The 55,673-nt window shown below is 40.1% G+C and overlaps 12 protein-coding genes across 12 annotated transcripts; 6 read left to right on the top strand and 6 right to left on the bottom strand.

Annotated features, from left to right (window-relative positions):
- Nucleotides 1–1,509: 1,509 nt before the first annotated feature.
- ATC70_008590 (uncharacterized protein) lies at nt 1,510–2,541 on the top strand (the record flags this gene model as incomplete). Its single annotated transcript, XM_064827837.1, has 1 exon — nt 1,510–2,541. The coding sequence occupies one exon, from the start codon at nt 1,510–1,512 to the stop codon at nt 2,539–2,541; it is 1,032 nt and encodes a 343-aa protein (XP_064687121.1).
- A 1,825-nt stretch (nt 2,542–4,366) lies between these two features.
- On the top strand, nt 4,367–9,286 carry ATC70_008589 (uncharacterized protein; the record flags this gene model as incomplete). Its single annotated transcript, XM_064827836.1, has 1 exon — nt 4,367–9,286. One exon carries the CDS (start codon nt 4,367–4,369, stop codon nt 9,284–9,286), a length of 4,920 nt encoding a protein of 1,639 aa, XP_064687120.1.
- A 3,664-nt stretch (nt 9,287–12,950) lies between these two features.
- Nucleotides 12,951–14,368, bottom strand: ATC70_008588 (uncharacterized protein; the record flags this gene model as incomplete). Its single annotated transcript, XM_064827835.1, has 3 exons — nt 12,951–13,376; nt 13,452–13,858; nt 14,047–14,368. 3 exons carry the CDS (start codon nt 14,366–14,368, stop codon nt 12,951–12,953), a joined length of 1,155 nt encoding a protein of 384 aa, XP_064687119.1.
- A 5,311-nt stretch (nt 14,369–19,679) lies between these two features.
- ATC70_008587 (uncharacterized protein) lies at nt 19,680–25,057 on the bottom strand (the record flags this gene model as incomplete). The annotated part of the gene is made up of 12 exons (XM_064827834.1): nt 19,680–20,933; nt 20,985–21,068; nt 21,124–21,192; nt 21,251–21,337; nt 21,396–21,610; nt 21,669–23,314; nt 23,369–24,036; nt 24,090–24,156; nt 24,216–24,296; nt 24,350–24,570; nt 24,627–24,754; nt 24,829–25,057. The coding sequence occupies 12 exons, from the start codon at nt 25,055–25,057 to the stop codon at nt 19,680–19,682; spliced, it is 4,749 nt and encodes a 1,582-aa protein (XP_064687118.1).
- Nucleotides 25,058–26,358: 1,301 nt separating this feature from the next.
- On the bottom strand, nt 26,359–27,249 carry ATC70_008586 (uncharacterized protein; the record flags this gene model as incomplete). The annotated part of the gene is made up of 1 exon (XM_064827833.1): nt 26,359–27,249. The coding sequence occupies one exon, from the start codon at nt 27,247–27,249 to the stop codon at nt 26,359–26,361; it is 891 nt and encodes a 296-aa protein (XP_064687117.1).
- Nucleotides 27,250–28,549: 1,300 nt separating this feature from the next.
- On the bottom strand, nt 28,550–28,878 carry ATC70_008585 (uncharacterized protein; the record flags this gene model as incomplete). Its single annotated transcript, XM_064827832.1, has 2 exons — nt 28,550–28,740; nt 28,806–28,878. 2 exons carry the CDS (start codon nt 28,876–28,878, stop codon nt 28,550–28,552), a joined length of 264 nt encoding a protein of 87 aa, XP_064687116.1.
- A 1,189-nt stretch (nt 28,879–30,067) lies between these two features.
- Nucleotides 30,068–32,545, top strand: ATC70_008584 (uncharacterized protein; the record flags this gene model as incomplete). The annotated part of the gene is made up of 1 exon (XM_064827831.1): nt 30,068–32,545. One exon carries the CDS (start codon nt 30,068–30,070, stop codon nt 32,543–32,545), a length of 2,478 nt encoding a protein of 825 aa, XP_064687115.1.
- A 200-nt stretch (nt 32,546–32,745) lies between these two features.
- On the top strand, nt 32,746–33,296 carry ATC70_008583 (uncharacterized protein; the record flags this gene model as incomplete). Its single annotated transcript, XM_064827830.1, has 2 exons — nt 32,746–32,899; nt 32,950–33,296. The coding sequence occupies 2 exons, from the start codon at nt 32,746–32,748 to the stop codon at nt 33,294–33,296; spliced, it is 501 nt and encodes a 166-aa protein (XP_064687114.1).
- A 502-nt stretch (nt 33,297–33,798) lies between these two features.
- ATC70_008582 (uncharacterized protein) lies at nt 33,799–34,892 on the bottom strand (the record flags this gene model as incomplete). Its single annotated transcript, XM_064827829.1, has 6 exons — nt 33,799–33,926; nt 33,987–34,308; nt 34,362–34,493; nt 34,549–34,630; nt 34,689–34,816; nt 34,878–34,892. The coding sequence occupies 6 exons, from the start codon at nt 34,890–34,892 to the stop codon at nt 33,799–33,801; spliced, it is 807 nt and encodes a 268-aa protein (XP_064687113.1).
- A 458-nt stretch (nt 34,893–35,350) lies between these two features.
- ATC70_008581 (uncharacterized protein) lies at nt 35,351–40,572 on the top strand (the record flags this gene model as incomplete). The annotated part of the gene is made up of 7 exons (XM_064827828.1): nt 35,351–35,660; nt 35,726–35,963; nt 36,016–36,146; nt 36,211–36,410; nt 36,475–37,215; nt 37,276–40,018; nt 40,082–40,572. 7 exons carry the CDS (start codon nt 35,351–35,353, stop codon nt 40,570–40,572), a joined length of 4,854 nt encoding a protein of 1,617 aa, XP_064687112.1.
- Nucleotides 40,573–45,932: 5,360 nt separating this feature from the next.
- On the top strand, nt 45,933–47,607 carry ATC70_008580 (uncharacterized protein; the record flags this gene model as incomplete). Its single annotated transcript, XM_064827827.1, has 4 exons — nt 45,933–46,783; nt 46,841–47,053; nt 47,111–47,199; nt 47,252–47,607. 4 exons carry the CDS (start codon nt 45,933–45,935, stop codon nt 47,605–47,607), a joined length of 1,509 nt encoding a protein of 502 aa, XP_064687111.1.
- A 3,347-nt stretch (nt 47,608–50,954) lies between these two features.
- ATC70_008579 (uncharacterized protein) lies at nt 50,955–54,092 on the bottom strand (the record flags this gene model as incomplete). Its single annotated transcript, XM_064827826.1, has 8 exons — nt 50,955–51,101; nt 51,156–51,264; nt 51,318–52,166; nt 52,236–52,825; nt 52,879–52,886; nt 52,964–53,010; nt 53,073–53,157; nt 53,213–54,092. 8 exons carry the CDS (start codon nt 54,090–54,092, stop codon nt 50,955–50,957), a joined length of 2,715 nt encoding a protein of 904 aa, XP_064687110.1.
- Nucleotides 54,093–55,673: the final 1,581 nt, after the last annotated feature.

Genomic DNA, 55,673 nt, shown 5'->3' with positions numbered 1-55,673 from the left:
CCTAACCCTAACCCTAACCCTAACCCTAACCCTAACCCTAACCCCAACCCTAACCCTAACCCTAACCCTAATCCTAACCCTAACCCTAATCCTTACCATAACCCTAAATTTAACCTTCATCCTAACCTATCCATAATCATAACCCTATCCCTGACTATAATCCTAACCATAACACTATCAGTAATTTTAACCCTAATATTAATGCTAATCATAACCTTAATTCTAATGCTAACATTAACCCTAATTGTGATCCTAGTATTAATCCTAATTCTAATAATAATCCTAATGCTAATTCTAATCCTTATCCTAACAGTAATTATAATATTAATTTCCCTGTTTTAACCCTATTCCTATCCCTAATCCTATTCTTAACTCTAAATTTAACTTTAATATTAATCTTATGTCTATTATATATATATAATTCTAACATATTCTCTATCCCTAATTTGACAGTAATATTATCACTGTCCTTGAAGCCTAATCCCTAAACTATAATTCTGACCCTATCCCTAATTCTATTCATAATTCTAATCATATTATTATTCATGATTCTAATGTTATTTTCTTGATATCTGCCTTAATATTAGCCTCATTATTATTATCCTTAAACATTTTTCCATATCCATAACTATTATCTTAATATTAATTTTTTTTTAACATAATTTAAAATTTAACATAATCCCTAATCATGATATTGATTCTAATCTTAACCTTGATCTTAATTATATTCCTAAGTCCTAATCATAATCTTAATCCTAATCCTAATTCTAACATTAAGTTTTATTTCTATCTGATCATAATGATATTCCTATATTTAAGCTTAATACTATTCTTAATCCTAACATTATCTGTTATTCCATAGTTAACCTTATTCTATTATTATTCCTAAGTTTATCTGTATTATTAATCCTAATCCTGATCGTATCTATATTTCCTAATTCTAATCTTGATTCTACATCTAATGCTACTTTAAACCCTAACTATATGTTTAATCCTATTCATGTTTTTATCCCTATTTATTATCTAAATCCTAATCTTATCCCTCATTGTATCATGTTTTTTTTATTATTATATATATGTATATATATGTGTTATTTTTAATATTATCTACTGTAGGGGGAAAAACTGTCCCGTTCGTTCAAATAATCTTGACTTTTACTCAGTATATTGCCAAATCTCAGAAAACAAATCTACCCCATACTGCGTTCGATAGAGCAGCTTATAGGAATTACAGCAACATAAAAACCTTATGGCTGGACTATATTTTAATCCCAGTATAACCAGCTAAAGTGAGACGTGGCAAAAATGTTAGTTGGATAATTCTAGAGAATATATACTGGTTGATATCTTTACTTCCGATAAACGTATCGGAGAGATCTAAAAAACTACCCGCGGTATGCTCAGACTATTTAATACCCGAGGAGCATTCTAAAAGTATAAAAGAAGCTAATTTCTTCATATTTTTTTCTTTATTTCTTTGCTTTCTTATTTTTTTTCAAAACTTTCATTATGCCTGCTCGTTTAACACAAGATTTGCGCAACATTCTCCAATCTTTGCTCCAACGTGATCTTTCGTTCTCAAAGATAAAAAATTTGTATCCAGGAGTGGGTAACTCTACTCTTACAAGGCTCAGAAAACTATATTGCCCTGACCCAGCTAGACCTCTTGGCGGAAGACCGAAAAAACTTGGTGCTAAAACTATGTCCCTAGTGTCAAGAGAACTTCGATCAGGTGCTTTAGATGGTCCCCGAGCAGCACAAGAAAGTTTAAGATTGATGGGCCATGATATGTCAATTAATGGCATCCGCAAGTCATTGAGACGAAATGGACTTAAATCTCGTAGAAAAGTAAAGACCAATTTTGTTAGCAAGACAAACAAGCGGCTTCGATTGGCGTGGGCTAAAAAGCATAGGCATCTTACTATTGTTGATTGGCGTCGTTGGGTGTTTTCGGATGAAACAAGAATAAACCTTTGGGGCTCAGATGGTAATTCTTTTTACTGGACGAATGGTGACCGAACCATGCAGCCTCATCAAGTCAAGCCTCAAGTGCAGGGAAATGACGGTAGGGTCATGTTCTGGAGTTGTATAACAGCGGAGGGGCCTGGTTATGGTACTACCATTATTGAAGGCTCAGTAAACCCGGACTTGTATGTCGATATTTTGAAGACATCATTGGTCGACACTCTTGAGCACTTTGGGAAGACACCATCTAATGTGCGATTTCAACAAGACAGAGCAACACCGCATACATCGGGCATTACTAAACAATGGTTCACCGACAATGGGTTTAACCTAGACGAAATTATGGATTGGCCACCCCAAAGTCCCGATCTTAATCCCATTGAACATGTCTGGCATCTCCTAAAGCTTCGTCTTAATAAGTATCCCACTAGGCCCTCTACAAAAGAAGAATTGCAGCGGCGTATTAACATTCAGTGGTACAAAATAACAGAAAAACAGTGCCAGAAATATATTGATAGTATGCCTGCCCGAATCAAGGCTGTCATCAAGAGCAAAGGTGGTTCAACTCACTATTAATGATTTTATAATAAAATGTACGTTTTTCTATATTTATTTTTTAACCAATAAAATCATTGGATTTTAGTTTTTGAAAAAGTTATAGTTATGTATAGATAGCACTACTATCTCTCATTCAAACTATATATATTTCGACTTTGTATACAAAGAAATGACCAAAAACTTGTGCAAAATGACAAAATTTTAAACGAACGGGACAGTTTTTCCCCCTACAGTATTATCCTTTATTTATATGTTTATTATGTGTATTCCTTTTGTCGTGCCTTCGTGTTGTGAAATATTGTTACGCATTTATGTATTCTATTTTGCTATATAAATATCATCGTGTTCGTTGTATAGCGGTAATTATTTTTTCTCTGCTATGGTAATGTATTCGCTCTGCTATGGTAATGTATTCGTTTCCCTATTGTAATATATTCGCTCCGCTGTGGTAATGTATTCGCTACGCTATGGCAATGTATTCGTTCCGCTATGGTAATGCATTCGCTCCGCTATGGTAATGTATTCGCTTTTTATTTTCTTTTATTTTTTATTTTTTATTTTTTATTTTTTTTTTACTGTTCATATTCTCTCTTGTTTGTTTTTTTTTCTTTATCTCTGTTATTATTATTATTATTTTTTTCTACTCTTTCTGTTTCTTTTCTCTACCTCTTTCCCTTTTCTGTCTTTTTTTTTGTCTATTATTCTCTCCTTTTCTGTTTATTTTTTTTTCGTAGTTTCTTCGTCCTTTCTCTTTCTATAATTCTTGCTATCCCATTTTTTCGTCTCTTTGTATTTTATTCCCCATCCCTTCCCTTTTTTTCTTGTTTGTTTCTCCCTTCTCTCTGTATATACTTTCTCTGTTTTTGTTATTCTTGTGGAATACATCCACTATGATCTGCATTCCGACAGTTCATCCAGTTACCAGATTTAGATATAAACTGTATGTACACTGGATTAGATGTACGATATCGATTTATACTATGATCATGAGAAGATATGGACTTCAGATACGCTAGTACTATAAGATTCATACTATATAAGATATAGGCTATAGATGGCACCACGGACATGGATGGCACTATAGACTTATACTTGTATTCCGACATTGACTACGGATGTTTACCATATCTGGATAGGCACCAAGATTAATGCAATATGAGCTTGTTGCTTCAGATGTGCACTTCATGATCCACGCTATAAGACACATGCTTATATCCGTGATACTAGCTACAGATACTTTATGTACTACAGACTTGTACTATATATGAGACATGCTATAGACATGCATACGATATGCTATAGACATGCCATATATCCAGATACATGCTAAAGATGTATGCTTAGCGATATACACTCAGATATGTACTATTAATATAGACTAAGAAGACTGTACCTATTGGATACATGCTACTAGATCGATATTAATTATCCTTATGGAAAGGATAGATCAGGGTACTTCGGATGAGAGTCTAATTATTCATCCAGACAGAGCTAAATCATGATTAGCTTGCTGGAGTTGTCTTTTAGCATGATTAGACATTAGTTGATCTGAGTTGACTTATTTGTCAATCTAATTAATAGAACTTTTATCCATTGTTATAGTATATAAGAAGGATCATCTACCTGGCCAGTAGAGAGACTTCAGTTTACTTTACACCTGTCCGTTTGATAATAAAATATACCTTTATCAAGTTGACATTACTGTTTTTTTATTCTTTTTTTTCCGTGAATTTTAGTCTGTAAAGCCTCAAATTCCACATTTTTTTCAACTCAAAGGTTATCACTTTTACACTTTATCTTATACTCTACATTTTATTATTCTACTTTAAAAACTATTTTTATCATGTCTCACAACCAATACAACGCTACAGAAAACACTCAAGAGGATATTGCTCAAGACTCTATCCGTGTTTCTTCTCCTAATGACTCATCTATGCAAGTGGATGAGCACGCTCAACTTTCCGCAGTTGATCATCTTCTCAAGAAGATTGACACTGCTCAGGCTCGCTTGGATCAGATCCATCGTAACGCTGGTGATACTTACACTGAGGAAGAACGCTTGGCGGCTGATGAAGCATCTGCGTCTATCGAATGGCTCAGCAAGCAAGTCAGTGCAATTACTAAGAGGGCTGATTCCAAAGCAAGACCTGTCAATCTCAATGAGATCCCCCGTTTCCAGGTGGTAGGACAAGCTAAGCATTGGCCTGACCATCCAAGATTCACCACAGTCGATCATTTCTTCAGTGCTTTTGAGAACGTCATCAGAGCATCCGGTAATGAAGTAAATTTGGTTTGGAAACGCTACGTGCCTGTTTCACTGCCATTTGACTTCGAATCATGGACCAAGAATGATCTTCTGGCATGCAATGATTGGGATCAAGCCAAGGCATTGTTCCGCAAACATTTTGGTGCTCCCATCAACTCTGAGGAATCCATGGCCAAACTCTTCAGCATGCGCATGAAGAACAAAGATACTCTACAGGACTATACGAATAAGTTCATGAAGTACGTCAAGGATTGTGGCTTCCCTCCTAACAGCAACATGTTAGCCAAGTTCTATCAGTTCACGCTGTTACGCAAGAATCAGCAAATGATGGTCAACCAAATGTCCGTCAAGCATGGTTCCAACCACAAATGGACTATCAACGAGATCTATGAGTGTGTGTTGCCTTTGTTCCTTGTTGACGAGCAAAATCGTGGTGATGATGATGTTGAGGTCGACATCAGAGGTAAGTGTAAGGGTGGTTCTGGTGGTTCTGGTTCGAGAACAAAGATGGCAAGGGTATCTGCCACTGGGTATTTCTGTGCGAAGCATGGCGGGAGCAATGCCAACCACAACACCATTGACTGTAAGTCAAGATTGAAGCACTTTGGCTCTGACAACAAGCCTAACCGGGCTACTACTGCTGCTCCGTATTCTATGAATTCCTCATCCTCTGATCCCAAAACCTGCAACTTTTGTGGTAAGCCCCGTGCTTACGGTCATCGTTGTCAAGAGTTCTACGACTGGAAGAAGGAGAGAGAATCAAGGAAGAACATTGGTGTGCATACTGTACAAACAACCACTGTTCGCAAGGACAACAAGTCTGGTTCTGGTTCTGAGACCAACGATGTTACCATGGAAAGTAGCACTGATTCTGACATTGGTGATGCTGTTGGAGATGTCACCATGGAGGAAATAGATGCTTGCTTGGACGAGATTGAAGCAGAGGATGCCTCGCTCAACTGTAAGTCTAATGTGAAAAATGTACCTGAAAGTTTCAATCCATTTCAGTTACTGACTCCTATTATTTTAGAGAGCAAAGAAGGAAAACCAGTCCGTTTGATCGCGAAAGTAGATACGGGATCAGATTCCACCTTCTTAAATAAAAACATTTTTCACAATAAACTACTATTCACTTCCCAAGATATTATTTCTGTCGAAGGCAATTTGAACTTTCTGAGTCATTCAGTAAAGAGATTGGGTAAAACACCAGCTATCAAGATAAGATATCTTAATGACATTGCATTTGATCACTCGTTTGAGCTATCCAATTTTATTCAGGACCTAGGCGATTTTGATGTGCTACTGGGTGTAGACACATTAAGTCGACTTAGAATTGGGCTAACTGGCGTTGCTCACAAGTTTGCTGATATTGGACATCTTACAGAGGAAGAGAAATCAGAGCTTCTTGAAAGCATCGATTTCGAAAATGTCAATTTTGATACTAAACATTCTATTGATCCAGAAACCGCATCAATCTTTGAATCCCAAGTTGAGGAGAATAAGTATATGAGCAACATCCAAGATGCTATTGATGAGAATCAGAGAATCAAGCCTGGAACATTTTGTAACGTGCCTGAATCTGAGATCACTATACCAATCAAGGAGAATGTTGATTACTACGTCAAGCAATATCCGATCGCACATCATGCAATGCCCGAAATCGAAAAGCAATTGAATGAATGGCTGGATGCAGGAATTGTAGAACAGTGTAGACCTAACGGCTTATTCAACAGCCCTCTCATTGCAGTATCAAAGAAGGACAATGATGGCAAACCCACCAAAACACGAGTTTGTATGGATGTGCGGAGGATCAACCAGCATATGCCCAACAATACAAACCAATTTGAGATACCAAATATACAGGATATCTTCACCCGGATCAAGCAGAAGGGGACAATATTTTCGAAAATCGATCTGAAAAACGCATATTTTTCATTTAGAATTTCTGACATATCAAGAAATGTGCTTTTGTTCAATTTTAGAGGAAAATCGTATAGATGGTTAGGCTGCTGTTTCGGGTTGCGCCCAATCACATCTGTCTTTAGCTCTGTCATGAACATTTTGTTTTCTGATATGCCCAACGTGGAGGTCTATGTGGACGACCTATGCCTCGTATCTTCATCCTTATCCAGTCATTGCGAATTGATTAAGGAGGTGCTGAGACGCTTGACACATGCCAACTTAAAGATTGGTGTTGAAAAGTGCTCCTGGTTTCGATCTAGCATCTACTTGCTAGGCTTTGTAGTTGGTCCTCATGTTTCCAAGGTTGACATGCGACGTCTCTCTGACATTGATCATTGGGGTCCATGCAAATCTGCCAAACAGGTTAAACAACTAGCTGGTGTTATTTCATATTTGAGACCACACATCCCAAATCTGTCAAAACTGATGGCGCCTATTGATGCTCTACGAAATGATCCAGATGCTGGTAGCAAATGGACTGAGGAGCACACCAAACGACTTGAGATTATCAAGAAGGTCTTGTTATCTGAAGCTTTACTGACTGCACCAGACATGAATAAGAAATTTTATCTTGAATGTGATGCTAGCTTATATGCAGTTGCAGTCATTTTGACGCAGCGCGACGATCAAGGACGCACAGTCTATGTGGCGATGTTGAGCAAATCTCTGACCAAATCCCAACAGAACTGGCCTGTCCTGAGACGAGAACTGTATGCCGTGTTATTCGGTTTAGTTCGTTTGCGACCCTTATTGTACGGGCATCCTGAGATTGAGGTTATGACAGATCATCGAGCTCTGATTTATATCTACACATGTAAATGTCCTACTAGAGTCATTCAAAATTACATGGAGATTTTAAACGAGTATCCCCAACTGCAATTCACTCATATCAAGGGCTTAGACAACATCTTACCTGACAAACTTAGTCGCTTGTATGAACCTTTAGAAGATCATACAGAGCTGGCGGGAGACAGTGATAAGAAAATTGCTAAATTACAAAAGAATATCATGAGAAGCAAAGGCTCCAAGAAACGATTCATTGACAACAATAAGCAAACAAAGCATTATCCAACCAAGAACAAAGTAGTCTATAACAAAGACAAGCACTTGAATGTACTTGCTATGAAGATCAAGGAGGGCAATTATGAAAGCGTTGCTTACATTGCACCACCTGACAATGAGAGAGACCAACTGCTTCGTGAAACTCATGAATTTGGACACTTTGGTGCCGCTAGTATTGTCAAGAAACTACATGAAGAAGGTATTCATTGGACAGGTCTATATGATGATGCAAAGGCAATTTGTCAATCATGTATGGAATGTGCAAGACACAATGTAGTTCAAAAGGGTTACCATGAACTGAGAAACGTTGTAGCGTATGGTCCATTTGATCACATAGGCATTGACTTTCTTGGTCCGTTAACTCCAACCAACAATGGCAATATATATATATTAGTTGTATACGACATTTGCACCAGATTTATTATAACTCGTGCATTGCCCAACAAACAAACCGATACTGTCGCTAGAGCTCTGACTACCATCTTTGGAGACTTTGGCGTAGTACAAATACTACAATCTGATAATGGACGTGAATTCAAGAGTGCTTTGATGAGCGAGATCGGTAAAGCACTTGGCATCAATCAAAGATACTCTACGGCTTTCCACGCTAGGGGCAATGGTGCATCCGAATCAGGTGTTAAAAATATTCTTAATGCACTTCGTAAGATGGTCAGTGAACACATCTATGACTGGGACTCGGTTCTACCTGGAACTCAACTGGCTATAAACACAAAAATTAGGTATCGCACTGAGAGTGCACCTTTTCAATTGATGTTTGCTAGACCATTGAATAGATTCGTAGACTACGATGATCCTAAGATCAAGGACAACTTACCAAAGAAGCCTATGACTCTCGGTGAGCTACGCAAGAAGGCAGAGATTATGAACCAGGTTGTCTTTCCAGCTATTAACCAAAGAACACAACGCATTATTGAAGAGCAAGCAACGCGATTCAATAAGCATCACAAGATTACACACTTCAAAGTTGGTGATTGGGTTATGGTAAGACTTCCGCATAGAGAAAGCAAACTTGAGGCCGCTTATGATGGACCTTATCAAGTTGTTCAAAAGAAAAGATCTACATATGTGTTGAAAGACGATATGAATGAACTACTACATCGCGACTATGTGCCATCTGAATTGAAGCTGGTAGCAATCGACGAGTCTATCATCGAACAAGAAGTATATGAGGTTGACGAGATCAGAGCGCATCGTGGTCCTGAACACAATAGAGAGTATTTGGTAAAATGGAAGACATTTGGAGAAGCTGCCAACTCCTGGGAAACTGCTGCATCGTTCAACAACCCTCAAACCATTCGTAAGTACTGGGCAAAGATCAAGGAATATGAGCTGCTTGAGAAGAGAAGACAGGCACTAAATAGTGACACTGCTTCCTCCAAATCAAAGCGTAAGCGTGATGATTCTGACAAGCGTTTGAGAGGCTCTAAGAGACTCAACGTTGCAGAACAGTAAAGTGATGTTTGTCATGGGATATATCAGGGCAACATGCAAATTGCAGTAGCACCTTTAGACTATCACATTGCGTTATATCTTTGTCAGCGAATGCGAAATACAGATCATTGATCGTTTACATAATTCTTTGAATTAGTCAACATGCGTTGAAACTGGTGGGGGCAAATGTGGAATACATCCACTATGATCTGCATTCCGACAGTTCATCCAGTTACCAGATTTAGATATAAACTGTATGTACACTGGATTAGATGTACGATATCGATTTATACTATGATCATGAGAAGATATGGACTTCAGATACGCTAGTACTATAAGATTCATACTATATAAGATATAGGCTATAGATGGCACCACGGACATGGATGGCACTATAGACTTATACTTGTATTCCGACATTGACTACGGATGTTTACCATATCTGGATAGGCACCAAGATTAATGCAATATGAGCTTGTTGCTTCAGATGTGCACTTCATGATCCACGCTATAAGACACATGCTTATATCCGTGATACTAGCTACAGATACTTTATGTACTACAGACTTGTACTATATATGAGACATGCTATAGACATGCATACGATATGCTATAGACATGCCATATATCCAGATACATGCTAAAGATGTATGCTTAGCGATATACACTCAGATATGTACTATTAATATAGACTAAGAAGACTGTACCTATTGGATACATGCTACTAGATCGATATTAATTATCCTTATGGAAAGGATAGATCAGGGTACTTCGGATGAGAGTCTAATTATTCATCCAGACAGAGCTAAATCATGATTAGCTTGCTGGAGTTGTCTTTTAGCATGATTAGACATTAGTTGATCTGAGTTGACTTATTTGTCAATCTAATTAATAGAACTTTTATCCATTGTTATAGTATATAAGAAGGATCATCTACCTGGCCAGTAGAGAGACTTCAGTTTACTTTACACCTGTCCGTTTGATAATAAAATATACCTTTATCAAGTTGACATTACTGTTTTTTTATTCTTTTTTTTCCGTGAATTTTAGTCTGTAAAGCCTCAAATTCCACAATTCTCTCTTTCCGTTCTCTCTTTCCCCCTTTGTCTGTGTTTTTGTCGACCTTTCTTTTTTTTCATATATCTTTTCTCTATTTATATTTGCGTTTTTGCTTCTCCGTTTTTTTCTTTGTTTGCTTGTTTTCCCGGTCTCTTCCTGTGCTTTATCTTCATATTTCCCTTTTCTCTTCTGCTTATATTCTTTATCCTCCTCGAACCTTTTTCTTTTCGAATTTTTTTTCTGTATTTATTCCTTTCTGTTTCTTTATCGCATTTTCTTTCCTTGACATTGTTTCTTTCGCCTTTCTTTTATGTTTGCCTATTTTCTTCTTTTATGTTTATTTTTTTTTGATTTACTTCTCTTTTCGCTTTCTTTACTTCATTCCTCTTTTTTTTCGTCAATTTATTCTTACTCTTTTCTTTGCTTTTTATTCTTTACATTACTACCATTTCTTTCGTCTTTTTGCTTTCCTGCCATCTCCTTTTATATATCTTTTTTTTTCTTTGTCTTATATATTACATTCTGTCTTTTCAAGGGTTTCTTTGCTTCCCTTTATTGATTTTGACTATTATTTGTACTTTTGTTCCTAACCGTCTCAATTTTTCTATCTGTTTTGTTTTATTTACTTTTTTGCATTCTTTTCTGTTTATTTGTTTTGTTCAATTTCTCTCTCTTTCTATGTATTTATTTTTTATCATTTCAATTCCTATTTTGTCGGGTCCTTGTTTATCCAGTATTCGTTCCCATACTTGTTGTTGCTTCTTTTCTTATTATTGCAGTCTTATCTTTTCCCTTCTTTGTTCATTTCTTAGTATCACAATCTTTTCTTATTCTTTTCATTGTTGCTTTGTTCTATTCTGTTTTGATTTGTTTCTTTTGATTGTCACTATTCATTTTTTTATCACATTCCCTCTTTTATATATATTCTTTGTCTAATATCCCAATCTCTTCTTGTGGTGTTCTTACATTTTGTCTAATCCCTCTTTTTTTTCCCCTTGTTTATTCTTCTGCCCTATTATATCAATGTTTGTTTTGTCGGGTATCATATTGAATGCCGATGATAAGTTGTATCTTGTTCATCATTTTCCCACATTGTTATTTTTCATTATTGATGAGTGATGTTGATGACTTATTTGAGATTTATGATAACATATCAGGAAAGTGTAATGCTAATTAACCATTGACGCTTGATAGCATATTTATAAGTTGGCTGGTGCTCTCTCGTTACTGTTAAGAGCTTTCTATATTTTTTTAATAGTAAAACTGAACTTGATTATAACGGTTTAATGATGCAATGATTTCATTTTTTTACTAATTATTCCAGAGCACGTCCTATGTAGTGGTATATATGAGACCGCTCAGTGAAGCAATCTCTGGTGAAATAATAACTGGATAACATTTTCTATAAGTTCGCATATGCGAACTGGGCTATCTTCGGCTACCTCAGGCTACCTTCCCCTATTTTTCAAACACCGAGGTACTCGGTGTATAGGAGATGTTATTAGGAATGATACCTCATGTATCATGGTACCCAAGCACCGTGAGTCTTGCTTCTGATTGGCCATTCAAATGATACCTGTAGTAATAGGATATCCTATTCTTAGGTATTACTTGTCCTTTGTTCTGATTGGCTTTTAGCATGATGCCCATGGTACCTATGGTACCTAAGGTACCAATTCTGGACGACTCAAGCCGTGAGTCGCCCAGAGATGTTATTAGGCTACCTGGGGATACCTGAGGTTACCTCCCCCTATATTTCAAACACCGAGATACTCGGTGCTTGAGAAATGTTATTAGGATATTGCTTGGTCTACTTGAGATTATCATCCAAGCATGGCCTTTTCTTATTGATGTTTTTTCCGCATGGAGTATGCATCATGTTTCTAACGACTGCAGTAAACGCTCTGGGATGCTTGCTTTGATCTGGGAGTTTCGCACTGACATACTTATCATACGTTTCAAGAGTAGGTCTGCTCGGTTCATCCACAATAATCACGATATGAGCATGTGGCAGGCCACGTTTCTGAAATTCAACGACATCACTACGGCCCAACTGATGTTCTCATGAGAACATCGATGTGCTCATATGAGAATCTATTTGATGTTCTCAAATGAGCACATCGATGTTCCCGAAAGGTGAAAAATGCTCTCATATGGGAACATCGGCGTTCCTAAAGATCTATTATAAGTCGGCCGATGTTCTTATGAGAACATCCGAAATGTTCCCATGTGAGCACATCCATATTCTTATATGAGCACATCGATTTTCAGAAATTTGAAAAAAAAGAATGCTCCTAACGGGGTCGAACCCACAACCTATCGGTTGTGGATCTGACGTTCTTCCCACTAAACTACTCGAATATCTTAATGAAATATATTCTTTTACTTTAATAAGTAGTTATTAGGTAATTTTAAATTGCCATTTTCTCGTGCAATTTATAATACGTTTAGTAATTTTATGAATCTTACAGATAATAAAAGTCTCTCTGTTGCCTACAATATTATAGTTTAGCTATTAAAACCATTTTATTCTTGTGGAAAACTACACCTTCTCAAATGAGAACATCAATGTGCTCATGAGAACATCGATGTTCCCAAAAGAGCGCATCGATGTTCTGTGAGAACATCAGTTGGGCCGTGGTGCATGAGTAAAGCCAATGACATTACCAAAGATGTATGGCTTTGTCTTAATATCAGAAATCAACTCCTTGAGCTTCATGTCGAGAACTCGTGAACACAGATCCGGTCTGTCAGTTGGGCTCAAACCACCGTTGCGTAATTCATTGACAATTTCGGGCCAGTTTGGATTGCAGGTGAACGTTATGAAATAGCTTGGCCTACCCAATGCAGAAACCATTGCCATTGAATCCTGATATAACTGCTGCATTGATCTTGGTGTTCCAGTATCTGATGAAGGTAGAATAAGTTGCTTACCTATCTCCTCAGTGGAGATGGTGGTATCAGATACCGCTGCATCTGTAAGCCCTGAATACAGCTCTGTTCGTAAAGATCCCTGGTTATTTCGTAGATGTTCCAAACGTCGATGTTCAGTCTACACATACATGTCCACTAGATATTGATGGAAGAGCCGGCCGAAATAATGCAGCATTCCTGCGTTGGGTCTCACTTTCAATCGATGAGCATAAAGTTGCATTACGCTAATGTTTTGCTGGGCTCTTCTAACGGTGATAATAGACCTTGTAACTTCTTGTTCGGCATCATCGCCATTGATTTCAGCTTCAACTGCATTGGCAGCATTATCGTCATCAGTTTCGCTATTAACTGCATCACCTTCAACATCGTCTTTGAAGGAAGCATTCGTAGTAGTGCTGAGTGGCATATTGACATGCCATCCGTTCTCACCTCTCGGAAACATTAAAACATAATGCATTGAATCATAGGATCTACGGCATTCACTCATAATATGTTCCACAGTGCCATTTACACGAAATGTTGCCACATCTCTCCTTAGATGAGGGACATAGTTTGGATCGTCTGTAGAGGCTGGGTCTATAACAATGGCCGCCACTTCATCTATAGTACGGCAGAATAAGTTCTTCCTAATGTCGCTGTTGCTCGGCCATTGATTATGATGTGAAAACTGTCTTCATTATGAGCAAAACGTTGTCTTGTCATCTCAAAAGTCTGCGCAAAGGGACATTCTCTCATCATCATTTCTTGGAGACGCTCAAGCAGAGGTTCATGAAACTGCGAAAATATACCTCTGCGCATGCTAGCTTGGTATTGAGGGTCCGTAAAATATATTTGAGCATACTGTGGGGCAAATCCTGGCATAGGAGAGATAGGATCAATTCTATGGTATGTTGAGCCTTGAACTCGAAATGTGTAAGTGCCACTGTTGAATCCACTGTAGCCCTCATCTTGCTGTGCACCAAGTGATGTAAAGGCAAAGCTGTTATTGTAGGCTCTAATGCTATTTCTGAAATGCTGACTTTCTTGGTCTGAATCAGTAAGTAGAGATCGTAGTGGTTGGGGAGGATTTTGCAGGGCTTCCAATTGAACCTTTCCCTGTCTACAACACATCGAAAATTTGTTTTTTAAAAGCTCTTCAGTATACAACAATGCGTTACAGTCTGGACATTGACGATTCATGGGCTGCATAACATGTCTGCAGTAAGTAGGGGAATTTGGATCATAATCAACATTTCACTCAAGGAGATGGTCAGTTTCTTTAAACTGGGTGTCATTAGTAATATAAACTTTGCAACAAAATAAAAATTAATTCCATGTTCTTTAGTCATTCAAACAGTATGTTACCTAGATTTCTATTACGACGTGGTCTTCTCAATGGTCGCGTATGTTCGTTTTGTTGTCTCGATCGCAGCCGTTGACTAAATCTCTGAGGCTCTGGGTCGTCGTTCAAACAAAACGTTGCTGGCAGCATTGAGCAGAGGAAAGATGGTGGTTTTTGTTGATTGATTGTAAAATCATTATTCTCATATGAGCCAGGCCTGATAGATGCCTTGAAACTCAGGTTCCATATTAGGGTTGTAAAGTGCAAAAGGACTGAACATTTATTATGTTATGATATATATATATATTTACTCTTGTCTTCAGTAAATATTTAGTTTTTGTGTCTGATCTTATTCAAATAAGTCTTTTCTTGTTTTTATAATATCGAACATTCTTTATAAGCTACAAATAGTAATTCTTTTATTATTTGTGCTTAGCAATATCAATCTAGTAGTAGCATGTATCCAATAGGTGCAGCCTACTTAGTGCATATCGATAGTACATATCTAAGTGTATATCACTGAGCGTACATCTTTAGCATGTATCTTGATATATGGCATATCTATAGCATATCCTATGAATGTCTATAGCGCGTCTCATATATAGTACAAGTCTGTAGTACATAAAGTATCTGTAGCTGGTATCACGGATATAAGCATAAGCCTTATAGCGTGGATCATGAGGTGCACATCTGAAGCAACAAGCTCATATTGCATTAATCTTGTTGCATATCCAGATACAGTAAACATTCGTAGTCAATACCAGAATACAAGTATAAGTCTATAGCGCCTTCCATGTTCATGGTGTCATCTATAGCCTATATCTTATATAGTATGAATCTTATAGTACTAGCGTAATATCTGAAGTTCATATCTTCTTATAGCATAAATCCGTATTGTACATCTAATCCAGTTCGCACATAGTTATATCTAAATCTGGTAGCTGGATGAACTGTCAGAGTGCAGATCATAATGGATGTATTCCACACTTATTTCTCTGAACAAATCACTACGGCCCAACTGATGTTCCCGAAAGGCGAAAAGTGCTCTCATATGGGAACATCGGCGTTCCTAAAGATCTATTATAAGTCGGCCGATGTTCTTATGAGAACATCCGAAATGTTCCCATGTGAGCACATCCATATTCTTATATGAGCACATCGATTTTCAGAAATTTGAAAAAAAGAATGCTCCTATCGGGGTCGAACCCACAGCCTATCGGTTGTGGATCTGACGTTCTTCCCACTAAACTACTCGAATATCTTATTGAAATATATTCTTTCACTCTAATAAGTAGTTAATAGGTAATTTTAAATTGCCATTTTCTCGTGCAATTTATAATACGTTTAGTTATTTTATGAATCTTACAGATAATAAAAGTCTCTCTGTTGCCTTCAATATTATAGTTTAGCTATTAAAACCATTTTATTCATATGGAAAATTACACCTTCACAAATGAGAACATCAATGTTCCCAAAAGAGCACATCCATGTTCTGTGAGAACATCAGTTGGGTCGTAGTGATAAATCTGCTTGGGCTATTTATCTATATATTTACTCTATTTCATTCTTATTATTTACACTACAATAAACCGCTTTGTAACATTACTTCAGTTCCGAAAGTAAAGTTTCCTAAATTCACACATTTTGCCTTTACATAGAGCGTCTAAAAATCCCTTTTTTTTATATTTTCGTTCTCAATAAGGCAAATTTATCGCACATTTTTTCCATGGATCGATTCATCTCGTCGTGCGCTATCGTACTGTCTATTTACAACATTATTCTATTCGTAAAAACTGATTGTTATTGAATCAAAACAAGACTTCTGGGATGCCATTTTTGCATCAGTCGTGTTTAAGGACAGGCTATTTTCGAAGTCCGACTAAATCGACCTAGTAGAGTACTTGTCTTTGAGGGTGTTTTGTGCCGCGACTTACTTATAAAAATGGGGTTTTTTTAAAATGGAAACTTTTCTTGAGATGTCAAAGTATTTTTATACAAAAGTCTGGACTAAAAAATGTAGGACTGGGATTATTTGTAAGCGTTCGAAAAATAAGCAATTTTCCCCGCTTGTTTGTTCAAGCACCTGGTAATTTTGCTTATTTGGTTACTGATAGCATTTGCATTGCTATTGAGTTTGATAATTCTTCCGATTTATGCCTACAGTATGGGCAGTAAACAGTTGATGGATCAATCTAACCTTTGAAAGCACAATGAGTTTGCTGGTATAAATCAGTTCACAAAAAACAATTATGAAACCAAACACCTCGAAAGTCCGAAGAGTAAATACAATCAGTGTACAAGCGCATCGTTTACCAAAACTGTATGCGTTCTTGTTGTATTTGCAATATCAGTGCCATCTTTGTATCACTCCTGCTGCAACAAAATATCCCATCTGTCATGAACCAAGCTTCGATCTGGTACCTGTATCTAGAATCATGCAGCCCAAGTGTTATTGAAGTGAACTAGACTAGATTCCCATCATAAACAAAACCCAAAATAAATGTCATCTCAATCAAACCATGCTACCATCAGCAGATAGGCATGCATAATAATAGTATTAGCATGATGATAGCGAGGGTTAAATGCTCTAAAATAAGAGATGACAGATACTAAAGTAAATGTCAAGGGTATTGTAATGTGTTGTAACATAAATATACCTAAAAAGGATACAGGCTCAACAATAAAGAGCTATTCTTTACGCATGATTCAAAAACCATATATTGAAATACCGTTCTTGATCCATCAGATCAACAACTAAATGACCCAACAAAAATATATAAAGTAATGGAATCACTGGCAACTACTAAACTGCTGCCAGATAAGAAATATAAACCAAATAATATAAATAGAGACGTAGAATATACATTTTATTGCACATTATCCTAATTTCAAATAAAGAAGGATTTTAACAGTATTCTACCTGCTTTTTTAACCCCTTTTTACTGCAGTTATGTCTACGTTATGACATATGTCCGCATCTCCTGTCAAGTATAAATACCATGTCCCTTCTCCCCTCCATACTTTCCAGTTGTAGATTATCTTGTATATTTTATTCTCACGTACTTCAAGATAATCGTTTTGTTAAATAAATCCTCTGTTGAAATCAAGTTCTTGACACCATCCCTGAATTTTTCTCCGTTAAATACAGCCATCTTAAACATGCCAGTTTATCGCAAGTTGAAAAATCAAACTTTGTCATAGAAAGTTTGATAGATTAATAGTAATTATTAAAAAAGACCAGCGTATGTTTCTTTCAGTAGCTTCAACCTCGTACATGAATGTAGCTTCAATATCGTTTATTTTGTATATATGATATAAACATTGCTATTTTCATTATCAAATATCACAATTGTGTGCATCATTTTAGTTCTGTGCATCATCTGTATAAACTGCCTTTCGCATCGTCATGCTGCATGTGTCAGCAAAAGTGTTTTATGCAACATTTCGCTACGACCTTACGCTGTATTCTAAGCTTCATAGCTTTTTGTCGTGTCATTTAATGCTCGCGATTGAGAGCTTATGATATACGTTAAAGAGTGGGCCTTATTAGCCTTGATTTTCTGGTCGCCTTGAATTGTCAACCGACAGTTTTATACACTGTGTATATATTGCGGTGATGGAGGCCATATGTTTCTTCTTCAGGCCTACCATCCCTTCCATATTTATACATGTTGATAGCAGACCATCTCGAATTGCTGCCATGCTCATCAACGTTATCAGAATAATGGATATTTGTTTGTATAGAGCATATCGAAAATTCCAAACAGAAATCATATCAAAACGCTTTGGCGAATTGCAATGCCCAAAAACATAATGGCACAAAAAGCTGTGACAACATCCTTTTACTTTGATTAGCATTAAGTGGCACATAGAGGGCAGAAGGAATACATTCAGATATATATGATCAATACATTGTCCAGTGTTTGCGACATACAAATCCACAGCGATGTATTTGCTTTACCATGAGATTCGACCTGCTCGATATAGTGAGCGACAGAAGTGCTGTTCATTATCTCATTTTATTGACAACAGAAATGGCACATCTGCTTATTAAAAATAATGTTTGCAGTAGAAACCTCATCACTCAAAGAAAAAAAGCGGTGCCTACCTGCTGTTTCAATTTAAGCGCAACATTAGAGCAACAGACCGATGAAAATACCAGCTTCATGGTGCAGTGTCTATTTTGTAGATATTTTAACAAAACTGATCCGAACTGAGAAGTCAAAGTTCATATCCTGCAAATTCATTAATCATGCAATCATCTTCATAACCAACTTCTGGTTCCTAACTGCGTATTGAATACCTGTTGTTATCTCCTTTTAGCACCATCCGCTGTACTGTATATACAAACTGGATGAGAAGGTTAAACTCTCAACTCGTTTCATCTTCTATCTGTCAATATATCGGACAGAAGGGTCGCTTTGCCTCACTATAATTCATCCATGATAATGAGTGCAAAAGACATTGACCCTAATCCAATATATACAGTGCAGTACAGTCAGTTATCGTACCTTGAATAATAAATAAAACCATTTTACGATTTGGTGTGTATTCTCATAGAGACAGTCAATGTACAATGCACTAATATATAACATGCACCGGAAACAATAAAGCTTGAGATATTTTCACCGATCCATACAATGGCCATATCTACTGACAAGTTGGCGAATTCAGAAACATTTCATTCTAGACTGCATGGACAGATGGTCTTAAAGAGATAGAAAATGAATCAGGAAATAGCATATAGTAATTGCAGCTGTGCTTGAATAGAATCCGTTAGTAGCACTGACTTGAGACCATGCCATTGACCTATTATGACCACCTCAGTATGGATTTTATAAACACCGGCAACAGTAAATGCGAATAATGATAGTAACAATAAAGATTCAGATCACACAACAGCACACAAAAGTAGAGTAACATATGCACTGCAGTTATTCCTTGTTTGACCACATTTCAGCTGCTACAACTGGCACAGTGTCCGTTTAGTACAGATCGAATAGGCCTGCTAGGATTTGGACATAGCGTTAGAAAAGACACGAAAATAGGCGTTTCAATGGTACATTTTATTGAATAACAGATAGAAACATAAGCGGCTTGCTACCTTGTGCTCATCCGCCTAGCTCTTACTCTCAATGTATGGTCAAATATGGGTCGCTTGCTTGTTTTTCTCACACGCAAAGGTTTGGTAGCTGCGAGCAATGTCGTGGCAGTGGTGGGTGTTGTGGCATGTGCTGAGTTTTGGGATTGTGATGATAAGCTAGGTTTTGGCACGATAATGGCAGATAAGGGTCTAGCATGTCGTCTATGATGAATTGCAGTTGATTTAGTTTCCTCTGGAATAACGCTGTAAGATGCATGTGCTGTCATTGGGCTGTCCACAGCATCCTTGTCAAAAAATAATGGCTTGAATGAGGGTCCACTCATAGTTACCGAAGCACTCATGCGTCGTCTGCCACCATGCAAGTGATCAAATGTACTCGACATGGGATGTGGGCTATGACTAAAATCAAATATAGTAGGACTACCATTGTTGCCGCTGCCATCCAACAAGAGACTCGAGCTATTTTCGCCTTGGATATTACGAAGCATCTTGTTTGCCTTGAGATAAATGGAATCCGCATGATGAGGCTGTTGTGTAGAGAAAGATTGCTGCAGTGCAGTGCTGACACTGGTAGAGCGCTGTCTGTTTCTTTGTCGGTCACTTCTACGTCTAACCTTGACATCCAGTGTATCCTTTTTCAGCTTGTCCAACAAACTGTGTAAAATAGCCTTGTCATCCTCGGTATCGCCAGCTTTTCCTTTTAATGTACCCGCATTACTATTTGCTCGCTTTCGTCGCTCTTGTTCCCTCTTCTTTTGCTTGTCGATGCGGTCTTGTTTGAGTCGAACTTCTCTGGAATCGGCTGAACACTTTTCCCAAGAATCCGTAAACTCTTTGAATATACCGAAAAACTCGTCTGGCTGCATCTTTTTGGGATCTTCACCGTAGAATTTAACTGCCTGATCATAGGATTCATCCATCTTTTTCGACAACATGCAAATTCGCTTGAATTCAGTAGACGCCTCCTTGTAAAATGCGTGCATGGCCGAAGAAAACTTGTCCAGTTCAACGCCTTGATCTTGATCTTCTTTTATGGGGTAATGCTCATGTAGCTCGGTTTCCAGCTTGTTTAGATCAGACTCGACTGTTTGATATTCGACTGCCATTTCCGATCGAGACACTTTGGAAGCCAATCCACATTCGTCCAACTCTTCCAAAAAGGCCAAAACATTGGGAAAGTTCTTTTCAACAGCATCTACTAGAAAATGCAGCAACGTGGTTGATTTTGATGTGCCTTTGGTATCAATCAACTAGTGAGGTCGTTAGTGGAGTGTGCTATAAATAATGAACAAGTAATTTACCTTGTTGATACTGGCAATCTTGATGCCAAATGCACCACCACGGTATGTATTTCCATTCAAAAAGTTTCCAAGCAACAGCACCAACTATTTAAATAAAGATCAGCATCGCACTCTATGTATTCATTAGATAGAGACATACATGCAACAGTTCTTTGAAATTCTTTGCGTCCTTGAGGGCCAGCGATGCATTGTAGACTGATGTCATTTGCTATCATGATAGAGATGGTGAGTGTCAAAGATAAGAAACATGATTGCAATGGACATACCTTGTGCAGAACCGTGTATCTCTCCCAGAATGTCGATTTAATTAGCATACACTCCAATCGCTCTTTTAGTCGCTTGATCTTGAGCATCTATCCACATTACATGAGCTGCAATCCTTCTACCTCACATCAAATAAACATGGCTCACCTGAAGACAAAACTTTTCTGGAATACCCAACTTCTCTACTTCCTCCAAGGGTGAATCATTGTACGCTGATATCTTTTTCGCTTCTTCTTCGGAAGGTAAGTATTTGAGTAAATTCAGTATAATCTGCTCGTCTAAAAAGTAAGGATCCAGGCGAATAAAATAGTAGCGAATTTCATCAAACGGAATCTTTTTGGTGATACTCTTGATAAAGATATCTAATGCAGTGGTAATCAGTATACACAAACCAGCTGGCATCAAGCGATGGTTTCTTACTCATGTTGTATGCTTTTTTTGAATCTAAAATCTGTGTTTCCTGCTTTTGTTGTTTGGTCTTGATCTCCACAGCTGGTTTTTGAGCAAAAGTTAATTCGACATCATCAAAGACGCCTGCCTTGGCCAATTGGTATTCCATAATGGAGTCTGAGGATTCCAGTTGTTTGTGCAGTGACATTTCAATATCTCGCTCAAACTCATCCCAAATCGTTTGCTGGATATTCACGAAATTCATCTTTTCCCATTCTACAAATTTAAGCTTCTGCTTGGCTTGAAATGCGCTTGGTTTTCTGCCAGTTGCACCAAGAAACACAGGTGGTAGCGGTGGAGACGATGCTGGTGTATTGGTAGCATTACTATTCGGCGGTGCCGGCGGTGATTGCTTGTCGTGAGTGGCATTTTGTAGTTGCTGTGATAGCGTCGTGGTACCAGATGACACAGGCGCAACAAAAGATGAAGGTGGAGGTGGTGGTGGTGGTGGTGGAGGTGGTGGTGGTGGTGGCGGTGGTGGTGGTGGCGGCGGAGGAGGAGCCGAAGGAGGAGCACAGGCAGCAGCAGCAGGAGAGGGCTGATCTGTTGTGGCTGAATCTTCAACTAAAAGCGTTGTTGGCAATGGCGATGGGAATATAAACTCGTCCAGAGAATGAAAGCTGGGAGATCCTGCCAGCTCACCGTCCACCAACACAGTAAATGCAGGCGATGACAGCCGCTTTGGCTTCTCTTCTTCCGCAAGTACTTCCTCGTTCAATGACCTTTTCGATCTATGACTGCCCACAGTACTTGATGTCAATGAACGCACAATTTCCTTGTCGCTGGGCGTTTTGGTGGAGCCTTGTGAGCTGCTGAGAGATCGATTGGTTGCTGTTGAGCTCTTGCGACTCGTGCTGGTTAAACTGGGCGATTTTGTAACTGATCTTTTACTGGTCGACTGGTTGGAATCAACCGAGGTGCCTCTGGATTTGGTCTTGGTAACTGGATCCTGACTACTCTTGCGCACAAAATTACCAATCTTTGATTTGAATGACTGTCGCAATGTTTCCGAAAACCCAGTATTGCTGGATGGCTGTGTTTTGGTGTTATCTACGGCAGAAACTGCTGATTTGGGCGATGGTATTGATGGCGAGTGATCCACAACAGGGGCAGTCCAGGAACTTCGAAGTGGGTTCTCGCCTTTTTTTACCGTACTTTTCCGAGTCAGTGCATTGGGTTGCTTTGGTAATTTCTCGTTGATAGTTTGCTGCTGTTGCTGATTTCTGAAACTGCGTCTTTTGGGTGATGGGTTGCCGTATTCTGTGAGGTTACGCACAGAATCGTGTAGTTTGCGCATCTTTGTTTCGGTGTCTAGCAGCTCTGTCTTGTACTTTTCCTCTGCGCTTTTAAAAAATATCTTGAGCATGGCATTGCTTTGCTTTGCTAAACTGAGGTCCTTTTCAAGGTACTCGATCTTTGCTTCCAATGAGCCAATCACATCCTCTGAGCCATCTACATTAGTCTTTTTGCTGCTGCTGCTACTATCGTCTTCTATGGTTTGCGAGAATTTGGGTATAAGATTTTGTACATTAAATTCGGGATTTTCATGATAATAGTTTGTCTGATCCATGGCCACTTGCTGCACTAGTGTATCAATCAGTTGATATTGGTAGTAGCTATGCAACAGTTCAGTATTCAATGGTCACCATGCATCTCCATTTGTGCATTACCTTTTCTCTGGATTGTCTTGGATTTTCAGCAGAAAGCACAAAATATTGTGCAAATGCTGGAATGAGGGTGTGTCTTGAGTGGCTTCCAGCAGCAGCTGAAGTACACTGGTTGGATCCAGATCGTAATAGGACTCCATTTCCTCCTGAATCGTGTCTGCTTCAATGTCGTCTCGAAATTTTTGAATGGCCAGGTTGATGTGCTCGTGATTCAATACACCCATTTTGGAGAACACGTTGCTGATGCCAGCTTGCTCTAGCTCATATCCCACCAGTAACCTCTCTTTTCGATCCCCAACCAAATCTGGTCTGATAAGTGTGTTGATGAACAAGATACTGATAAACATGTACTGTGTGATCTGCGAATCGCCTGCTCCCACCATGCCTGTCATTTTCAAGTCATTACTGGCTCCAACGGCTGATCCCATTTTTCCTCTGCCATCCAATGTCTTTTCAAGTGCCTGCATCCAAGCATCAAATCGACTAAACTCGGGTCCATACTGTTTCAACAATTCCATGCCATGCAGAACCATCGATCGTCCGTTGGGTAAGAAACAGAACGCTGTCAATGATTCACAAGCCTGTGTTCTTGCTGGTATAAAGGGTGATATAAGTGATATACAGAAGTTGTCAATGATGCGGGCGTGCTTGAACGCTTCTTGCAAGCCAGACTTTAAGGCGTCATTAGTTTTTATCACAGTCCACATGCCTCATCCCAAACTACCTTTTTGTTCATCAGGGTATCCAAGCATTTGAGTATCTCTAGTTCAATTTTGTGGTCATTTTGAGTTCTACAACGGCCAAGATTAGCTTTGGTTGTGCCTATTAGTGTGTTGTGCTAGTAACATACCTATCCTGCTTTTTGTGAATGGCACCAAGTTCCTTGGCTATGATTTGCATGCCACCCTCCTCAATAAAACACTCGAGCCAGCTGTGCTTAGGAATTTAGCAAACCTAAACTCTAGGTGCTGTCATGAGTATTACCTGTCTGATGTTCTAATGTAATACGATGCTTCTAAAATCAATTCGTAGCTGATGCCAGTTTCTCGCTGCTGTTGCTTGGAAAGCATTCTAATGTACTTGGATGGCGCTGATTTTCTTGTTGCTGTGGGCCTGGCTTTCCGGGCCACTGCAACTCGAGGCGTGAGGGGTGATTGCTCATCAGACAAACTGGCAAACTGTTCTGCACTCAGATCCAACTGTCTCTAGCAACACATACATGTCAGTGATTATCCCACCACACTCGCAAGGTGTTACCTACTGCTACTTGACTAAACAAATCTTCCTTTTCCTCCTCATCTTCATCCTCCTCGTCATCATCTGTATTGGAATGAGAGAAATCCGTATTGATCCATAGCTTATCTGGTCTTGAATTGATAAATGATTCCACTAATGAAAATGTTCATTGTATTAGCTGTGGTTGTCGCATGCAAATCCAAAAACAAATCGAATAGCAGCTGTACCTGAAACATTGTGAGGCTGAGGGGTATAGTTAGGAAACACATCCAGCCTATTCAGCGATGCCAGCGTCCTTTCCTTCTTAGCATTGATATTGTTGCTGTTACTCGCACTGGTATTGTTGCTGGTCGAGATACTTGACACTGAAGATATGGACGTTCTTCTGGTGTAGGGCCGTCTGCTGTTGGTTTTTCGGCTGTTGCGCTTATTTCCAATGTTGGATATAAAGTCCATGGTTGTTCAATAAAAAGCTCACACTCCCAAGTGTGGCATATATTGTATGGAAAAGAGGAAAGAAAGGTAAAAAACGACTACGAAAAAAAAGGAGAACAATAAAAATGGGAAACAGGGAAGATGAGATGTTACACATACTCTCCGTCACCTCGCGATCTGTTCACATTTTTGTGACATGAGGTTCAGGTAGCACACAAGGCATCTGTTGTAGAGTGATGCTTGCTCAATCTTCACATTTGACATAAAAGCGCCTGCTCCAAGAGCCGTGTATTTGGTGATTATGGGACCCAGTTAGCGCCAAATGATAGCCAATGCTTCACTGGCCCTCTCGCAAGAGTGCAAATGACGCTTCAAATCTCCAGGTAATCTGCATTCTATCATATAAAGAAACCTGTAAAGGCCAAATGATCGACAACAATAAACAATTAAGGCAGAAGGTTATAATAGATACAAGTGCTCCGGTTAATTTTGGTGAAATACTGTCATTTCCATAGTATATCGTAGAAATATAAACTTTCTAGCTTTCCCCCGTCTCCTGAGAAGCTTCTGTAACTGTGAATCTTACAATTTTAGAGTGTTCTACGCCTGTACCAATCAAAGAAACTCATCTACGGAAGACAAGATTTTAGCAGTTCCCTCTTTATACTCCATATATGCAGAGCACAGTAAAATCCAAGGGTATTTGAGCAGCGTTTTTTCGCGGCAGAAGCCGTTTTAGACCTTCAGAATAGCGCCAAACAATTGCTTTCGTCTAGCAGTTACTTTCTGATGTCTTTGCTCAGCTTTTTGGGAACCAAAAAAACATAGCCAAAATTCGACCAAAAAGCATGAGGTACCCCTCATGATTTTCATCGGAAATCAAACGATCGTGAAAATGAACACTTTTACTAAGGTATATATTAAGTCAAAATGATTGTATGGATTGAAAGCAACCCTTAAAACCTTTATTTGAGAAACCTTCATAGCAAAATCTCAACATTTTGGCCAAGATAGCAATTTCATATTTTGAAATATAGCTCAATAAATTTATTTGAATTATTTCTTATAGTTAGCACCATTGTATGCGCCTTGAAAATCACTCCAAGAAAGCTTAAGGGGGTGTGGGATGATGACCACAATTCACATGGTTGAATTCGGCAAAGAAGTTCTTTTTTTTTTTAAATTGTGTTTATTGATTGAGCCGCGTACACTAAGAGTAATAGGTCAGAGTGAAGAGGCGGGTGCAATTGAGAAATGAAAAAAATATAAATATAAATGGAAACTAAACTAAACTAACAAAAGGAACTATCTAACTATCTAAATTACAAGAGGGAATGGATTTGATCTTCATCCACTGTCTGTCGGACAGTGGAGTGGATATGTACCAGAATCGCCTCAGGGACAAAGATAGTGCCGTCAAAAACAAAGCGCATATGGGCTAGCCATATTTGAGACAGGGTGATGAGTAGGATTCTGTATGGATGGATGCCTTTGACTTGGGAGTACCAGATATCTGAAAAGTCCAGGGACAGAAGAGCCTCTTTGATGTCAGTGATGGACGTGGTGGGCCATAGGAACTCAAAAATGACGCCTTGCCATACCTTTTCTTTGGATGGACAGTCAAAGAGCAGGTGGCTGGCAGTTTCATTGGGAGACAAGCAGACAGGACAATTGTGGGACTCGAAAAATGCAGGCATCATGTAGTGTAATCTGCTTCTAGAAGGGATACAGCCTGCGATGAATCGGTATATCACATTACGTTGAATGTAGGTAAGAGACAGGGACCAAAAGAATTTCCAATTAGCAGCAGAGACATTTTGCAAGACCAAGGGCTGTTCCACCGACGACAGTACAGACAGACGAAATGTTTTGGCGGAAGCCTGAGCGTTTCTAAGAGATTGGCCATCGTGCAGACAAAATTGATCCACCAGCGGCGCAAAAGAGACTCCAGGATCTACTACAGGGGCTGGATTACACACTGGGAGGAAGTAGGGCTGGAATTTAAGAGTGCCAGATGCGAGGCCTCTGAACACTGTTGAAGGAGCTCTCTTCCACCTGAGGAGGGAAGGGTCACGAGTGTCTCTCCAATGTACAAAGTTAAGCCGGGCATCGTACTGAAATACATCAGAAACCATCATCTCTTTGACTTTAAGAGGAACAACCAGTGAGGAGGATGGAGGAACATAGAAAGCCGCCTGTAATGGAAGAGCCATGGCAGTTGCAGAATTGATCGGTGCCGCATCAAGCAAAGAAGTTCAATCAAGTCGATTTTAACCAGAATTTGGCCAATCTAAAGCAGGACCTGAGCGGAACGTAAACCAACGTTAGTAGCAGCAGAGGCTGGTGATTGGCGGTAATATCAATGCCACATGGATCAAGGCAGTAGATGCTTTTAGGAGCTCATTGGAATGGGATTGCAAATTGCAACTTTTTCTTAACTTTTTATTTGACTCCAAATGTTTAGTTTTATATTTGATTGTGCCAATTAGCCTGGGTTTCCATTGTAATATTGGTAAGCTTAATTTCACTTTTAAGGCTGTGCAAGTGTCTACACACTACAGTATGAAGCTCTTATATTGGGTGTTGGTGAAGTCGCCTTTATTAGTACATCTGCTGCCAATAGCTCCTGTGGTTGCTGACAACTATTTAAATGAGAAGATTGCACTGTGTCCTAATACATGGTGCTCGCACTGTTTTTATTAGGGCATGAATCTTGTGAATATGGATCATTGGCACCAGCTCTTACAAAGCCTTGTTACACTTTTCAATCAAACATCGTTTGATTTGAGCTAGTAGCAAAATAACAAATCTGATGTAAGAATGGAACGTAAGAGACGTAAACTTGCATGTTTGTTGATAGCTTAAACTAAGTAATAATTTGATTTACATTTACCAGGCCAAGCGTGGCTCATGCCTATAAATTATTGGTCTTCAATGGATAGGCGAGATGGCCAGCGGATAGCGCATGAGTAAAGCAATGCCTGGACCTTTAATCTTAAAGCTGTGCAGGTAAATTTGACGACTTATCAGCCTCGGTGGAGAGCCAAGGATAATTAAATGTTAACAGCATTTGGCCTGACTAGTGCAGCTCTACATAGTCATACAAACCACACACTTTTCATATCTGCTCAGTTTAATTGATAGGTTGCACCACTCTGTTACTAACCACATTTCTCTCATTGCATTGTACCTCAACATTGGCCTATGATAACTACAAGACAATGAACTCGTAATGATTCATAGGATCTGTACCGTGATGGCAAAGAAAAAAAGATAAACTTGGATTGCTCCACTTTTGCTAATCTCGCCGCTATTACATATATCAAGACGGACTCTATACATTAGCAATATACCACTGATTGATGAGCATGGCAGTAAATGTATCATTGGAAAACTGAAACGATCTCTTTATTTAGTTTCTTTTTAATCAAGATTCAAATGATTTATAAAAGCATGGGTGCTTGCTTCTGTACAGAGAGAGAGAGAGATTAAAAGATATTAAGTGTATAGGAATTAAGCCAAGAAAGAGGAAGCAAGGAAAGCACATCCGAGAACGGCAACTTGCATGAAAACGGTTCCAGTCAGACCAGAGCTCAAAGAGAAGGCAGCACTGTGGTTGGTGTTGGAGGGAGCAGCAGGAGATGTGTTGGTGGCACTAGCAGCTACGGATGAAGCCTTGTTTTGAAGAGATTCAATAGGGTTGGCTATCAAGAAAAACATCTCGTTAATATTGCCTTCTCCAGCACATCTTAATATGGCATCCATTTACCTGAGGATTGAGCTTGAACGACAGCAATGATGCATACAACAGCCAACAAAGTGAGGAAAGTCTTGGTGTTCATTTTGGATGATGAGAATATATGGTTTTTGTAAAGAGTAAAAAAAAAAGAAGAGGGCTTTATGCAACAGAACACCTTTTTATAACCGTTTTTGCTTTGTCATTGATATCGTATTTGGGTTGTTTATTATACCATCAAGATGATATCATGTCAAGACCATTACGAAACAGACATTCGGAGTTGGTTAAGGCTGTTTGTGTGTCGATGGACAAGGTATAAATAATGCTGTCATCGAGACATGATGAAGCGTTTTATACTAAACCTGGTTGGTCTTGCGAGGTAATCGTAGCATACATTTTCCTTTTTGGTGGGTCACTGTAGCACACGTATCACTGTCGGTTGCGTGTATTTTCTCATTGAGCCAAATAAAGAAGGCCAATGTATCCACATCCATTGCGCGCCTAAAAGGCACACACGAGACTTCAAGGAGGTACAGTTGGGTAAGCGCTGCTAACGTTAGCAGCTGCGTCTACTTACAGTGACATGTTATATTATATCAAAACAAAGTTGCTTCCAATCAACTTTAAAATTTTTAAAACCCTGTCAAATATAGAGTTTTGGATGCATGAATCCGAGCTCTGGTATTTGTCAACATTGCCATGAACAGACTGCACCTTCTAATAATGAATTCATAGGGCCGTTTTCCATCAAAGAACATATGCATTTTGTAATGCTTCATTTCAGATGAAGAATAGCATGAGTTTGCTTGTGGTGATTGACGACAAGTAGTAAGCGCTTGTCTAGCTGGATATCATTCAATTCAGGCACATACTCTAATAGGTCAGACCACTGGCTAAACTTTTATATTCAACAATACATGTATAAGCGCTCTCGTCAAGCACCATCTCTCCAACGCCCTGCTTTTCTTGTCGTTCTTCTTTTTGTTTGTCTCCTGATGCTCTTCTCGCCCCTTAAACTTTTACATGTAGTCAAATGTTATCGATACCTGATTTCACTGTTTACTACTGCCATCGCTATATCATAAAATAGCCATCATCTCATTCACAGACAACTCCTTTTCTTATCCCCTTTTCCACTCTTTCAAATAAAAATGACATCTCCTAAAATACTCTTTCTCTCTCTTTTTTTTTTTAATACTCTTCATTGACTAGCTCTCGCAATTAATAGGTAAAACGTTGCTTGGGCCTAGTAATCATTAACTTTACTGACAAACTCAATGATGTAGCATAAAATGGCAGGCTTTCCTTCTTGGGCTATTGCGCTGGTGTTGATTACCGTCATCACAATGGCATCTTCGGCCGTGTATGTAATCTTTAAAAAGCGAGTTGGCAAAAAGAGAACAACAGTAGGCACTCAGGAGGGATCCATTTTAGAAAAGAACATTGGCTCCTATCAATCTTCGTCTGCTTACCCTGTAAAACCATTGGTGCAGCAGTTCAACCACGATGCTTCAACCAGCACGTTTAAAAACAACTCGAATGCCACTATACCACTGCCATCAGCACTATCCCCGCCTTACACCTACACATCCCATCTTGACGAAAAGGGCAGCTTACCACCCCCCGTATCATCTGTGCCTGTAAAAGACGATAATGCTTCTTCAGTCTGGACTGATGGAATTAAAATTAATTTACCTATGCCTCCTCCCAGCTCATCCTTCTTTGCCGACAAAATGGAACTGGACTCGATAGAAGCAAACGACATTTACAATGCGTATCTGACACAGCAACAGGAATATGTCTCTATTGATTTGGACGATCCAAAGCCATTCCTATCCTCTGCAGCTGCAACCCTTCAGCAAAAAACTGCCACTATACGCAGCACACTGCGTCAATCAATGCGCAGAAAATCAACATCCAATAAATCGGGTAGCATTGCCCCCTTAAATCAGCTCTTCGACACCATGAGCAACAATACCAGTGCCAGCAGCATTCGATCGCCTACCAAGAGCTCTGCTGAGAGTACTCGCATGAGCAGACAGTCATCCTCTACGTCGTCTCGCTTTCCTCGATCTCTCACTGGACATTCAACGCCTTCATTGCCAACTAGCGGGCTGCCTCCACCATCGCCTAGACCAGATTCTCCTTTAGAATACTTTAATCGCAATAGCAGTAAGAAATCGTCGGTGCGTCATGAACCACCTGAAGATGCGGAGACTCATAGTAATAAGATTATGATTGATACCATTCCACCTGAATCTTACTTTAGTCTGCCAATGTCACCATCAACGCCATCTCCACTGGGATTGAGAGCCGCAAAAGCATCTACGACACCAGTACAATCTCTTCCAAAGACGTCAGCAGCAATGGATACAGACTACTCTATGGTCCATGAAATTAATACATACGATATAGACCAGGAAGACGAAGATAGTCATCACTCCAATCAAGAAGAAGAGGAGCCAGAGGAAGAAGAGGAACCAACTACTACCAACACAGGCACTCCATTGGAAGCAGCATCTGCGGCTCGGAAAGTCATTCGATCAGCATCTCGTAAATCTCGCACTCGATCCATGATTATCACGGATGAGGCAGCTCAAGTCATGTTCTCCAGTTTTGCGAATGATCAGATACCCTCCACACCTACATCAAGCTCTGTTTCAAAGTATGCTACACTAAGAGGCGCCAACAAGAAGAATCCATACGATATTGCCCTGGACATCAAGAGCTGGACATCGATCCAGAGCAAGACTACCGAAACAAGTCCTGATTCACCAAACCCAAAACGAACTCTAATGAGCTCCAACATATCTGGCTCAGCAACAGTGTCTGGCAAAAGAGCAATAAAATTACAGCAATCCAGCATCAGTCATCAGGGTGGTAGCAGTGATAATTTACTTGCAGGTCGAAAGGATACTACCACACCAAGCGACAAATCTAGAACCACTTCATTTGCAGCAAGCCCTAAATCTCTGAAAAGTCTATTCAGCCGCCCCTCTCAAGATAGTATAGTTCAAAAGGATCAACAGGTATATGAAAACAGCGATTCTATCGTAATACCCTCATCAGCTCGCACTTCGCTGAGTATTGTCATCACTGACATTCATCATTTGGAGAGCAGCACACAGCAAGAGTCTGCCCCTGGCTCTCCTATCACCATGGAACCAACCTCCCCCTATTCATCGAACAATAATACGCTTAGAAAAATGGGCAACAACGTGGATACAATCATAAGAATGCTACAATCATCTTGGAGCGGAAATAATCTAAAGGAAAGTGGATCTAATCACAGTCTATCATCCTCTTCAGCTGGAGATCGAACGAGTTCTTACATGGGCAGTGTTGGATCCAGTTACAAACCTGTGGCTTCTCCTTTAGGCAGTGTCAACCCAAGACTTCAAAATCAGCATCTTGTGTCCCTGTCTCTCAAAGCGAGCACCAGTCAAGCAGCACGTAGTCGGCCTTCCATGCCCATTGGATTCATGAATGAGGATGGTTCCTTAGAAGGAGGAGGAGAACCAGCACCTACAGCATCGTTCTCATCATCTACTGTGCGTACCATGATCCCTGCAGAGGAGGTAGAAGGAGATCAGTCTAGATTGAAGATGCAAGAAAAGAAATCAACCGTGTCTGGCCTACTTGGATCACGACAACAAAATAAGTTGCATCAACCATCGAGATTGGGCAATAACAGAAAACAAGTACAGCAAACTGGCAAAACACCGGCTCAAAAAGAGCGCGAAAAGTATCTTAAATCATTAAAGGCCTAAATTATTAAATAAACTATTTATTTCATCTATGGGTATTGGTGGAATCTCATCTCATGTTCCATTCAGGGGTAATATACATTATACGGACGAATCCTCTTTTCTGATAATAATGACTTTCGAATATCCTGATATACAAACAACACAAAAAAGCACTGTGCCGCTCGAAACAGCTTTCAGATAATCTCGATGACTGGGATCTCATGCAGGAGGATCAAGGCACCAAGCGTTACCATAAAGTTAATAATAGCTATCCTCTTCTGCCCATTGTTCGTATTGAAGCTGTAATTCAGGGTCATGAATTGATGCCTGAACAAGTGGCATCTGTCATTACTTTGCCTGGTTGTCGAGAAATCTGTAAGTTGCCAACATATAAGATAGACATGCATTGACAATTTCATACACAGGGGATGAAAGGCTGGGCTGTGTTGAAATCAGAGCAACGTATCATGTCCAAGAATATCTCTTTTGGCGCAGATGTTTAGCCAATTTCCCTCATGGCAGGGCAAAATATTATCCTCGTGACATGGCTAGCATCGCATTGCGCGAGGTCTCCAATACAGAATTATTTGTTGTCATGACATCCGTGGTAGATGGTGCTATTCCAAACGAAATTCACAATGTGCACGCCCATCTGGACCTGTCTGGATGGCGAATTATACGAATGAAAACAGGAATTTGCATCGTATACATTACACAAATCGACTTGAATGGACATCTACCAAAGACATGGCTCGACTACACAGCTGGCTAGCTAGCAAAAGGCACCAGCAAAGTCGCTGCTTACATGGAGCGGCACGGGTGTCCTCCTACTATCATTGACTGCACTGCAAGCCTCCGAAATGAAGATTTCAATCACAATACGAAAGAATACTGTTGTATATTGGATGGTTCTGGTCACATCAAATGGGACATCTCAGGAAAAATGTACCCCAATGGCATTCACGTTTGAATAGACGGTAACTATGGTAACCTGCAAATAATTGCTCACCCTGACAGCCGTGAAAACTACATTGCTATCTTGAAAGGTGTTGATGGCCTCATAAGCATGAAAACAACGAAGAGATAAATCGGTTTAAAACAGTAGATAGCTTTAAGGAACAGCCCAACAATGGCATTTACAGGGGAAATAGAATGTTTTATTAGAATTGAATCAATGCTGTCGTATAGTGGGTTTGATTTTATAATACAAGATAATTAATAAAAGGGAAATGGGTGTATATATTGTTAGTGATGTGTGCTGACTCTCTCGTTCTCTAAAACCCATTGGTGTGTTGTATTTGGGATGGATGCGGGGAGTTGGATTGCGAGCTGGTGCTGGCCGTACTCGAGCTTTTCACTAGATAATGCTCTCTGTAATGCTCCAACATCTCCACTGCCAACTCTGTAAATATGCCATGTTAGCAAATGAACCCAACACAGCACACGTATATACACCACTTACCGTATACTTGTCCAATGTCAATGTCGTCTAGCATTTCAAACCAGTTTTCGCTTAACTTGTCTGTAGACGATAGATTGGTTGCCAGTAGTAAAGCAGCAGCAGCAACTACTTTGGGTCTATACAACAGACACAACGGCGCACCCAAGCTCTGATACAATAACATCCATGCTTTCCGTATTGACGATGATGACACTTGTCCAGTCAGTTGATTCTCTAATTCCAGCAAAATGGTATGTGGGTGTTCGACTGATAAATCAAAGCACAGGGTCTCCAAAACTATAATCTCATTGTACAGTAGTGTCTCTTTCCAACGTATAAAGTCCTGAATGTCATGTTAGATGCCCTGCCTCACTCTCTCCTCTAGATGCCTCTCACTTTTTCATCTTCTTCCAACTTGAGCTTGTCGTTCTTTTGTCCCTTTTGAGCACAGGCAAGGACAATGTCTCTCAATCGGCGCGTACACTCTTCTACTTTGGTAGCAACAAACAGGCAGGTGGCGGCAATTTCCTAAGGAGTAACGCATAAGACACACGTTCAGTACAAGCACATTTAGCATACATACATAAACATGGTAGTATTTCATGGATCGTCGCATAAAGAATCGATGAAAGTAGGTGGTAGCTGTAGCGACGACCAGCTGGGGTCTATATAGCGTCTATTAGCACACTGCAATGTAAAGAAAAGTGATGATTGTTTCTTTACAGATTTAGCTTTGCACCCACAGACAGCAGGTAATGACAGCCTTTGATACGGTCCATTTGCTCCTCTTCGAATGATTTGCCATCAAGAATCGTAGGTGTGTCTTGTATTTCCTCCTTTGTAAAATACCACTGAAGCACAAACAAGTTGGAAACATGTATTTCTAGTCAATCCTTTTATGCAATTTTTTACCTGTGCAATACTCATACTCCTTGCTGAAAAAGAACTGGAGAATTTCATTCTCTCTCTTTTTTTGTGAGTGAGTGTGCGGGTGGCTTTCCTATAAAGAGTTTTGCCCTTACAACACGTCATCTTGCGGAGATAGCCTCCTTGGATCCAACATCTAGCTGCCAAATGTTACTTGAGGGGAGATCACCGCATGATGGATGCCACCAAGGTGCCCAGATGCTCAGTAGAGGAGATCTTTCAAGCGATCAGTTCATCGAAATACAAAAGACATTAGGGCAGCATCCAACAGAGGCTCGGCTAATTGACTGATTTGCATATGTCAACATGTCGATGAAAATCACCGCTCTGTATTTCTTGAATCTTTACCCAATTTGGGGTGGATATTCTTTGTATAAAAGGGTCCTGCTTATAGTCTTGCCTTTTTTTCTCTTTTTCTTTTTCTTTTTCTTGCTCTTTCTTAGTATACATTAAATACCATGTCAATAGAACCAGAATCAGGCTTTGACGCTAGCCAAGCAGTGCAAGTTTACTCAAAAGGCACAAAGGCCTGGTTTCCAGACAAGGAAGAAGGATGGATTTCAGCTTCATGTACTACTAACACCATCGAGAATGACAAGGTGACGATTTCATTTCAAGATGACATGGATGGCAAGGAGCACGTATTCGAATCCACCATGGCGGCCATCCACAAGACACAGGGATCTACCTTGCCACCGCTTCGAAATCCACCCAAGATGGAATACACGGATGATTTGACCAACTTGAGTTACTTGAACGAGCCTGCAGGTAAGATGGCAGATTGGGCGTTTAGTAACAGAGAGAGAGAGAGATCACTAATGATATTTTATCAGTATTAAACACGATTAGAACCAGATACATGCAACATTTAATATACACCTATTCCGGCATTGTGCTGATTGCTGTCAATCCGTTTGATCGTGTCTCTTTGTACGAGCCTGATATTGTGCAGCAGTACTCTGGCAAGCGACGTGGAGAATTGGAGCCGCATTTATTTGCTATTGCAGAAGAAGCGTATCGATGCATGATTAGAGAACAGTCGAATCAAACCATTGTGGTGTCAGGAGAGAGGTAAGTTGCCAAGCAAAGGGCTACACTTATAGAATGCTGACTGCTTTCATAGTGGTGCTGGCAAGACGGTAAGCGCCAAATTCATTATGCGTTATTTTGCTACTGCAGATGATCAGGAATCATCAGGCAAGAAAAAGAAGAAATCAGATGGGTCAATGACAGAAGTGGAAGAGCAAATCTTGGGTAACAATAAAACGAGTGTGTATGTCGTACAGCATGATGATATTCATTTTCTCGTTTAATATAGCAACAAACCCAATTATGGAAGCATTTGGTAATGCAAAAACAACTCGTAACGACAACAGTTCACGTTTTGGCAAGTACATTGAAATCCAATTTGATGCGGATGCCAACATTATTGGTGCCAAGATCAAGACATACCTACTGGAGAGGTCAAGATTGATTTTCCAGCCTGAAACTGAGCGAAATTATCACATTTTCTATCAGGTAAGCTGAGAGTGTGTACACAGAAGTCATGGTATGTGTGTATGACTGACACGCAAAGCTGCAGCTTTGTGCTGGTGCACCTGCCAAGGAAAGGAAGGATTTCGAGTTGGGTGAGTATTCAGATTTCCATTATTTGAACCAGAGCGGCACGGGCGAGATTCCAGGCGTGGATGATGCAGAGGAATTCCAAGTGACGCAAAAGGCGCTGTCGACAGTGGGACTATCGGTTGATTTGCAGTGGAAGATATTCAGAGTGCTGGCGTGCTTATTGCACATTGGTAACATCAAGATCACTGGTAGAGGTGATGCCATGGTGTCAGACACAGACGATGCCCTGTTGACAGCAGCCCGGTTGTTGGGAATCAATACTATGGAGTTTAGAAAGTGGATTGTCCGCAAGCAGATCATCACACGCTCAGAGAAGATTGTCACCAACCTGAACCCCACACAAGCACATGTCGTCAAGGACTCGGTCGCAAAGTACATTTACTCCAACCTGTTTGATTGGCTGGTGGGCGTCATTAATGACAGCTTATCGTGCCCTGATGTCGACAAAGTCAAGAATTTCATCGGTGTGCTGGATATCTACGGCTTTGAACATTTTAAAAAGAACTCGTTTGAGCAATTCTGTATCAACTACGCCAATGAAAAGTTGCAGCAGCAGTTCAATCAGCATGTATTCAAGCTGGAACAAGAAGAGTATATGCGGGAAAAGATCAACTGGACATTTATCGAGTTTAGTGACAATCAAAAGTGCATTGAGATGATTGAAGGAAAATTAGGCATCCTGTCTCTGTTGGATGAAGTGAGTTTTTTTCTTTGGATAGTTGTGTGTGTAGTCTATAGATTGACATGTGCGCTTTAGGAATCTCGCTTGCCTGCAGGAACGGATAACGCTTTCTGTCAGAAACTATACGACAATTTCAGTACACCCGAATACAAAAACTACTTTAAAAAGCCTCGATTCTCCAGCGAAGCATTCACTATTGCACACTATGCGCACGACGTACAATATGAAGCCGAGAATTTCTTGGAAAAGAACAAGGATTCCGTGCCTGATGAACATCTTGAACTGCTACAAAACTCTGAATTCGCGTTTTTGCACGAAATATTAGCCAAAGCAACCGAGGCAGCAAATCAAGTGACATCCAAAGAAGCCAAGCGCAAGAGCATGATTAACAGAAAACCAACACTCGGCTATATCTTCAAGCACTCACTCATCAGTCTTATGGATACCATTGGCAACACCAACGTGCACTATATTCGATGTATCAAGCCAAATGAAGCCAAGGTTGCTTGGGAGTTTGAACCACCTATGGTACTGGCTCAACTACGTGCCTGTGGTGTCTTGGAGACGATTCGTATTAGTTGCTTAGGATATCCTTCTCGCTGGACGTTTGAAGAATTTGCTGATCGCTACTATGCTCTTGTGCCTTCGCAGCACTGGGACCCCAAGGCCAATCCAGACGTACGAGAGCTGTGTCAAGTGATATTGGATGCCTGCATTACCGACACGGATAAGTACCAAGTCGGCGAGACAAAGATCTTTTTCCGTGCTGGCCAATTAGCCTATTTAGAAAAGCTGCGATCTGATAGATTTGATGTCTGTGCCACTGTGCTCCAAAAGAACATTCGTCGATTCGTGTATCGCCGCCGCTACTTGAGAATGAGGGAAATGACCGTCAAACTGCAATGCCTTGCACGTGTGTTGATTGCTAAGAAACAGATCAAGCAACTCAAGCAAGAGAAGGCGGCCATCATCATCCAAAAGAACTTTAGACGAGTCAGTGCGCGCAAGGCATATATGCAAAAGAGAGACCTAATTGTCAAACTGCAAGCATTGGTGCGTGGACGCAAGGCCCGTCAAGCCTATCAGCAACTGAGAGAGAACATGGCAGCCATCCAAATCCAACGCCATGTGCGTGGTATGCTCGCTCGCAAATGGTACAAGACGCAGGTACAGCATGTCATCTTCTTGCAGTCATGCGTGCGTCGTCGTGCTGCTCGTAAGCAATTACTCCAGCTGAAGGTGGAAGCCAAATCTGCCAATCATTTCAAGGAGGTTTCCTACAAATTAGAAAACAAGGTGGTGGAATTGACACAGGCTGTAACCACACTAAAATCTGAAAAGAACGGATTAGCCAAGACAGTAGCCCAGCTCGAGTCACAGATTCAGCACTGGCATGATAAATACGCGAAATTAGAAGAGGAATCCAAGCTGCAACAAGGCAACTACGTATCTCGCTCAGAATTAGACGCTCTCAAAACCACTTTAGATACTATCACTACCGAGAGAGATGTGCTACGAGAGAAGAATACCAACTTGGAAGCCACAATAGAACAACTGCAACGCGACTTGACAGCCGAAAAGGACAAGCAGGTTCTGTTGGCCACTAGCACCAAACCCACAGCTGCAGATTCACACGACGTTACAGACAACGAACAAGTCGCTGATCTCAAATCTCAAATCATTGCCCTGAAAGCGCAACTCGCAAAAGCAATGCACACGCGACAAGGCTCACTGGCACCCATCAAGCCAAACAGCACCAACAGAACTATGTCTCCCTCAGCCAACAGTCGACGTCAATTCTCTCGCATAGCGGTAGATGAAGAAGCACAAGACAGCATCAAACCACTGGGTAACAACAGTAATCACACACTGATAAACAGAAAATTACGTCGCAACAGCTCTGCAGAGGTTACTGGTAACATTCCCAAGACATCCATCGATCAAATCCGCAAAGCAGAGGCATTAGGCAGCAGAAATCCTCGTCCTACTTCTGTCGGCCAGTCCAACACCATTGCTGGTGGCAAGAGTAGCCGCTTAGACGTCATTTCGGATAATCCCGAAGAGGAGATCAATGCTATTCTGCGCCAAGAAGAGCCCTTGCTAGAAGAAGTCTTGGAAGGACTCATCAAATCACTCAAGCTGCCGCTTCCCAGTGAAAAAAACGCACCCTCGCATAAGGAGGTCATGTTTCCTGCCCATCTCATCAGCATGTGTGTCAACGATATGTGGCGCATTGGCTACAACCGTGAATCTGAAAATCTGCTCTTTTCTGTTATGGACACCATTACAAAGCAATGCTTGGGTTTCGTGGGTGAAGATGCTGTCATTCCTTGTGCATTTTGGCTGACCAATGTGCACGAACTCCTGTCACTGGCAGTGCAATCAGAGAATCGCATTGAGGCAGAAATGGAGGCAAGAGGGCATTCCATTGGCTGGAGAGAATTCGAGAAACTGCTCCAAAATATCAAGTATGAACTGCAGTGCTTAGAGGACAACATTTACCACACATGGATGAAGGAGATCAAGAAAAAGTACAGTAAAATGGTCATTGCTGCTGTCATTGAGAGCCAATCTCTGCCTGGTTTCATCACCAACGATTCAGGACGTTTCTTTAACAAGCTGCTTTTGGGAAGCACAGGACCCGCCTACAGCATGGATGATTTGCTCAGCTTTCTCAACAAGGTCTACCGCACCATGAACTGCTACTTTATGGAGCAATCCATTGTGAACCAAGTCTTGACAGAAATTCTCAAAATGACGGGTATCATGGCCTTTAATGACTTGTTGATGCGCAAGAACTTTTCATCCTGGAAACGAGGTAAGCGGGTATACTTGATTCAGTTTAGATAAGCAATTAACCTAGATTATACTTCAATTTCAGCCATGCAAATTCAATACAACATTACACGTATAGAGGAATGGTGCAAGAGCCATGGCATCCCTGAAGGAACGCTGCAACTGGAACACTTGATGCAGGCTACTAAATTACTCCAGTTCAAAAAGGCCACTTTGGAAGACATTGAAAACATTTACGATGTTTGTTGGATTCTGTCACCTACGCAAATCCAGAAATTAATCTCTCAGTACCATGTGGCAGACTACGAAAACCCAATTTCACCAGTGATACTGCGTGCTGTGGCTGCACGTGTTGTGAGTGGCGATAAGAGTGATGTGTTGCTGCTGGATTCTGTCTCAATGGATGAAACGACAGTGCCTTATGAGATTCCAGGCCCTCGTGAAACAAAACCCTATCTCTATCTGCCAGCTTGGTTGAACTTGAAGCGCATTCGCCGTCTCACCTTATTGGAGAGTGTGCTTGCTGAACGCGATGCTCAACAGATAGATAGCACTTTGCCTACTGCAGCAGCTTAAGTATGTTCTTTTTCAGTAATTTGTATCATTCAATAAATAATAAAACAGCATTGTATATATTTATAATTAGAATGTTAATCACGGTGGATTTGATTGCGGAGGCATGGGTGTGAATTTGCAAGAATGCAATGTGGGATGGCCATAGCTGTTGCTGTTTGTGTATCTTCAATGTGAAATAAGAGTGAATGGTCATATTGGGAGAACAAAAAGCTGGTTTGGTCTTTTCTCTATTGTCAATAAACGCCCAAGCATAAGATTTTTTGGCTGAGTAATTTGGCATTTTATAGCAATTGGCGCAGGCAATGACAGAGGATAGCTAATCATCAGGCATTAGGAAAGCCTTAGATACAACGGTAGACGTATGTTGCAGTGCTTTTCATCCATAAAATAAGGCAATATACATGCTTATGGCCTAAACTGATGCTTCTCTAAATCTGCCGAGTAGCACTGGCTCCCCAGCAAGAATCCAACAGGACCACTATTCATCAAGATATATTGAGCTTTGCCCTAGTTCAATAATACAATTCCAACTTGTTGATGCTTTGAATTGCTAAACAACGGCAGATTCTTCACTCGTAATATTCGAATCACTTGAGATATAGCGTATATGTACGACTAATTGATTAATGCCTCCAAAAACTCTACATTTCAAACCGAAACAGATGCAGTGTAAACCATTGCACCACCTATTTCTCTTTGTGCCTAATCAATGAAAACTGGGGACCATCCTTGCTTGCTGTTTATCATCTTGTTTCGACAATTCAGTGTTAGCCTTACATCAGGCAGCTCTCTGCAAGCTGGACCAATGTCAAGGACAGTATGATCCCTAGAATACGTGACTGAAAAGATCATTGTCGAGCAAAATGCTGCACAATCCATCAAACATCCTGCGAGTGCGGGTTTCTTGGTCTTGTACTCTCATGTGAGAGCCCTCTTTAAATGTAAATCTAATTTCTTAAGGATGCTCCACATCTGTATTTGTGGAAACAGTTCATAAAAGGGCTAATACTATGCTTGCATTACCTCTTAATACTCAAACCTATGCAAAACACAGCAAAATTTGGATGTATTTGAGCCGTGGTTTCTCGCTTTATAAGCCGTTTTAGATTGCCAAAGTAGCACCAAACAGTTGCTCTCACCTAGCGGTTACTTACGGAGACCTTTGAGCGATTATTTTGGGATCTCGAAAATATCGTCAAAAAGCATGAGGGGTACCTCATGGTTTCCATCGAAATTCAAACGATCCCGTTTTTTATCGTAAAAATGAAGGCTTTTACTATGGTATATATTAATTCAAAATATTTCTCTCAATTCAGGGCAGCCCCTGAAACCATGTTTGTGGGACCTTGATATGTAAAATCTCAACATTTTCGCCAAAAACGTTATTTCATAATTTCATGAATTGCTCAACAAGTTCAATTATAATATCTATTATACCCAACACTGTTGGATGCGCATTGAAAAGTTCTCCTAGATAGCTTAAGGCTGTAAAGGATGATCACTACAACTTTCATAGTCGAATCTCGTAAAAATAAGTTGATCGAGTCGCAAAAGGATCAAAAATCAACGAATCGTGACAGAAAGTCGAGCGGGATTGTAATCCGTTTTGGCTGGCTAAAAGAAGACTCTCCTTGATTGCTCAAAGCCCTATAATAGAACGGCAATAATACCCACAGAAACGATTATACGAGAAAGCGAGACTCCTTCTCAAATGGGTAGCGTACCCAACGTGAGACCCAAAAAGAACAGGTTGGTGACATGGGACGAGCGTGACATGATCCAAAGCAACAGAATAGCACACAGACAAAAATGATATTGCAGGTGAAGTTTAATTCAGAAATCTCCTTCTTTTGGAAATCCCACGGCCTTGTTTGATGAATTTCGCGATGTGCACTTGACTTAGAACCCTGAAAATAGTACCATTGAATTCCTCAAGTGATTTGCTTTCTAATGATGTACATACCTTCTAATAAAATATCCTCTCTTTGACCACAAATTGGCCATTTACTTGCTTATCTCTCTTCAATTCATGTCCTTTTGTTTACTTTACATGTGATTTTTTTAAAGCATAATTTTGCCTAGCAAATGAATTATTTTGATCTTGCATGATCCGAATACCTTCTAAAAGAGGACGATCCCTAAAAAAATGATATGAAACGTGTTAAACTCTTTATGAGATGCATGCTCTTGGCATAAGAACTACAAACAGGTTGCAGGAATGATACACAAGAATGACCAACTCACTATGTAAATGTGGGCATATTGATGATATCTAGTAGCGCAAACACTTTGATTGACATCATTGACAGCAACCATGACAGCTGGAAACAAGATGATTTGCACTGGTTCGAAAACGATCCATTATGTTCCATTCCATGGAGATTGCCGCAGTAATATTCATATGGCACGCTTGTTTTCCGAGGTGTACACTTGTTTCTTGGTCCAGAATCAGTTATGCTGGCTCCGATGTGATGTAAACGACAAGAAAGCCAACCTTAACACTCGTATTGTCCGATTAGATGGACAATTTATGGCTGATGTAAACAACAAGAGAGATGGATCGAGAACCGTATGATCTTGGAGAGAGAAATTAAGGAGAGGTAAAAAAAAAAAAAAAAGATTACTTAATCAAGCAACCAGCTGCATCTGTTTCAGTGTCAAATGACATTTTTTGTTTACTTTTTGATGAGGCTGAGCCAGTGAAAAGTTGTCTGTTAATTACATCTAGGAAGAGATAGGGGAACTCGTTTCATGTGAAGGTGGAAAAAGGACTTTTTGAAGTAGCAAAATGGACATAACTCGAGACAGAAAACAGTTGAAAGCCTCGGACGAAGCGGATCAAATAGAGCAAGTGTCAAGCGTCAAAATGGTACTATTTTCACGCGCTCAAAGTAGTATATCGTGGAGAAAAGTAAAAGGAAACGAATTTGAGTGTGGCAAGGATACTAGACTCACATGAAAGTCGATGAGAAGGATATAAATAGGGATTTTTTTCAACAGCTTTTCCCTCTTCTTCTTCATCTCATCTCTCTACAACAAGCAAAATACAATACTCTATACATACAAACTCTCTACAAGACATTTGGGCTCTCTCTCTACATATGGTCAAGTAAATCAAATACTCTACTGTCTATTGGCCTCTACTACTGCTACATACAATGCCTTACAAATCCATGGTCCTCTCTACGTCTCTTGGTCCATGCTAGAAAAAGGCCACACTATCTTTGATACATGCAGACCTTGGTGAACTGTGCGAGTAAGTTATTATCTTGTTGGACGTATGAGCCATGTTGACTAACCTATTGATTACATAGTGCCGAAAAACTACTTTGTAGGGACTGAGTAGGATCACCGCTTCATAATCATGGGTAGACTGCGGGACAAATCCATTGGTCATGCTACGGGATGATCACAAGCTTTATTGCTGACGAGAGTAGGGTTTGACCCTATGATCCGGAGATGGAGGCGGCTTGAGCGTGTCGATGATCTTGTGATAGGTGAAGCAAGTTTACACCTTGGTACCTGTTTATATAGTGTTGGTTCCTTTTTATTGATGGTCAATTTTCATTGCCCAAATGGTTTGTTACGCACTCATGCCTGCAGTACTTGTGTACTTATCTCATCTTTATCTAGTTACCTCTGCCATCTCATGTTCTATCTCATCTAAAGCAAGCTGTTCTCTCCAAATACTATCAAGCCAAGTTCTCTGTGCTTCCTACAAGCTCCTAAAATGACAAGACTGTTCAAATATACCATCTCTACATCTATACAAGGTCAAGCCCTACTCTCATCTGTGCTTCCTCTTACTCAATCAATTATCAAGACAATTAATGCCTGACATCTATACAAGGCCAAGTCGTTCTTATATCTCTGCTACCTCTATCTATACAAGTCAAAATAACCTCAAAAATCTGAAATATTTTAATCCATCAAGTATGGTGATCTCATAAACTCAAATACACATTAATAAAAAACAACCACGTCTTGTCATTAGCTTCAATATTATGTTCTTTTATGATTACATCTACTTTCAAAGTTTGTACTGCCCATTAATTGCTGTAACCAATGTACATTAAAGCTTGTACATAACTTAATCATATACATATAATTTTAACGTCAAGAGATTTTGCCTGTATGTAAGCTATCATTACAAAGCTGTATCTGTATATTGGATTTGGGGCACATAAGTACCTAATTATGTTTAAGAGAGGTCATTCATCCATGAGTTGATTCTCGACAAGTTGGCAGTTGAGTACTTTGCTCTTGGATAAATTCCGTGACAACATTTGTGTGATCAATCTAAGGTGCACTTTTTCTTCTCTGCTTCTTTTCCCTTTTCTTCCTTTTTTTTTTTCCTTTGCTTGTTTAGTTTGAAGCTGCGTGTACACAAGAAACCTAAAAGTTTGATGCAGTTTGAGCACGCCATGCTTGACGGACACTCGCTGCAAGGGCTATCATTAGTGGTGAATCAGATAAGCCATCATTACTTATTGAGGTAATACGTTGAACATGTTGCGCCTAGATTAGGTCGGATTTGCTGCCTGGGGCTGCCAACACTCAATGTCGGGATCACTATCTTGGCAATAGGAACAAGGCGGCAAAAAGTCTGAAATGCATGCTGAAGCACATCATTGGGATGAAACCAAAATTGGATAACAAGAATGCGAGTAAGATCCAAGTCTATGATGTTCATATTACCGTAATTTTCTTTTCTGTGTATATATAGTTAGGACACTCTAACAAATGTATGTCTTTATATTGTAGATTTCAAAATAAGAGTATATTGCTTGCTTGACCATAAACATTGTTACATTTTTTATCAAGGTCGACTCCTTTACACATGTAGAAGCTGAAAGGAATGCGTGTAGTGTTTTGGTTCTATTTCCCAATTACCCAATATCTTTCTCTTTTTCTCAATAGAAATTTTGCAAAGAAAATGATGGTGTAGTTGTATTTTTGAATGGAAGAGTTGTTGTTGAGAAACAGATAGTTTCCAAATATATATGTCTAGCTCCTCTCAAGAAACTGAGGTCAATAATAACCTTATGATACAAAGTGGACAAGAAACACAAAGAATACTCTAATTCTCATTGATGCTACTTGTAGGTTTTGCTCATATTTATGATAAATCATATAATAGTGTGGATGAAGGCATATTGACCCCTTTTTTTCATGTGGTACATGTATAAAAAAATCTCACTTAAATACAGCTTTACACGTTTCGTTCTAGAGTGTGCAACATGAGCTTTCAATTTAAGGTTTATTTGCTATTAATCTTGTGCAATCCTGTAATTTTAGTTAATAAAATGAAGAAAAAAACTTGTTTTTCACCATTTAAGGTCTTTTTATCTCTTTTCTGTATGTTGATTCTACACTTTGCTTGCTTTGCCGTATGGTTTATAGCGAGTACGGTGCTCGCACAAGAAAACGCAGGCCCAGCACAGCCAGCATTGATGGATTCTAGCAACTACATTGTGGTGTTTAAACCCAACGTCAATTCTCTAAAGATCAGCAATCAAATACAGCGCATGCAATTACACCAAGTTGCCTCCAATAAAACCATCGCATCATCATCAGCATCAGCACCATCATCAGTAAATACAACATCACACTCAACCAACAACAGCAGTAACAGCTACAGTAGCATTGGAAAATTTAGATGGTACTCGGCGCGATTTCATACAGAAGCCATAGAGCACATGTTGACGACAAATACATCCACTACGACAACAGCGAATAACATCACATTCAACACAGACGAAAATGATGCCGTCCATTATTACGTCAAAGATGCCACATTTTCATTGCAAGAATTCATACAGACAAATCCTCCAAGCTGGGGCATCGACCGAATAGATCAACGTCAGGGCACAGATGGGCGATATTCATTTGCCACCAGTCAAGGTGAAGGTGTCACCATCTATTTGATGGATTCTGGTATCCGCCAAGATCATACCGACATAGCAGGCAGAGTCAAAATTGGCAAAACTATTGTTGGCGATGTGAACGATCCCTCAGATGCCAATGGTCATGGTACCTTTGTTGCAGGTGTTTGTTGTGGAACGAAATATGGTGTTGCAAAGAAGGCGGAGATCGTCTCTGTGAAAACACTAGACAGCCAAGGCAACGGACATCTCTCTGACGTTCTTGCTGGTCTAGAATGGATTGTTCAGCAGCACAAGGCGACTCCCAACCCAAAGAGTATCGTCAAGTAAGCCCTGATACTAACATGCTTTCCCACACAAATTCACTCATGCTTGATGCATAGTTTATCATTAGGTGCACTATACAGTCAAGCTACCAATGATGCTATTCAAGAGGCTATTTCCCTGGGTATTCATTTTGTCATTGCGGCTGGCAATTATGGTGAAGACGCTTGTAAATACAGCCCTGGATCAACACCTGGTGCCATCACTGTAGGTGCGATTGATGAAGATGACTCTGTTTCGTACTATTCGAACTTTGGGAAATGTGTTGACATGTAAGTTGACATGCTCCATGCTTTCATATACTGGGCTTTCATTCACATCTCTGATAGTTTTGCTCCGGGAACAAACATAAAGTCCATCTGGCCAACATCATCCAGCGCCACGCACACCCTTACAGGCACATCTATGGCAGCACCCCGTACGTATAGCATCCATCATTATATCATATTCACTCCACTCACATTGATTAGATGTTGCTGGCACTATGGCCATCTTTCTCTCTCAAGCCAATTATACCCCTCCTCAATTACAGAGCTACGTCAAGAGAGTATCTTCACTCATATCGCAAGACTTTACCATTAACAATACTGGATCATTTTACAACGAAAACAAGACAGTGCTGGATAATTCTATCAACACTGGCTACAAGATCAAAGATAAACTTGACCAAAAGACGTTGGTCAACATCCTCTTTAGTCATCCAAACGACAGCACGCCATTTTGGATTTATGGACAATCACTGAATCAAGCATCGACCACACACAGCTTATACATTCATCCTGTGTTCATGGCGCTACTGTTTTTTGTTACCTTTTTCGCTTTATAGACAATAATACAATAAATTGACACAAGCTTGCAATGTAATTCTTGCATGTTACAGAGCCATTTCATCATCTTATATCAGGCTGTCTAGAATGTATGGCTAAGCATGTATCTTCCTTATTTCCGGGTCAGAGGATTTTTCGATTTGCGTTGATTATTCAATCAAAATACTTGCTGTCTTCAAATAACCAATTTGGCATATTCTAGCTTGGAAAAAGACACTCCATTTTCACACCTAGTAGTAGAAGCCTAATGTTAACAAGATTGAAAACATATCGGCCATAAATTGCGTACTAGACAAATGCCACCCTATTTATGACGGCCAAGAGATACTTGAAAATCGGTACAACGGATTCGGCAAAGAGGAGGGCGCATTTGTTGGTACTTTGGCTTGCTAGCTATAGTCCAAAGGTCTGAAAGTACCAAGCAACCTAGTTGCATCAAATTCTTGTCCCTGTTGGGTAAACTGCCGTCATAGCCATTTTTCCACAGATACTGATGCATGTCGTCAATTTTTTGGCCAAATGCTTTCTTTAGGAATGAGTAGACAGCGGTTTGTTTGAACGATGCGTTTTCGTGCTTGGTTGTCCTTGTTACGCCCATAGCCTTTAATCAAGCCAGGAGCTGTTTGTGGGAGTTAATCAGATACAGACCAATAGTTTGCCATCACAAGTTTATGGGGGAATTAAGCAGAGACAAGAAAGGGGCACTGAATTCTGAAAGACGGTGAAGCAGAGAACATCTGGTGTCGTGTCAGTGGCCACATAAGCTCTCTGGCATACCTGTGTAGCCGAAGAATCTTTGCCATTCAGTCTTGAACCAATTCAACCATGAAAAGGCAAAGCAACAGAAACCATATCAAGATATTTCACAGACAATCTTAACATGTTTGTTGTGCTAACAAATCTATTACTACACAAGTTTGAATCGCCAAGAAGTTAATTCAAATGGATGGAGGGTGCAGAATTGGAGAAAAAAAATATGTCGGTGCTCGTGTCTTTTCGCTGCTTTTGCATGGTATTATGATAGTTGCCACTCTGTCTTGCCACTACCGCTCTATAAGAATAGCTCTTGTTTACGGTGCCAGTGGGTTACCTAGCAGGAGTACCGCCTATCGTGCCACCTTGCTTGACACTTGCCTTTATCAATTTGCCGAATGTTTGGTTCAAGTGACAATTTGGGCAGATGTGGGATATGATAGCTGGAGACACTCGGTAAATGTATCTATAGAGATCATCATCAACGCTCCCACCTTTTTTTTTATCTATGTACAAGTGTTTATACTTCGGATGGCTCTCTACCTTCGCTTCGCTTCGGCGAGAACCAACCTGCGCAGCGGCAGCTCGCGCTACTAATCGCCCTTGCGTATCTTATCAAAATACTGCTACTTTCATTTTGACCCTCCACTTACACATGAAAACCCTTTATATTATCTGTGGACTTGACTCTTATGCGATACTATACATCTATATATACGTAGCTACTTCATATACGGGCAAGCAACATACTGATATTTCCCCTTTCTAGTCCTTAGTGTGGCTAATACAGTAACATATGAGTGCATTTGAGTCGCGTTTTCTTGCGTTAGAGGCTGTTCTAAGCTGCCAGGATAGTACCAAACAGTTGCTCTTGCCTAGCGGCAACTTGCTGACGCTTTTGCTCAACTTTTTGGGGATCAAAAAATCATGGACAAAAATTGACCAAAAAGCATGAGGTACCCCTCGTGGTTTTCATCAAAAATCAAATGATCGCGTTTTTGACCTTGATAATGAAGACTTTTACTATGGCATATATAATCAAATTGTTTCTATCGATCTAACGTAGCCCCTAAAATCATCTTTGTGGATTTTTGATATGTAAAATCTCGGCTTTTTGGCCAGAAACCTCATTTCATATTTTTATAAATTACTCAATAAGTTTATTCAAAACATCTACCTTAATTGGTACCATTGGGTGCGCCTTGAAAAGCATTCCAAGAAAGCTTAAAGAAGCATTTTTTTTTTGTAGGAGAGACGAGCTCCAGGTTTTATTTAAAGTCCTTTAAATGTCATACTGAGGGAAAGAAAAGACTGTTGGTGAACCCAATGTCTGCAATGAAGGGGAATAAGATATTTTTGAACTAAGTTGGGAAAGAAATCTACTACTAATAAGGTGCGACACCTAGAGCCAATACAGTCTTGCGGAAATCGTCAAAATATAGATAATGGATAAGAGCACAAAACACCAAACGAGGACATCAGTACTACGCCAAAAAAAATCAAACAACTTGCGTTCACCAGGATTTGAACCGGGATCCTTCCGTTGGCATACGGGAGTTTCTACCACTTCGCCCTACCACCAGGGACAGCTTAAAGAAGCAGTTTTTTTTTTTTTGTAGGGGAGACGAGCTCCAGTTTTTATTTAAAGTCCTGTAAATGTCGCTATGAGTGATAGACAAGACTGTTGGTGGACCCAATGTCAGTCATGATGGGGAATAAATTATGGAAAGGAAGTTGGGAAAGAAATCTACTACAAATAAGGTGGGCACTTAGAGCCAATACAATCATGCTAAGTTGTCATACAGAGATACTGGATAAGAGAACATTCACCAAACGAGGACATCAGTACGACCGTAAATAATTAATCAAAATGCGTTCACTGGGATTTGAACCGGGATCCTCCCGTTGGCATACGGGAGTTTTACCACTTCGCCCTACCACCAGGGGCACAGCTTAAAGAAGCAGGGGATGATCATCATACTTTATTTAGTCGAATCTGCCAAAATAGTTCAATCGAGTCGAAAATCATCAAGTTTTGGCCAATCTTGAACAGAAAAAATGTTCTGGATTTGAATCAATTTTGGCGGCTGGTGTGGCCGGTTGGTGCGGCCGGCTGGCAGACTCAATGCCCTTTCCATCATGAAGGCAATACAGTAATAGATGCTTTTGAAGCGTATGGAAAGTACGCGGCAAATTATATAGCACTATCATTAGCCATTCTTTTCTTCTTGAATCTATATTTGATAACACCAGTCTATCAAAATACTTGTTAGACCAGCTTCTTTCCTTTTTGAGGCTTTGGAAGTGTCTAGTAGGGACCATAAATTTATTATGTTATGATATAAAGTATATGAAATTAACTGGTCGAACGACGCATAGCCAGTGCCTATCAAAATATGTATGTTCAATATGATATTCATTGTCTGAAGGACTTCAATAACTAAAGAGCTCATTGGTGACCATCACGATGAATACACCTGACTTTTGTGAAGTCAACATCTGTGTTTTGTCACTATCCAAGATTGTAAACGACTAAATAAACTTCAGGAAACACTGTTGTTTTATTGTAGTATTATTGGTATTAGTATGGTATTTAAGAAGAGATAATGTTGCCGGTGGATTTGGATGGCACGATGGACATTCTCTTACGTCCATGCGAGGTCTTTCCTTTATCTGCCTTGGGAATAATTGTTTCTGGAACACCCAATTCAATGGCGTGTTGGATGGCAAGGTTGAGTCGCTGATTAAAGCAGCATTAGTAAATCTACCAAATCATTCAATTCTCGATACTTACTGTGGCAAGTCTATATTCAAAATCATAGCCAGAAAAGGCCAATGTAGATTCCCAAAGTGCTCTTGCTCGCTTGTGTTCCTCTGTACCCCAGCAAATGTTACCAGACTCCCTATACCTGGCATCAAGATCCCATCTCTTTGATTCACACGCAGTAATGCTTACCAGTAGGCAAATGGAACTACCCAGTTTGTATGCTTGAATTTGTCCTTGTTATCAATGATCCAGTTGAGATGCACAATACCCTCTGTATATTTGTTGAGAGCGTTCAAGACAGCTGCCTTCATCAAAAGAAGAGTACCGCGCTGATCGTAATAGTCGGGTGCAGATGTTGCTGGTACAAGCTCCACTGTGCGAATATCGTACTCCAATTTCTCTCTCTCGTAGATGGATTCCAACGTTGTTTCAATGATCTCCAAGCACTGTTCCAGCGCAGTGGGTGCCATGCAAGGAAATGCGTTCCAAGTATATAAAATCTCCAACGCTGGTAAACTGAAATCCAGGTCTTGGTATCCACTAATCTCGAAAAATGCGACTCGGTTCATCACATACAACTCGGGCTGCGACTTTCTCTTTTTGTCGACGAGTCCTGGTGCCTCAGCGAAAGCCAGGATGGCCTCGGTGCGATTGCCAAGCATCTCCATACAGGCACCGTAAAAGTATTTCAAAAAGGCAGGTGAGTTGTACTTTGACTGCAATTCCAAGGCACGCACAGCAGCACTGGCCCAGTCCAAGCCCATGGCCGAGTTGAAGGCAATCTCAAATGTAGCTAAATGGCCAATGGTGGTTTCAGCCCAATCACCTTGACTCACCTCAAATGTATACACAAAAGACTGTGTCGAAAGTGGCAGGTTTCTCGCTAATCTGGATACTCTACCAGCAAAGAACAAAAAGAAGGCAGAGTTGGGGTAACTTTGTTGAGCATCCAGCAGGCATTCAATGGCAGGCTGTATCAGCTCTCTGGTGAGTACTTGAGGAGCGTAGGAGGTCAGAATTACGTAATATGACAGCAGCCTGCAGCATAAACAACGTCAGTGCCCACAATGTCAGTTGTCTCTCTCTCTCTCTCTCTCTGCAACTTACATTAATGAGGCGAGTGGTGATCTGATGCGCTTTCCTTCCAAACACAACTTCAGCAATGCAAATCCGAGATGTTTATCTGCTGTCCAACCAAATGCAGATACAATTTTCAAAATTTTGGGTGGTAAGGATGACAGCAACAGATGAACAGAGCCAATGCCAAACTGTATTGCTGAAATAGTATCCTGATCCATGTACTTGTTGAAGTTCTGTCCCATGCGCTTGTACTCTTGCCATACAAGACTGTAACTGTTGTAGGCTCTGCGCAAATTTAATCCAGCCTTGAGATATCCAACAACCGTTTCCATAGAGAGGTATATAATGGCCATCAACAAACCACATTCTGCTTTGATAACATGAGCACGGAGAGCACCATTGGGCATGAATTGCAGATCTTGCAGCTCATATTTGCTCAAGGCACGCGTGTTAGTGGGGAGATGCGTCGAGTTGGATCCCATCAAGTTGGTAATGTAGTGAGATACTGTGTCTTTGAGTGGTTTTTTAGCTGAGGCTGCCTCGATTTGAGCATTGGCAAACAAATAGGTCTCGGTCAAGTTGGCGAGAGCTGATTCCACATCTTTGGGGTTATAAGACTAGAAATTGCATGAATACGAAATGGCAGAGTTGTACAGGTGCTTTTACTTACCGAAATAGCTGGTATGGACAACCAACATGATAAACAGTTGGGTGAGTGTGTGCTGCATTTCATGATGTGTCTTGCCCTGACTTACCTTTGATAAACGCCATTGAACCAAGACCTAGAGCATACAAAGGATCCCTAATAAAACCATTCATCAGTTGCTACTCTCCTCCTACTATTCCTTTCCATGTCACGCATACTCTTTGGCTCTCTTTTCAAAAATGGCTCTTGCCTCTGAGAATTTGTTATTGAAAAAGCAGTTCATACCGGTCAGCATGTCCTCATCTAGAATACTTAATGTCAAGATCCAGCTTTTGTGTATGTTGTGGTCGATGCTTACCAAACTTTTCTTGTGCTCTGGGAGTTAAATGATTGGGTCTGACTGTGCTGAAATCAATGTTGGACAAAGGAATCACATTAGAGGTGGCAGCAGCTGGTGTAGCAGCAGTAGTAGTGGGGTCGGTGTTGCTGGTGGACGTTGACATTTGTGCGCTTTCTGATCTGGTAGGCTGTAAATCGTCATCATTGTCATCAGCATGGTCGCCTAGTTCAGCGGATAACATGGACGGAGGAGCTAAACCAGGTGTAGGGGGAGTAACAAAATCTGCCATGTTTTGGCCAGCAGGCACATCAATCGAGTTGCGGATTTGCTCAAAATGAGTGGTAATCTTGAGATCAGACACTGAAGCAGCTTGCGGACGAGGCGAGCTTGGCTCACTCACAGCATGGATGCCCTCCTCAGCTCTTCTCTCGTTGTCATCGTCGCTCAATGGGATGTCAATGTCTGCTTTATCCTCTTCTGCTTTGCTAGTCGGGGATGACTCTTCAATGTTGCTAATTAAGCTGGATCCCAAATTGTTGATTTCCACCTCAGGAATTGTATCCAGTACCTTATCCATTACGTCCTGTGCTTGATTCTCGTCCTTGAACACAAGAGGCTCCTGTTTGGGGAGGTTGGCCAGCACTGTTCCTTGAAGAGCAGTAATTACGTTGGTCAAGTCTTGCGCCGTCTTTTCGTTGGTGTCATCAATGGCATCCGAGAATTCATCTTGGCTGACTGATAAAGTAGCAGCTTCGTCCTGATGCTCGATTTCCGCGACTGTATCGACGCCTTGGTCACTCATGGCAGTGTCTTTTGTTTCTGCAGTGCTGCTTAGTACTGATGGTTCAGCAGGTGGTGGATCCACGACTTGGGGCTGCTTGGTATCAATGTCACTCATGTAATCAAACCTAAATGTGTATGTTGGAAAGAGAGAAAAGAAAGAGATAGAAAATAGAGCACTCGAAACCTTTTTTATACGTTCTAGTTGATTGGATACGCTGATTGTATCACAAGCATTGACTGTATAAAGTAACAAAAAAAGAAGAAGCTTTTAATGTAGAAATGCTAGGTAAGCTCTCTTTTTTAAGCAATAACCATGAATTCACTCCCGCCATATTGATCTCAAACATCCCACTCCATGATCATGGCAGTAAAAGGATTGCACTACTATCTCCTTTTTTGTTTTTCGACATTAAGGTTAGCGTGATACACAAATAAACCAAATAAACAGTTTTATAATATGATAGTTCTTTTGAGCAAATGCTATAGTCTGGGTGTATGTGTGCCCATCCTGATGGAACAGATTCAAGTTCATATCTCTGTTTAAGTTAGCAATTGAACTTTACCGCCACATGCGTCTCATCTTGTATTCACAGCATCTCTCAGGCTCCGTGAGAATATACAGTAGAATGGTGCCTTTTTGAATGGCGTACCACTGTATAGGCTCTGATTTCACAAGAGTCAGATGTTGCACTAGATATTATTAAGTTATGCATAACATCTATACCACCAGCTTCTGGCGTTCGATCCATGCTAGCAAAATATTGTAGGCTATGTGGTTTCCACAAATTTGAAAGCCGTGTCTATAACCTCGAGTTCTTTAAGCTGGTAAGCATGGCGCATATTAGATGAGATGGACCTAAAATTTATTTAGGTGAGATTTACTAGATAGCAACTAGAAGTTCATCAGCATTCTAACATCAGAGTAAATACCAATTTACTGCTACAATATCATTAGAAAGTTGCGATTGCATATATATATTGGCTGTGAGCCAGGTTGACTGGCATTGTTGGATATGAGAACTTTCAACAAAAGCAAAATAAAGTATTAAGGCTAAGCAATAGTTCTTTCCAACTCATGATCCTCATTTAATCATTAGAAGAAAGGCATTTTCGTCAGTCAGCAGCGCCAAAATAATTCAATCTCAGAAAAAAATGCTGTTCAAGATTGGCCAAAGCTTGTCTTTTTTCGATTTTTTTAATTTATTCTGTAGGATTCGACTATGTAAGCTGTGATGATCTACCCGTACTACCTAATACACTCTTCGAGTACTTTTCAAGGCGCTTCCAATGATACCAAATAGAATAGATGTTTTGAATGAAGTGATGGAGCAATTTTAGAAAATATGAAATGAGTTTTTTTTTTTTTTTTTTTGGCTAAAATGTCGAGTTTTTGCATACGAAGGCCTCACAAAAGTGCGTGCAGGGGTTGCTTTGGATTTAGAGAAATATTTTGATATAATATACACCTTAGTAAAAGCCTTCATTTTCATGGTAAAAAGCGCGATCGTTTGATTTTCTACAAAAACCATGAGGTGCCCCTCATGGTTTGGAATCGGTTTTTGGCCATGTTTTTTGGGTCTCCAAAAAGTTGAGCAGAAGCGTCAAGAAGTTACTACTACTTAAGTACAATTGTTTGGCGTCATTCTGGTAGCTCAATAATGTCTACGTGTCAAGCTATTTAGGCTTGAAAGCTGTT

The sequence above is a fragment of the Mucor velutinosus genome (genome assembly GCF_035048745.1).
Source record: "Mucor velutinosus strain NIH1002 chromosome Unknown tig00001561, whole genome shotgun sequence".
Taxonomy (NCBI): Eukaryota; Fungi; Mucoromycota; class Mucoromycetes; order Mucorales; family Mucoraceae; genus Mucor; species Mucor velutinosus.
The sequence above is the reverse complement of the archived record's forward strand: the minus strand, read 5'-3'. Positions and strand labels throughout refer to the sequence as shown.